The sequence below is a fragment of the Grus americana genome, chromosome 26 (genome assembly GCF_028858705.1).
Source record: "Grus americana isolate bGruAme1 chromosome 26, bGruAme1.mat, whole genome shotgun sequence".
Lineage (NCBI taxonomy): Eukaryota > Metazoa > Chordata > Aves > Gruiformes > Gruidae > Grus > Grus americana.
This window is the reverse complement of record NC_072877.1, coordinates 2,972,529-3,033,476: the sequence shown is the minus strand read 5'-3', so window position 1 is coordinate 3,033,476 and position 60,948 is coordinate 2,972,529. Positions and strand designations below refer to the sequence as shown.

Below are 60,948 nucleotides of genomic sequence, written 5' to 3'. Positions count from 1 at the left end.
CCTTCCTTCCTTCCTTCCTTCCTTCCTTCCTTCCTTCCTTCCTTCCTTCCTTCCTTCCTTCCTTTTCTTCCTTCCTTCCTTTCTTTTTCTTCCTTTCTTTCCTTCCTTCCTTTCTTCCTTTCTCCTTTCTCCTTTTTTCTTTCTCCTTTTTTCTCTTTCAGTCTTTTTTCTTTCTCCCCCTTTTTCTTTTCCTTTTTCTTTTTTCTTATTTTTGTCTATTTTTCTTTTTATCTTTTTATCTTTCCTTTTCTTTTTCTTCTCTTTCCTTTTCCCTTTCCCCCTTCCCCCTTCTTCTCCTTCTCCTTCTCCCTCTCCTTCTCTTTCTGTTTCTCCTTTTCTCCCTTCCCTCCCCTTTTCCCCCCTTTTCTCCTTCCCCCCCCCTTCCCCCCCCTTTTCGCCCTTTCCCGGTCCCTGCCCAGCCCTGCCCGCCCCCCCCAGCACCCCGGCCAGCTCCCGCCGCTCCCCTGCCCGGTGCCGGGGCGTTCCCGGTGGGCGGGGCCCTGCGCGGCGGCGCTATATCAGCGCATGCGCGGCGGGGCGCGGGGCCGCGGCGGTGGAAGAAGATGGCGGCGGTGCGGGCGGTGCGCGGGCTGGTGAACGGCGCCGGGCCCGGGGGGCCGCGGGAGCAGGTGGCGGCTCTCACCCGCGACTACCTCTCGCAGCCGCGCCTCAGTGAGTGCGGGGCCCGGGGCGGGCGGTGGGAGGGCTTCCCTGAGGCGCTGCGGAGGTTGGGCCCGGCCCGGGGGCGGACGCCAGCTGGGCCTCACGCAGGCCGGGCCGCCCCGCAGCTCCGGTGGCGGGCGGGCGGGAGAGGCCGGCAGCCTGGGCCGCTCCTTGCGGCTGAGCCGGCCTGCCCCGAGCCCCGGCGCTCCTGCGGGGGTGCGCGGGGTTTCTGGGGGGGGGCTGCAGGCCGGTGTCCCGCTCGAGCTGGGCTTTTAAGTGCCCCGGGTGCTGCAGTGGGGCTTGTCCCGGCTGAACGCTGAATTAGTCAAAACGCTGGAACCACGAGCCTGCTGCCCACTGGGTAACGTAGGCCATTTTGGTGTCCTTCGTGAAAAACCTCGCGTTTTTAGCAGGAAATGAAAATGACTGTAAATTGTGGGAAGTGGTGTGGATTCTGTTCCTTTAAAATGAAGTTGAGAAATCTGATGGAAAAGGGGAAATGCAATAGTCTTGAAAAAACCCTTTATTGCAGCGTAGTAGGGTGAAAGTCAAAGTTGTTTGAAGGTGCATTTTTTCTGGCCTTCTTTTTGATCTGGGTAGTAATTACATGAGTGAGTTTACCTGTCCACCGAAATAGCGTGAGTAGCTACAAGGTGGTAGCCGGGGAGCTTCTCTGCAATGGTTTCTTTGAAAAATGTCACTCTGGTTTGAAACCCAAATTGATCATTACCATTCCTGCTACCCTGTGTCATCTGCTCTGCTTTACTCTGGAGTGGAGCCTTCTGCCAAGGTTGGAGCCAAAGTGACTTCTTATTCAATTCCTGTTTTGCCATGTAGATTTTGGCTTTTGCCCAAACTGACAGTGCTTGCAAGCTGGATATGAAAAACATTTTGCTTGCTTTTAGTTTGTCACAGAACTGGTTGACCTTATTTGAAACAGGAATTTTGAGTCAGTAGTGAGCTGCTTTCAAGGGGAATTGATGCTGATTGATGTCAAGGAAATATTTTTGTGTGGACAAAGTGGGGAGTTAAGACCTCTTCTGTTGACTGAGGAGGAAGTGCTCATGAGACAGTCATGAGATTAAACGCTTTGCTCAAGATAATGTTTTCCATTTCTTACGGACAGTGGGTGCAAGCACTTGCAGTCTAAGCAGAGCCCTCTTCATAGTATAATGTCTGTGTAAGTCTTGCTCAGGTGAAAGGAGGAGCCCAGGTTGTGCTGTCAATTATGACTAATTTAGGGACACATTGTGTCTTGGGGTGTTTAGCAGAATTTTTGCAAGAGTAAAAACTGAGAAATAGGAGTTCCAGCCTTGGACCTTCTTACACATCCAGTGACCCTCAAACCTTATCTAATGCAGTTTTGATTATTGCCACTTAAGAGATTGCATTGCAACAGTTCAAACAGTTTGCTTATGTGTAAACACCGCATTGTTGACAGTCTAGACAACACATGGTAAGTGTGCCAGACTGGACAGACTGCAGTGTCTAAGCCCGATGATTCCCCATGGCCTGGTGCTGGTGGAATTTATGATCTTTCCTGGTACCACGAGTGCCTGTTTCCTCCGTAGCATGACCAAGAATGAGTGCTGGTGTCTCTCCTGTTCTGCAAATGGCTCCACTTGCTCATTTTTCCCTCCCAGGGACAAGTGATTAACAGTCACTCTTGGTCACTGCTCCTTGTGACCCTGATAAAGCTTTGACTCAATGTTGCTTTTATTTGTGGCTCAAGTGATGCTGGGCTTTATTGGGAAACTAGTGTGTCCTTAGAGCAGTGCAGGAGGACAGTTTGCTGTGCTGTCACAGCTCTTCTCCTGGGCTGATAGTGATGAGTTCTGGGCACTTGGTACCTCAAAGCTGTATGTAGTGCTAATACTTGAGCTGCTGCTGTTTAAGACATGAGCCTTCTGGTGAGCTGGCTAGGTGTGGCCTTCTATCAGGTGTCAGTCCTTAAGTAAGCCAGGATAACCCAAGAGGAGGAGGAGTTTGGCTAAGGTGGAATTCAACCTTTTACAGTATGCCTTTTATCAGGAGACAGGAAAGGCAGTATAAGGTTTCCTTTCACCAGCGTGCCAAAAACCATAACTTACTGTAGAAGTTCTGTTGATCAGCTCTTGAGCACGAGATCTGCTTGCTTTGCTAAGTCCAGGCTTTCATGCGGGCTGTTTCAGTGTCATGGAGCAGGATGCTTCTGTGGCTTTTAAAAAAAAAAAAAGCAGCCTTGAAGTTGAGTGTTGATATTAAGGCTGTCTTACCATTTGTTGGGCATAAATTGCAGTGGCACCCATGATTATTTCTTTATCACAAATTACAGCTGTTGTTATGCCTGCTTTTTAAAGATCTTGCAACTGTCTATTTTTCTTAGCTTAAAATGTCAACTCTACATTCTGTTGGTGGTTTTGGTGGCGTTCAGATTACCCCTGGATATCGACTGGCAGTGAGTTTCTGTGACAGACAAGAAAATGGCAATATCATGTATTGCAATCTTACCTCAGGTGCTTTGCAAGTAGCAGCAAAAGACACTGGCCACACAATTCAGTACCCAATCCTTCTTGTGGAGTTTATTATAAACATGATACAGAGCTGGGCCCAAAATATGCAAACCTGAGACTGGCGATAGGAATGAAACGTGGAAAACTTTATATAGGATATTTCTGTTGTTCTGAGGAAGGACCTGACTTGCGGCTTGCTTTCTTTCAGCTTATAAAACTGTATCGGGTGTGAATGGTCCCCTGGTTATCTTGGATCAAGTTAAGGTAAAGATTCAGATTATTAATGAATGAAGCTTTTTGAGGGAGAGTTTGAGAAAAGCTGTGACAGGTTAAATCCAGACTGCTGTGACATTCATGGGTCCACTGAGCAATTTTAATACAGGATACATTTCTGACTGCTGAGATAAGTGAGAATACACAAATTGCTGTAAAGCTAAGGAGAGCTCTCCATCTCCTGGAAGAAAGGGAGAGTAGTTGAGACTGCTGGGGGAAAGCAAAGAAAACAGTGTTTCAGTTTTACCAAAATCCCCCCCAAATGTTGTGTAAACTTGAAGGCAGAAACATCCCTATTCACTTTGTTCTTGACCTTTTGTTACCAAAGTGTAACTGCTCTGTAAAAGGGAAGTGTAAACAGTTTTGGTTTGTTTTCAATCACTGGCAAGTTACTGTTGGAGGCGAGCAACTGATGCTATGTACAGGCAAAAGCCAGCTTTTTATTCTTGTCGAACACTGTGCTGTGGCTGTTTGTTAGTACGTCAAGATTACTAGGGGTTTTAGAACAGGTTCTGCCAGGTCTTTCTGCAGCCTGCAACTCTGAGCAAATGTTGTGGAGTCCCTGTAAAAATGGTTTCAGCTTGATAAATGTTAATTGTCTTAGAATGTGTTTTGTTCTGATGATAAAATTAGTTTTAGAAGTAGAGTAGGTGCTAAGCTTAAGCTTGCTTGAAGCTGATAACTTTTATTTCATGACTGTTCTTCTGGATTTTAATGTTTTCTACCATTTTTCTTGCTCATCTTCAGTTTCCTAGGTATGCAGAGATTGTCCACTTGACTCTTCCTGATGGCACAAGAAGAAGTGGGCAGGTTCTGGAAGTCAGTGGCTCCAAAGCTGTAGTTCAGGTACGATTAGGGACAGGAGTGTCTCTTGTTGCAACAGAAAAGTATTTTCTTAATCAGCAGGAGCCATGTCAGATCTATCTTGTGATATGTTCTTTTGGTACTGTAAATTAAACAAAAAATCACCTACTTATTCCAAGTGCAAGTGGCATGAATAATTTTACAAAATTGAAAACTGGAGTACAGTGACCTTTTTAGTTCCATCTCCTGGTAGATTAAAGGAATGGTATTGTATTTGTACAGTATGAGATTCAAGATCAACTGCTGTGCTATGTGGATGCAGGTATTTCGTCTAAGCAGCTGTTTCTTGTTAATATTCATTCTCCTTATCTGAAGAACTTTGCCCTGTTGGCAAAGGGAAATACCTGAGATCAAAGGAGTAGCACTGGGTTTGGTTGCTGCTGATACACCTAATGAATTCTGTTTAAAGTAGGTTTTTGTGATATTTTGTACTAGCAAGCTGCTCTTGAAATCCTTTGCTGGTAGAGGACTGCCTTGCTTTTCTGCCCTGTGGCTGATGAAGTTCTCAAGCTGTGAAGCAGTGTTCTAGTGTGTTATTTTGCAAAACACAATACTTACTCCTTTATTCTGTGTGTTTTTTCTTCTGCTACATTTACAGGTATTTGAAGGAACTTCAGGTATTGATGCTAAGAAAACATCTTGTGAGTTTACCGGGGATATTCTTCGAACCCCTGTCTCTGAGGATATGCTTGGTAAGTACTTGCATCTTGCTTTAAAGAACGAACAGACTTATCACATGCTAACTTATTGTCACAGTAACTTACAATTTTATTGCTGTTTCTGGTAGGCAGAGTATTTAATGGATCCGGAAAACCTATAGACAGAGGCCCCATTGTTTTGGCTGAAGATTTCCTTGACATAATGGGTATGTTTTAATCCATTTCTGGTATGGAATTTCTGACTTCTGAATGTTGCTGTAGTTTTGGTTTTGGGCGTAGGATCTAGCTGTTAGGTGGGGTTTAATCTTATTTTTAAGTATGTGTGTGGCATCAAACTCAAATCAGATTTACACAAGTGCAGGACAATGGGGCAGCAGAAAATAACTGTTTTCAGTAATGCTTGGAAGCTCTTCTTTGAAGTATTCATAGACTATCTTAACTGTACAGCCTCCAAAGATAAAAAGCTAATAACCTGACAGGCTTTTCATGAAAGCACTCTTTCTGTTTATGTGACCGTAGAATGCCAAAGTCTTGGGATCTACAAAAGGTTCAGGTTTGACCAGGAGCAACTGAAGATTTGTAGGTCTAATGGTGGGGTTTGCACCTTTTGACGTGAGCCTTAGATCAGTGCTCAAGGTCAGTGATAGTTTGAGCAAGCTTCAAACATGTACATGGAATAACGTGTGTTCTCTTAAAAAATATAACAGGCCAGCCAATCAATCCCCAGTGTCGTATCTATCCTGAAGAAATGATCCAGACTGGCATTTCTGCTATAGATGGTATGAACAGTATTGCCAGGGGGCAGAAAATCCCCATATTCTCAGCTGCTGGCTTGCCCCACAATGATGTGAGTACTCAAAGCTACTCTCTAAACGGTTAGTGGCTTGCATTTCACTGGGGTTAAAAAGTAAACTAAGTTAAAATCTGGTCTGTGCAATAGCATCAAATATACAGATGGACTGAAACATTATTTTTTTTTCTCCCTAGATTGCAGCTCAGATATGTCGCCAAGCTGGCTTGGTGAAAAAATCCAAAGATGTGATGGACTACAGTGAAGAGAACTTTGCCATTGTGTTTGCTGCTATGGGTGTAAGTCAATATTATTGGAGGAAAATGATGCTTGAGTAATAAGTAAGCCAATGCTGAGAGTAGTTGAACATTACTTGTTTGAAAGTATGCTAAGTAAGTCTTAAGTATATAACTAAACAGTGCTAAATTGGCTGACTGAATGGTTGAAAAGCCCAAATGGCCAGAAGTTCTGTAACAGAGTGTGTCTGATCAGGATAAAGTGTCTTAAACTTAGAATTTCTAGCCTGGAATTCTGCAAATGACTCATTCTAGGAGTGTAGGGGAGTCTTCATGATACGGTGAGCGTAGTTTATGGATTATTAATGAAGTGTTTAGGCCTTAATATCATGCAAAATGTAGTATGCTAAAATCTGGTCTGGAACTGATGCCTTCAATATTGTGATTTTAGGTGAATATGGAAACTGCTAGGTTCTTCAAATCGGACTTTGAGGAAAATGGATCCATGGACAATGTGTGTCTGTTCCTGAATTTGGCCAATGATCCAACGTAAGTAGTTACGCTGTGGTGGTTGGGAAAAGACTGAGAAGAACAGGTAAACTGGAAGCTGAAGCCTCACTGGTGTCCTGCCAGATGTCACTCAGGCTGACATTTTGCAGCAAAGTTGAATGTGAAATGCTGGTACTCCGGTTGGTGCACGTAGCAGACTTTCAGAGGGTTTTAAAGTATTTGTAACTTCAACCTGTTACTTTGCAGCCTTAAAGCACTTGTCATAAATAATGCCATACCATTCTATTTCAGCATCGAACGCATTATCACGCCTCGTCTGGCGCTCACAACAGCAGAGTTCTTGGCATATCAGTGTGAGAAGCATGTGTTGGTCATTCTGACGGATATGAGCTCCTATGCTGAAGCTCTGCGAGAGGTGAGCACTCATTAACTCTCATGCTGGGTGTGGGCAGAAAGGGTTCATAGTATAAAGTGAGAATGTAAACTTCTGCTCAAGCTGTTACAATTAGTATTCATTACAATGTTCTTAAATAGCCAGTGAGGCTCTTAGTTATTCACTGATTGTCTAGGATTGTGTTCAGCAGTCAAAACTATTGCTTCTGTGATAACTAAACTTATGTGACTAGTGGCATCCAGCAGGTTGATACTATAGTTTCTGATTTGCCTTGGCGTCTTGTCTTAGCATACATGGTTGTGGTGACATACTTCTCTTAACAGAGGTTTATGTGGCTGTATCTTGGTATTGCCTGTGGGAAGAGGTACTTCAGGTCGCTAGTGTAGCTTAATTAGGGGAGACAGCGGGTCTGTGCGAGTGATCTGACTTCTTGGAAACATTTTTCTGGATTGCCTCAGGTTTCAGCAGCCAGAGAGGAAGTGCCTGGCCGCCGTGGCTTCCCAGGTTACATGTACACTGACTTGGCTACTATATATGAGCGTGCTGGGCGTGTGGAAGGCAGAAATGGTTCCATTACTCAGATTCCTATTCTTACCATGCCCAATGATGGTGAGTTATTGTCAAGTGTTTTTAATAACTAGCACTTTAAAGGACTCTTTTAGAGCAAGCTGCCTTATTTTGAACACACAGCATGATAAAGTCCCGTGGCCTTTAGGTTTCCATTAGGATATTGCAGTTCTTGGCTGCCTTCTCTGTCTGTATTGCTAATAGAAATGCTCTGCCCACTTCTGACTTCAGGACTGTTCTCCAGCTCTCTGTCAGGAGTGCTTACAGCTCTAATCCTTGCATGAGAGCACTTAGTGATATATGGAGGTACCAACTGATGGTTTTTTACTCTAGAACTCATTTAACTGCAGAAAGCAGTCACATCAGTGCTAGAATGGATATAAAAGGTCTGGAAACTGTCAAACCACTTTTTCCCACAGATATTACTCATCCTATCCCTGACTTGACTGGATACATCACCGAGGGACAAATCTACGTGGATAGGCAGCTGTATAACAGGCAGGTGTGTACGACACTGGTTAGAATGTATTTAAGATTACTCTGTACTTCTTGAGGTATTAATGTTGAAATTGTTGGATGTCTCTTTCTTCCAGATTTACCCGCCTATTAATGTCTTGCCTTCCTTGTCTCGACTGATGAAGTCGGCTATTGGAGAGGGCATGACCAGGAAGGATCATGCAGATGTATCCAACCAACTGGTATGTAAAAACCCCTTCAGAGAAGCAGAGGCATATTTCAAATACAGCTTTCACTAAACAGCCTGTAAAGGGCATTCCAAACAGTTGCAATTCAGAACGCTCCTGAGGCTGCTTTAAAGCATTGCTGAGTGTTTAGTGAGACCCTTTGAGTTCAAACAGAAATCATTACATGGATGATTGAGGTAAAACCACTTCTGTTTCTATCCCTTCTAGTATGCCTGCTATGCTATCGGAAAGGATGTACAGGCTATGAAAGCTGTAGTTGGTGAGGAAGCTCTTACCTCAGATGATCTTCTTTATCTGGAGTTTCTGCAGAAGTTTGAGAAGAACTTCATTGCTCAGGGTAAGTGTTTAAGAATGTCACAGTATGGAATAACACCTAGAAGGGCTTGTTCTCAGGTCTGCCTGGTGGTGAGACACTTTCCTGCCCCATATTTCAGTCTGTGGCTGCTTTCTGCAGGTCCTTATGAAAATCGCACTGTTTACGAGACCTTGGACATTGGATGGCAGCTTTTGCGAATCTTCCCCAAGGAGATGTTGAAGAGAATTCCTCAGACAACACTGGCTGAATTCTATCCTCGAGATTCGACTGCAAAACACTAGCCACAGCTTCATCTCTAGCTCCTTGCTCTGTGAAATGCTGTTTGTTTTCTTTTTTCATGTGTTGGTGTTTACTTGTCGCCCTTACGATTAAAACCAAGAATAGGTGACTTTTTGTGCCAGTGTTCCAATGTACACTGATACCAGTTTTTAAAATATCCTTTCTTCCAAAGCCTGGATCTTCAGGAAAATATTTAGGCCAGCTCTTACAAATGTGCAATAGCTATCATGAAGCTTGGTTTTCTTGAACTGGACCTTTTGTAGACATTTCAAGGGAATGTCTGAGGTTTACCAGAAATTACAAATCTTTACTTTCGAACCAGGAGCACGTGGTTTCGAAAACATGAAAGAGCGAATGTGACTTCCTTTGTCCAAAGCATCTGCTTGATCTGATCATATGCAGTTGCCATGCTGCTGATAGAACAGATGGCACTCTGCTGTCCTGCTGTTGTGCCTGAAGACCAGGCTAATATGTGGTAAGCGTGGTGCACAGCAACATACCTTTCTGAAAAATGCAAGTCACTGAGTTTTCAACTGTGGCTTAAGATTCTTGAAGGTATGCCTAAACAGAGGACACTAGTAGGTGCTTTTCCACTAGCAAAGGGTCTTTTCTGAGCTCACAGGCCAGTGGGTTGCTACCCTCAGGTAGCATGATAAGGCTTAAAGGTTTCAAATTGAAGTTTGCAGAGTAAGTTCCCTACTTACCCTTCTTTTTTTTTTTTTCTTTGAATTCTGGAAATGCCAGAGATGGAAAACAGCAGCTAAAGTGTTCTGAAATCAGTAGTGTCCCAATGGGCAAAACAGTAGGCAATTCAAGGTTTTGTGCTGCTACCGAAGGGGATTCTGAGATATGAAAAAACCACTCTTACACCTGACACAGTTGTACTGGTGGGAGATCAGCTTTAAAGTATGTCATGTACTAAATGATGCAACAGGAGAAAGCAACTGAAAGTGTGAATGGATATTTTGAATTCTGTTATAAAGCATGCTCCAGGCAGCACTGGGTCCAGAGTCGTGTTTGAAACTGTTGTGGTTTGCACTCCAGGCACAGATTTGGCTAGCCAGGAGAGCTCAGCATTCCCAAACACTGCAAACTTGGCTAGTCAATTCAGTGTTAGGTTTTTTTTTTTTAAAATTGGTTCAGATGAGGCTCCAAGCCCAGTGCTGGCAGGCTTTCTTGCTTTTTTCCAGGCTTAATGTAGTCTAAGCTCTGGTCTAGCTAACCAAAGCATGTTGCACCTCTCTAAACGCCTTCGGTGCTTGTCTAGGAAGGTGCTAACATGACTTGAATGATAGTGTACTAATTCCAGCTTTCCCTGACGTCTCCTATGTGCGGTTCTTTCTATAGTTTGTTCAGTGTTCTCTGTAACTTGGATGCAATAGCAACTTTATTCCAGTGCATTCCACCCTAAAGCTGTGTCAAGTCTATTTTTCTTGAGGTAGGGATGGGAGGTTGGAAGTGTTGGCATGAGAATACTTTAATGTAGAGAATATCTAAATAAATTAAATATGGAAGGTGTTGAACAAAATGAAGCTTTTTGTGATTCTGTGGTTGAAAACAACTTGAGGTGTTTCAGCTGTGGCCAAATGTCCTTTGTCACTGACAGTCCTGCGGCATGGAAGGTGAGAGGCTGGTATCGGTGTGAAAACAGGGAGATCAGGGATTCTTCGTGACATGCTCCAGAGAGCAGAGATAAACCCGACCATACCTTTGCTGAACAGCCTGTGCATCAAACCCAGTTACTTCATGAGGAAGAGACCACCTTTCTGTTCTGCTGCCTGCTGTGCAGCTTGAAAGAGTTGTGCCCTGGTGTGCCAAGCTGTGCTGACACCGTCTCTGTGAACAGTGTTTGTTCTGACTGATAAAAGCCTGAGGCTGTCTCTGGTTTTCCCCTATTCCATCTTGTACTATGCTAAAATTCAACGGTTGCTTGTACAGAAGTACAAGTCCTTGAGGTAGACAAAGACACTAGCTCATTTTTTCTAAAAACTCATTTAAATGTGTCCAAGCTGGTTCCTGCAGTGTATTTCTCATCAGGAGAGACACTAAATCACACATCCCCTATCCTCAGTATTAATACTGGCTTTGATTATCCCACAGGGCTTGAAAGACTGTTCATTTAATGTGGAGAAAGGAGGATCTAATATGTTAAAAACATGTCTGATGGCTTAAAAGTGTTGGTCCTAACTTTTTTGACATTTTTCTGCCCACCTTTAGAGTCCCACTGAGGTAGAGCCTGTAGTTAGGTTGTGAGAATAACTTCATGAACAGATGGCAGCCCTCGGCCCTCAGCAACACGGGTTTTGCAAACATGAGTAAGAGGAGAAATTCCAAAGTCCAGTGAATTCCTGAAATCCTTCAGCAGGTGACAGGTTTAGGGGACAAAGGTTGAACAAGCACTCCTGAGGGGGGGGTGAGGGTTGTGGAGCCAGGCAGGGTCTCAGGAGCCACCTGGGAGTGTCTGCGTGTGGATAACATGGTTCCCGAACTGTGCATACGTGATGGTGCAAAGCAAAAGGACTTCTGCAATTATAAGAATATTTGTGGCAATTAAGCTCTGCTAATTTGCAGCTGATGGGAGCAAATGGGAAAGAATGAGATGTGTTCTGGTAAGCAGCTCCAATGCAGGCAAGCCATCAACGACAGCGTGGCTCATCTGGGCCAGACAAAGGTTTGGGTTGAATATAAATAGGGTGGCTTTGTGCCGGGGATGAAATAGCAGTTGTCTGCAGCACACGGGCGCTGCGTGCTCAGCCTGCGTGGTGGGGAGAGGCCGGCTGGGCTCCGGCAAGCGCGGTGCCGGATGGAGCGTAGCAGCCACGCAGCGGCACTGCGCACCCGGCTGGGAGCGAATGGTGAAGGGATGGAGCGAGCTGCCGCGTGTCGGCTCCTCAGTCAGCCGTGTTGCTGCAGTCCAGGAGGACAGGGCTGTTTCAAATCCTGTATCACCCAGAAATAACATTTTTTTGAGTTAAATATTTAGACAGCAGTGCAAGAACTGCTTTGAGAATTACCAGACCCACTGGGAGCAGCAGTGCATGCACAGATACTTCTTAGCTTGTTTGGATGCCGCTGACCAAATGCGCTGGGTTTTTGAACGGTGCTTGTGGGGAACAGGCGCAGGGCTGGTCCTGGTCTGCTTGGCTTTGTAAGGTCAAGGGAGAAGGTTGTGCTTATAAAAAATTCCAGCCTGCTGAGGCTCTTCAGCTCTTATCTACGGGATTTAATTTAGGCTTACTTGCTGTTTAAACCTCTAGGGCTGCTGATATAATGAGGCATGTCTGGCAGAGGTTTGGAGGCAGCATCCAGCTCTGACCTGTCCCCTCCGCTCCCTGAACTTGCACACACGAGCAGCCGTGGCTGTGCTGCCCGTGCCACGCTGCTCCTCGCTGGCAATGACTCCCACCGGGATTGCCCGGCACGCCTGAGCGTGTTCTCCTCCGGCTCTGGAGGCTCGAAGCAGGGCAGAAATCTCTGTCTTCCTCCTGGCTCGTGCTTCCCAGCTGCTGGAGGAAACGCATCTGCCAACGCGGGCAGAGATCACTGCGCATGCAGGCAGGTCCCTGCGTTACAACAGAGCCTGTCCCATGGGCTAGGAGCTCCCAGGTAGCTAACAGCCTGAGCCTGGCACGGGCCCCGTATGCTAGGAACGACAAAAATAGCTTCAGCTCCCATCAGCCGGAGGCCCTGGGAGCAGGCTGGGACTTGCAGCACGATTATTTTAGCACTGAGCTGAGAATGTAGCCCTTCGCTGGGAAAATGGGGTGGGAAAGCAAAGGGGCACTCAGGACCGGGGAGGAAGGAGTGCCCCTCTGCGTGGCATCGGGCCGGGCTGCACTGTGAGCCATCATCGGTCAGCTCCTGGTGTGGCGCTTAGTCGGATGCTAAACAAACAACCCAATATTTCATGGCGTGGAGACAGCAGGTACCATGCTAAATGGGATGTACTGATCTCCCAGCTGCTGCCTTAGTGCATTTACACGCTGTTTTCTTTTCCTTTTTTTTTTTTGGTAATGACTAATGAGGACTGCCTGGGGGTCTTATCCCCCTTCGCCAACTGATGTCAGCCAGTCAGGCCCCTCCGAGAAGCACACGCCAGCTGTCGGCTCATTTAGGAGGGGAGCAGAGCAAACATTGGACACGTTTCCCCCACCCTGCCCCTTGGGTTTTCAGTTGGGACTGGCAGATGTAAGGCAGGGGAGCAGGCTGGTGGGGAGAGCTGCTGCAGGTTATTTGCACATCAAAAGCAGCTTTGCCTCTGACCCTCCATCGCCCTGCCAGCACGAGGTGGCTCGGTTTAATTGCTCTTTCAAAGGCAACCCCGGTCTTGTCTCTGCTGAGATTTTAGGTCTGACTCTGCCCCCCCCCCCATAGCCAGAAACTGGTGCAGTGGCACCGGGGTGTTAAAAGAAGATGCAAATCAGCTTTTCTCCGTCTTGAAGCTTATTTGCATCTGCTGATTAGTTCAACAACTAATTCAAACTCCTTCTGTTTGAGGACGGTTGGCACGCGGGCAGCTGGAGCAGAGCTAACCCAAAGCACAGACGAGGCAGGGAACTCTAATGGGGGGGGGATGCACGAGGTGGTGCCGCTTCCCCTGCTTTGCCCCCCCATCACCTCAGCTAACCGTGCCCTTGTGCTCAGACACTTCCTCAGCCCAGGAGCTCTGGCACACGCTGATGCCATCCCATTCACGTTCAACCTGCCACGGAGGAAGCGTTGAATATTACGAGGGAACGGCTTTACGCCGGCGTTATCGGGGCTTTCTGCTCTTTCCTTCCAGTGCAGCAGGGACAGGGCTGCCCTGGCTGAAGCTGCCTTCCCCCGTTCAGCTTTCCTTGTAATCTCACAGCATCCTAACGCTGGAGCTGTGCCCCTGTTCGAGCCCTGCTCCTCACATGCAACAGCCCCACGAGGGCCGGGTGGTGCCCGCTGCCAGATTGCTGCTGCTGCCTGAGGCAGAGGATGCTCTGAGCCCTGCCTGTGGGCAGGACACGGCTGCTTCTCATCAGTACCTTCGTTAGGGTTTTGATGGAAAAAGGGTGGGATCCTCACCTAGTTTAATGGGAGAAGCAGCTCAGGGTCTCCAGGGTTGGGGTTTTTGGCTTTGCAGTATCCTGGGCATTGCCAAGAAGCTGTCCTTATGGTGTGCGTCTCCTGAGGGATGCAGCACTCGCTCCTGGACCTGCCCTGACCCTGCTGCTGTTCAGCCCGGTAAGGCTTGGCTTTGCTGTGCTGCAGCATCTGCAGTTTGGTTGTGAGCTCCATGGGGCAGGGATGTCCCCTGGGGTAACAGCCAGCTCGGGGGGCTGCTCCTCGCTGCTCCCTTGACCTAGATACATGGACAAGCCAGGGGAGGGCTCGGCCAAGCCGGCAGCACCCCGCAGCCAGGCAGGTGATGGTCAGAGGTGATTTGTGACAGAATGTGCTGCTCAGGAGAAAGAGAGTCCTTGCGTGTGGTTTTCTATCTCTTTCCTCTTCAGCAGTTTTCAAAGGCTCTAAAAATAAACTTCCCTCATGCCTTGGGCAGCGTGAGCGCAGCCAAGGTTTCCCTGGAAAGCGTCGGTGGGAGCTGGGTGCCCGTGCTGGGTGCCCTTTTAGGGGGGCACAGAGCAGCTTGTGTGTGGCTTGGGCCCCCCCACCCTGCACGGCAGTGGGGTGAGCGCCCCGTGGAAGCAGCCAGATGAGTCGGGGTGAGCGGTGTTTTCTGCAATTTGAGTGTTTCCCTGTTTTCTGCCCCCAGCCTCCCCCTTTATCTCCCCACGTGCTGTTTCGACCTGTGAAACCACCAGATCCGTGCAGTGCAAACGGGCTCCGAGTCGAATGGTTTTGGAGGAAAACAGCTTAAATAGTCAAAACACGTCCTCATCTTTTGTTAAGGTGTTTTCACTCCATCTCTCTCTCTCTAATTGTTTTCTCCAGCTCTGCCCGCTGGGAAGATGGACCTGGGGACAGGGGGTCGGGGACCGCCGGGGCTTTGGGCTGTGCGGGGTTGGGATGAGAATCGGTCTCACCTGCGGAGCCGGGGGAGGGTGAAGCCCGTGGGGTGTGGGCTGGGAGCGGGGCCAGGTGGATTATCTCCCCCTCTCCGATGCCCCCGTGTTTGCCGGAGGCAAGTTGCCGCTTTTCCATGCATGGGTTATCCCAGCTGCACAGCGAAGATAACGCCGCTTGCCCACGCGGCAAAGTGCTCGCGGGGCTGGAAACAAACAGGGCCAGGTGGAAGGATGTCCCCAAAGGGGACCTTGGTGTGCTGCGATAAACGGGCTGTGGCTTGGGGGGGGATGTGAGAGGGGCATGGCGAAACACCGTCCTGCATCGCCGCTCGTCGGCGATGAAAACCCTCTGAACGCTGCCAAGCCAGGCACTCGGGGAGGCTAAGTAAGTTTTTAAAAATTTATTTATAAATAAAAACATAAAATTACCAGTAGTTTACATCGGTCACCAGAAATAACATCCAAAAAAACCTGCAGAAAAATAATTATATGTACAGGCTGAGCCTGGCCAGCCGCAGAGCGGGCAGGGCGGCTGCGGCTCACACCGGGAGCGACACACCTGCGATGCGGACGGTCACACACAGCATTGTGCAAAGGCAGCACGTCGATGCCTCCGGGCGATCACATCATACAGCGCTGGCTGGGGAGGACGCGGGGCTGGGGTGACAGGGACCTGGGACGGTGTCACCGAGGCTGGATGGAGCAGGAACAGGGCTGGGCAGGGGCTGCGGGACGGGGCAGCCGGGAGAGCTCTGCTCCCCTCGGCCCCCCGCGGGTGTTTGGCACTGGAAAGCTCCTGGTCGCCATGCTCTGGCTCCGGTGCGGGGTGCGGAGGGGGAGCAGAGCCCTCGGTGCAGGGCTATGGCTTGGATGATGCAGAAAATCCCTTCTGGCCTCTGAGCCAGAGCGGAGCCGGGTCCCATCCTTCATCCCCGATCTTTCAGCTCTCCAAAACATCCTTCAGCAGGTCTGGGCAAAGGCTGGCTGACCTGACGTGGCCCCGACCTACAGCCGCAGGGCTGGAGCCGTGATTTGGGGTTGGCTTTTCTCCAGCGGACCACGGCTAAGGATCGGCTTGTGCTGTGTGCTGGCGCTGGGACCGGCCGGGATGCCCCGGGACGGCACGGGCACATGGTGGGGGTGCTCGGGGGCAGGTGCGGAAGGCACAGACTGGTTTCCGTGTGTTGCCTTTACAGGCTGGCTGGAGCGGGGTGAGGGATGCTGAATTTTGCTGCTTGTGCACAGCTTTGAGCCCTTGGCCGAATTTGCGGCATGGGATCGTGCGAGACTCCCCCCCCTCCTCCCCACAACCCTGGGATGGGGCTTCCCGAGCTGGCGCCCGGCTCAGTAGTGGGTAAACAGACACGTTGCAGTAAAAATACCATTGCACTAGCACAAAGTGGTCCCGGCTGGAGACGTCCACCCTGGCAAGCCGGGTGCTGGCCGATTCCCTCCCGGCCCGTGCCGAGCCGTGGGGGGACAGGAGAGTCATCACTGGTGACGTGCAGTGGAGCCCGGTTATCCGCTGGCTGGCGGCAGGAGGAAATTTTAAGAGCTGGGGTAGAAAACAAAATGGAAGTGGTTGGTTTGGGGTTTTTTTTTAATCAGCTCCTGTTGCTGGGATCCCGTGGATGTAAGGGCACGGGAGGAGGTAAGGCAGCTGGGGTTCCCGGGAGCGACGGTCGCAGGGGGCAAACACAACCGATTGCCCCCCCACTTTCTTGGATCAGACTGTGGCTTGGAAATTTCTGTTAATTCTTAAATCCAGTTGCCTGTCCGGCAGCTGGAGGAAAGGGGCACTGAGCCCTTGTCCGTCAGAGCGGGGAACGCCGGGCTCGCCGTGGCTGTGCAGGTCCAGGGAGGAGGGATGTGCCGCCGTGGCTGAGGGACGGGACGGGTGCAGGGTGGGCTGTGCTCGTTAGTGAAAGGCGATTTCGGTGGGGGTGTTGCCTGTAACGAGGTGGGGTGTGCGTGTGTGTGGGTAGGGTCCTTCCTGAGGCACTACGGCAGCCGCAGGATGGGAGACGTGGCTGTGCAGCCTGCGCCGGTGGCAGGAGGTGGCTCCTCGGTCCCATGGCACCTGGGGATCGGCACCAACCGGAGGAATGTTACGGAGGTGTGAGAGCAGCACGGAGCTTCCTCCAGGCTGTGAGCGGCTGGAAACGTGCCGCGGCCGATTCCTCTGAAAGGGCTGTGGTGTCCCCGTCCCCAGAGCTGTGCCGTCGTGGGATCCCTCCAAGCCTGGAGCAGAGCATCCCCTGGGAGTTTTGCATCATCTCGTTACCCGACGGGAGATTTATTTGCTGAAGTCCTGTTCCCTGACTGCTCCCGTCGCCAGCTTCTCGAGTCCTACAAGGGGGCAAGAGGGGGGCGAGGGGGGGCTGCTGGCACGTCACCATTGGCACGAGTTGCTTGTTCACCTCTGTAACACGACAGGCAGCGGAGGGCACCGCCGCGGTGCGACGCGGGGAGGGGAGAAGGGCTGGCGAGCCGGCCAGGCCACCAGCTCCACTAATAAATACATGGCTCATCTGAACTGTACAAGGCGCAGGCTGAGCTGCGGGGCAGCGCTTCTCGCCTGGAAGAGACGCCCGCCCCTGAGCTGCAAGGAGGAGAAGGCAGACCTGGCTCAGATCTCGGTGGCGATGATGTCCTCGTAGGGGACGTCGGTGCCAGCTATGTCCAGCTCGATGGGCTCTTTGCCGTCTTCCCCTGCGGCGAGCTGCTGGAGCATCTTCTCCAGGTTCTGGTTTCGCTTGTACATGTGCAGGTAGCTCTGCTGCAGCTGCTTCTGGTAGTGAATCACCTTTTCCTTCTCCTCCTTCCACGTCTGCCGCTCGTGCTGGAAGCTGGAGGTCATCTGTTCGTTGTTGTCCTGTTCAGCCTTCAACTCTGCCCTCAGCCTCTCCACCTCTCCCTGTAGGGCCTGAGCATCGTCCACCATGGCGCAGGGCCTGGCCACCTCCCGGGCTTCGCTCAGCTGCTCCTTGAGGACGGCGAGCTCCGTCCGCAGGTCCACAATCTCCTGCTCCAGCAGGTTCACCTTCTCTCTCAGCAGCTCGGACTCGTTCTTCTTGCGCTGGAGCTCGTTCTCGCACACCTCCAGCTCCATGGCTTTGGTGCGCAGGGAGCCCTCCAGGTCCTGGGTCTTCATCTCCAGCCCTTCCATCTTCACCCTCACCTCCTTCAGCTGAGCCTTCAGGCTGAGGATCTCGGCGGTCTTGGTGTTGAGCTCCGTCTGGGACTCCTTCAGCTGCTGCTTCAGGAGCGATATCTCACCAGACTTCTGGCACACCTACGGGGAGGGATGCAGCACCCGAGTTAGGGCTGTGCCTTGGAGAAAGCCCACAGCACCCACGGTACCACTGCAAGCCGTGCTGGGCACAGCTGGGTGTCGTGGTTTAACCACTCGTACTAAATCCAACACTCGTACTAAATCCAACACACAGCGCTATACCGGCTACCAGAAAGAAAAATGAACTCTATCTCAGCTGAAACCAGGACACTGGGGTTCGGCATGGGGAGACCCTGGCCACAAAATCCCATCCAGGGAGATGCCCAGCACAGGCAGCAATGCCCTGGGTGCTCAGGGGGGCTGGTGGGGACCCCATGCTCTCCATGCATCACCCCCCCGGCTGACATGGAAGGCTGCTCATGACCAGCTGTGAGGATTTAAGGAGCTGACGCCCCTCAGCTGAGGTGTGGAAACGAAGGGTGTCGAAGAAGTGCTTGAGTCTCCATACCCATGTTTGCCGAAACCACCGCTGACAGCTCGCACGGTCAGTTAAACTCGCTGAGCTCGTTTCACAAGCAGACACCCAGCTGCACCCTACACCCCGCAAAATCGCAGCTGGGAGCAAAACACGTAAATCCCACCGGAGCATCCCGCTGGAGCCTAAAGCGTGGCTGCTACAGCTGCTCCTGGAGAAGCTGTTGGGGGGTTCGGCACCCAGCCGCTCTCGGTGGGACCCTGCAGCTGGAATTTCGGTAGGGTTTGCGAACAGCCTGGAAGGGTGGCTCCAAAATGCAAATAAACTAGAGATCCTGAATGTGACGTGAGAAATCCTTGCACGTGAGGGAGCGAAGGTGAGCACCGCGCTCCTTGAAGCACGCCGGGCAACAGCTATGCTTCTCCCTGCGCAGCCGCAGTGAAATGGCATCGGTCTATGGTATTCAGGCGGGTGGGCAGGCTCACTTCTGAACTTTCAGCAGTTTAATGGGTTTTGTCCAGCGATACCCAATCAGTGAGAAAATTAAGCTTAAGCAGAGAGTGGAAGGTTTTACTGCTCTCTAATAAATGACCATGGCAAGTCCAAGTAGCTCCTATTTCCACGTGGGAAGGCAGCTTTACTGCTCCTTCGGGAAAGGCAGCCTGAAAAACCCTGCGCTGGAGGTTGGAAACGTGAAGTTATTTTAATGACTGGGGGGTTTTATGAAGTCAGTCGTTTCCTTATATGATGTGAAGTGCCGAGGGTTTAAGAGGGGCAGTGAGTCAGTTATAATTTGCAAAGCCCCCGCATGACAGACTAAGGCTCTCCTCGGCTTTAACATCTATCTCCTACAGCCTGGGCTTAACGCGTGCGCCATCTGCTCTGCTCAGACCCTTCCTGGTGCTGCTGGACGCAGGTACAGAAATGGAGAAGAGCCGCGTGGTTTATTGCTGGCGCTGAAGCTATCACCTTCCACGCGCGCGCTTTGCTTTCGGCATTGGCAGCCCGAGATGCCGCCCGGCGCTCCGGTGCTGCTTACCTCCCACTGGGTCTCCTCCAGCGCCGGGGCGAAGCTGGTCTTCTCCTTCTCGTAGGACCTCAGCTTGGTCTCCAGCAGGTTTTGCTCTTTCATGAGGTTCTCCAGCTCCTCCCGGAGCTGCTTCTTCTCCTGCTGCAGCTGGAACACCTGGAGGTGGAGGACCTGCTGTGTCCGCTGGGTTTTCTGTGAGGTTTGCTTGAGCTTGCTGTTGCATTTCTGCTTGAGGCCCTCCAGCTCTTCCTTGCAGCGCCGCTGCTTCTCTTCGTAAGCCTGGCAGGAGCTGACTTCTTTCTCCTCGAAGGTCGACTGAAGCTCCTGCAGCTCTCCCTCCCTCTCTAGCAGCTTCTGCTCCAGCTCCTGGATGGTGGACTCATCCGTGGAGATGGGCGAACGGATGCAAGTGGTCTTCTCGGCAGCGTGATGGTGGGGGGCTTTGCCGGGGTTGAGGATCTTGTTACCCCCGTCGGAGAAGGACATGGCCTTGAGGCTCATCATGTTGCTGTCCTGGATGATGGCGCACTGCAAGATGTTGTGGGCTGAGCCCCCAAAGCGGCTGATGGGCCCCATGGGTGTGACGAGGGGGTCGAGCTGGTAGCTGCTGTTGGTGCTGTGGGTGGGGAGGCTGGACATGGAGTTCCTGCCAGAGTCGGACAGACCCCCCGAGCACAGCACCGGCTTCAGCTCCTGCTCCTTGGTTTTGTCCGGGGGGTGCAGCTGCTGGGAGAGGTGACCCCCGTTCTCCGGGGAGGAGTGGAGGATGGCGCTGGAGCGGGGCAGCACCGGCTTGAAGGCGGTCGGTCGTGCGGTCGGCTTCTCTGCGCCCTGGGGAGAAGAGCAGAGCCCATCAGCACAGACCCACACCACGTCATCAATTCTCCCGCATCCCTTCTGCCCCCAAGGACAAGACCCCCAGGGTGGGGACAGCTTGAGTCTCCATCAGGGGCCAAAAGCTCAGGAGGACGCTGATGGTTAAAACCGCCTCTGTTGGGAGGCAAACAGAAGGTTTGGAAATTAAAGGATACGGATCCTATGGCTGATCCAAATTCCCAAAAGCAGAGGGTGGCAGGGTGCCCCCAGCACCTCCCCGCCACCCCCCTCCTCCCGCTTCCTTGGCACAAACTATCTTCTCTGAGCTTTCTCCTGGACCAGGACAACCCTGCGGTGGGACCTGCACCCGCTTTGAGGGCAGACGTTCCCTCCAGTGGGTCACCCCCTGCTTCTGGGGCCACCGCGTCCCCTACTAACCACTTCCAGCTGACCGGGAAAGGGCATCAGCTTCTGTGGCGTGGGCGTCCCGAAATCCATGCCGCTTGTCCCGGCTTGGCTGCCCAGCTCCCCGCCGGCAAGCGAGGTATAGTCCGCTCGGTGGGAGCCGTGCGATTTCTGGCTGACCTTGATGTAAAAGAAGTCCTCATTCTTGCTGCTTTTGGAGCTGGACTTGTGGCTGGAGTCCTGGGAGAAGCCGAAGCGGAGCAGCCCGTCCGAGTACCTGTTGAGTTTTTTCAGGTGGGATGACTTGCGGAGCTTGTACTGGGAGGCTCGGCAGTGCTTGCTGTGGAAGCTGTGGCCGGAGATGAGGCTACTGACGCTGCCCATGCTGCTCCCGGGTGGGGGGCATGCAGCGGGGGGAGCAGAGCCCGGCTGAACCGCGCGGCAGGGGGTCCGGGCAGCAAGTAGAGACGGCCGCTGCTGCGATCATAGCAAAGACCTCGCTGCGCCCGGGAGCTGCGAGCCTGCGGGAGGCAAAGAGAGCAGGGTGAGAAAAAACGGTTTGGGAGGCGGGTGCGATTCTGCGCCCACGGTCTAGGCGCCGGCAGGAGCGGGGCGGTTTCTGACGGTATGAGTGCGTAAACGCACGCCTTGCACGCGTGTTTGGGTACAAGCTGGCATCGGCACGCGAAAGGGCTTGTGCAAAGGGGGTGCGTGCAGCTCAGCGTGCGTATTTCCCCGTGTGTGAGTCTGGGGATGGATCAGCGTGTGTCGGGCTGGGGGTGTGCGTGCAGGTGAGCCCGTCGGTCCTCGCGTGCGTGCAAAGGCAGAGGGATGCTCGCTGAGGCTGGGACCCTGCTGCCGGCCCGGGGCTGCTCCTCTCCATCCCTCCGCCAAAGCCCCGGGTGAAGGAGGGCGGCAGACGAGGACGGCAGGGAAGAGCAGGGTTTTCCCCTGCGCCTGGGATGGCTCCAGGAGCCTCCCGCGAGCTGCCTGCGTCCCCAGGCTGGCTGGCAGCTGCCACGGCACAGCTCCCACCCGGATGGCCGCATCCTGCCCGGCGCCCGGGGGGATTGTCGGGAGCTGCGGGGTACAGTGCAGCCAGATGAGGCCAGGAGGGTTATGAGACACGGGCGCCTCTAAAAATAAGGAGAGAAGGAAAAGGGATTTGTAGTGATTTTTTTTTAGGTGCCTAATAGGCGCTAACTTCAACAAGCGCCCGTGCCTCCTGCTTGTTCCGTGCCGGATGGATCCCATCTCCTGACAGCCACGCTCGGTGCTGCGAGCTGCAGTCACAACCTCTCCTGCATCAGCCTGTCGCGCTCTGATTTCTCTCCAGTTTTCAGTGCTCCTCTTAACCTACCTGAAAAGGGATGCCGTGAGGCTTAATTACGCTTAATGTCTGCGCAGCACTTAAGACGACGAGAGGCATTATATGTGTGCTGAGTATTGTGATTACGGTTCAGAGGTATGCGGGGCTGCGCATTAATTCTCTTTGCTATGGGGTTAAAAAAAAAAAAAGATAAAAAATCCCAGCTCCTGGTGGCCTTTGCAACGGTTGGCTCCCGGTGTTAGGGTTATAATGGAGATGCACCTTCCTCCTTCTCCCCACCTCATCCTTTAATTATCTAGATGGAAGAGCTGCTCGTAGGCAGACGAGCCTAATCAAAATGAGCTAAATCCCGGTTGCACAGGATGATGAGATTGGAAATGTTTCTGCTCTCCGCTGTGTGCGAAACAGCTCAAAGCTTCCGCTCTGGGCAGCGTCAGTGCTGTGTGGTCCAGCTCTCCTCTGGAGCTGCCCCACGCTGGGCTCCCATCGCCCGAGCAGGCATCCTGGGGGGGTAAAACATTATCCGACAGCAGGAGAGCGCTCGGGGTCTGCCGGGAGAGGGTTGAGCGACGGAGGGTGCAGACGTGGTGTGCCAGGGCATCCTCGCTGCCTCATCCTCAAGGCCTAGAGAGCTGCTCCCGTGTTTTCCCATTCTTTGGTATGTCCTGCCTTATCCCTGCTCCGGTGCAGTCTCTTCCGCATCCTGAACGGGGTAGCACGAACCTGCGCTCATCCCTCAGCTTTATTTGTTTTCTTTTTTCTCTGTGCCCTGAGGACCCAAATTGATTAAGTGTCAAAGAAAAGTCCCAGAAAGACAGAATATCCGCTTTAATCCCTAAATCCATTTTTGGGGGATTAAGAGAAGTAAGTAAGAACCAAGGTCTGAACTGCTGCCTGGATGCTGATATGCTAAAAGTGATCGATGACTTGGGCTTCATTCATTTTTACAGGGTAAGAGGCATAATGTGCGCGGAGGGGGAGGAATCACTGCAGGGAACAGGATAATTGGCACAGGAGGCTGCTCCGCCAGCGTGTGTTCCTGACACCGCGCTTGTGCGTATGTGCCTGCAGAAGAGAAAAGCCAGTGTCACAGCAGCAAAGCTGCCAACCGTAGCGACAGCATCCCGGAGACAGCGTTCAACATGTGCGAGCGGGAGGGAAAGCAGCCGCTGTATTTACATACACCTATGGCAGAGGCGTCGGGGAGGTTTGATGCCTTTAAAACGCGGAACAGCGCAGGGCGCACGGACCCGCTGCTCTGGGGATGCCAGGCTTGCTGTTGCCAGAGCATCAGGCCCCTGGGATAGATGCACCCTTGGGTTTTTGGGTGCCTGCAGAAGACAGGAGAAATGTGCGGAGGGAGAGCTGGGACTTTCCAGCCTCTTGGCAGGAGGCGTTTCAATCAATCCCAGCCCTCCTACACGTGCCTGAGAGGGCTGGGCATGTCTTTTTCTTCTTCTTCCCTCTTTCGATTTAAAAATGAACACTCTGAAAGCCGTGGAGGAGTTGGCATTCATGCACGGCGTCAGCAGAAAGAGAAAGGCTCTGGAGACAGCACAGCTGGGAGCGCACCGAGCGAGCAGAGCACGCGGGGCTGCTGCGCCAGCTTTGGGGCATCTCCGAAACGGGGGGACCAGACTTGTCCCCCTTCCTCGTTCAGCCTCTGGCACGCGTTTGGGTCTTCCCCTGAATCAAATCTAGTGACCCTGTGACTCTACAGGGAGCCAGATCGGTTTGCTGAGCCAAACAAGACCTAGTCATTATGTACATACCTATATATTTAGATTCACGTATATATGTATATTTTAAGGGCTTTTGCATGCTTGGCAACAGCCACAGTTCAGTTAGGTTAGGCATACTGCAAAGTGTAAAAAGGGGTTGAGGAAAAAAAAAAAAAAAATACTGAGAGTGTAGGGTCTGAAAATGCCCCAGCACTGGTGGGGGCCCCAGTCTGGGCAGCTCTGGGGGGGCTGCTGGAGATGGGGTGCCCACCTGGGTGAGCGGGGGTGTCCGTGCCCGAAGCCAAACCCTGCAGCTCCCAGTCTCGCCTGGCTCGCGGCGCTAAACGCAATCACTTTGAAATGTGATTTGCCCTGTCCCTCACCAATTAACGAGGACAGAAAGCCAGAAGAGACACGAGCCTCTCCCTCCTGCTAACGAGCCCCACAAAGCTCTTGGTGGCGGGCAGGGGGCCGGGGTGACGGCACGAGCCCCTCGAGGGTCGGAGCCCCACGGCGACGCTGTGCTGAGGGGCAGTGCCTGTGGCCACGTCTGGCCCCGTGACCCTTCGGGGGACTTGAGGGGGCTGCTAACAAAACCCATCGAGGTGGAGCGGTGAGCTGGGAGGTGCAGGGCTCCGCGGTGATCGCCCATGGGACAGACCCCCGATAAACACCCGTGTGGTGTGGGCCAAACCCATGGGATCAGGGGCTGCACGTGTGGATGCGCCCACCTGTATTATTGCAGAAAAAGAGGGGGGAATGAATGGCATCCCACATTCCTTGCAGTCACGCCTAGCCTGCAATCGCACGTGGGAGAGCGACTCTCCCCATCGCCTGCTTTCTGAATGGGCTGCAGGAATCTAATCTTATCTCCTTGCAGCACAGTTTCTTTGAAGCCTTTTCCTCTTCCCTTGCAACGTTTTCACAGGCAGGAGCTTTCTCTCTGCCTTCCCCAGACAGGTCACCTTCGTTAGAGACTTCGTTTCCTTCCAGGCTTCGCAGTGTTACTCCCTCCCTGCTGATCCTGTTCTTCTCCCCTCGGTATGCGAAAGCTTCCTTCTCCCCTGCACTCTCTCGCCTACTCTTTTTCCCTCTTGAATTATTATTCATCGTTTCTGTGCAGATGCACCCACACATTTGGGTGTTTGTTGGGAGATGCGGAGATAATACAGAAGCAGCAGCTGCCAAGAGCCTGGATCCAGGAGCAGCCTCCTTCCTCTTTCCCTCCATCGCTGCCAGGTGATGCGCCCCTGTTTTACTCAGTGACTTGGGTCTTTGAGACACCAGGAATGTGGCCCCGGGGCAAAATATGGGCATTTCCATGGTGAAAAGCCACGCACGTGCCACCTGGAGCATCTGGCATGTTTTAATGAAGAGAATGGCTTAATCCAAAACTTGGAATGCAGCAATCCTCCTGAGCTGGGTTTAGGATCCGCAATCCAAACCGGATTCTGATTTCTGGACCCTAAACGCTAACGAACACCAGGCTGATGGGACAGACCCACCCTGGGCTGTGCGAGCATCTGCCTGTCCCTACTGAGACGTACGAGCTCAGCCCGCTCTCCCCGTGCCCAGCTGGAGCCAGGCTCTCCCAAACCGGCTCATTTTGGTCTCCACAGAAATGGCAGCAATAGGGCTTGAAGAGCCCCATCAGCGGAGCCGACCTTGCCCCCACCCTGTAATCTTCACCCTAATCGCACTAATGGGGATGAATTCAAACACCGCCCAGGCAGACGCCATCCTTGTGGCGTTCAATTGTGGCTCGGTGCCGGCGAAGGGCCCCATTACAAGGCTTTCATTCACTCTAATTCATTGTCCCCCGCTCATTCATTGACATTCATTGGGATCATTTTGATCGGAGGCAGGGAGTGAATTGAGTCCGGGATTCACAAAGCGCGCACCATGTGTTCTGCCCTGATTTGCCATTAGTGAAGGGGGACACTCCAGATGAAGAATAACCAGCCTCAATTACACGTTACATCCACTCTAATAGCCCAGGAGTCCATCACACTTAATGTTATTTCAATGAACACTAAGAGAATTCACACCCACTGGCTGGTGCTTGTTAGAGGAGCCAGCAGTGGCTTTGGCAGGGATTTGGGTGGGCTTCACGCCAGCGCAGCGGTAGACTGTGCCGTGTCTCTGCCAGTGTCCCCCCCGCCCCGGCAGCTGGGCTCTTACGCCAGGACCGGTGATCCTGCTGCAAGCCCTGGAGGTGAAGGTGCAATCGCTCAGTAAGGGGGGAGGGAAAAAAAAAAAAAAAGCAACAAAAGGGAATCCGCGTCTGTTTTGAAGCCCATCGGCAGCACCGAGCGCTGCCTGTTTGCGCCCTGCTCCTGCGGGAGAGCGGCTCGGGTCAAGGTCACTTATGTCGCTCTTCCTCCTGCCAGCCCTGCTGGAAAAGCCCAAAATCAACACTGAATTCAGCATCAGCTTTGGAAAGAGCTTGAAGGAGCTGCGTATGCCTCTGTTCTATCCATCGAGCGATCGAGACGCCAATCCCGACTAGGGATGAGTCAACAAGTGTCTTTAATGGGAGAGCAGGGCAAAATTGTCCATGTGACGATGTAGGCGGCACTGAGGCGACTGGCTTGAGCTCCGTTTGGGGAAGCCAGTCCTAGAATAAGAGGAATTTCTCAAATTAACAATGAATCACATTGGCAGAGCAAGCTTTAGAGGATATCGGCTCAACACCCGCGGTGCTGCATCTGCTTCCACGCTGTCTGGTCCCTCTGCGGGGAGACGGCAGTGTTTCCCTGTGCGGGAGCTGGGCTGAGCACCGAGAGGCTCCTGTCCCTGCCCAGGGACGATTGCTCAACCCACAGAAAATTGGTGGAAGTCAGCAAAGTCCCATGACTTTCAACGTCTGCTTTTCTGCAAAGCCTCGTGCTTTCTCTCCAGCAGATGCTTACTGGACAGTTAACCTGAGCACAAACTAATAGCACCAGCAAATATGTGCACTAGAAAAAGTGATGTATTATTCTTTCTGTCCCCCGAGCCCGAGAGGGACTCAGAAGTGAGACAAACCTCCTTGCTGGTGGCTGAAAGGCTGCAGCCTCAGCCAGCCGGCATTTATTCCCGGGAAAAGCTGGTGTTTGCCCTGGCAGCCTGTGAGGCAGGGGGGAGTTACAGCCCACAGGACAGGCTGGAGATGAGCAGTGACCTGGGGGGGAGAGGGCTGGGACAGCGTGACCGATCCTCGCGCTCGGAAGGTCACCAAATGATGCGGGGGGGTGGGGAACCTGCTCAACCCGCTCCCACGTGCCAGCCCGGCCAGCGGTCAGCGATGGGATGTTGTCATTAAAAGAAAGGTGTGCTGGGAAGCTGATGGTCCCTGGCCAGCCCCTGAGCACCACTCCTGCCGGCCCCGGGCAAGACGGGGCTGTTTACAGAGCCAGCCCATGTTTGCTGTGCGCAGAGCAAGGAGGGATTTCTGGTGCCGAAACGCCTCGGCTCTCCCCCGCGCAGCTGCAGTTTACATTAAATAGCTTCATATGCAAGCAAATCCAAACAGCGTTATCAGGAGCCGGGCTTGCCATGGTCCCAGCCTCCTTCCTGTTGTCCCCGTCCCCCCGTCTGCCCTCGCGGGGGGGTTGTTCCCAAGGGGAGCTGGCCCCATAGGATGCGTTGCCCTGGCTGGATACAAGCACAGCAATAGCAGTGCATTGTGGGAGTATCCCGGCACCGCTCTGGGAGCCTGATCCTCCACGTTATCGCCACCCTGGCTTGGTCTATAGCTCCTCTTTGTGCTCCTGAGGCCATGTATTTCTGCAAGTAGCACCTCGGCCCTACCCGTGACGTCCCCAGCTCTCCGCTCAGACCAGAGCCCAAACGCTTCCTCGCTCTGTTCTAGGCTAAATGCAACTCCAGGACCCTCCAGCTCCCAACCTTCCCTCGACCACGTGCGCAGACACCCCACCTGTGCCACCCAGGAATAGCCAGACCTCCTCGCAGCTTCATCCCCGCTCCTGCCGGCGGCCTCACGTCACACGGACTTGGAGCTCATCGGGGATTCAAAAGCCGAGCACAGCACCCACACAAGTCACATCAGTCATGCTCCCGGTACAAAGGAAATACTTGCATGAGACATAGTTAAATATTCCTGGGGTGGAGAGAAAGATCTTTTCAGCTTACTTAACTCCTTAGAGCATCTGGCTTTTCCCACTAATGAGCAACTAATACTGCAATTAAAGGGCTGCTAATTGGAAACTCAGAAATGCTCTTGCTTTGGTCTTTCGCAGGTTTGCAGACTCGCCGGGGCCGTGTCAGGCACACCTGAACCGTGACGCCAGCGCCAGGGAACGGCCACCACCCCCAGACCAGCGAATTCACACCCACAGGCACCATCGCTCTGTGGGAAACAGCCGGGTCAGCGCCGAGCCCCCGCCGTGCCACAGCACCCAGGTCACCAGCACCCACTCAGTCTCCACCGGCTGCCCGCAGGACCCCTCTGTTAACAGGGCAAGTTGGGGGGGGGGGGGGGGGCGGGGTTTGCAGCCTGGGGATGCTGTCGGGGAGAAGATCCCGTTCCCAGGGAGGACCTGGCAGGAGGTTCCATCCACGGCAGCCCGTCCCTGTGAGGCTGAAGGTGCAAAACGACCGCTCCTTCCCTCGGAGGGGGGCGAGGGGGCCCTCGCATCCCTGCCACGGGTTAGTTATTTTGGGAACCGTCTGGGGCTGGCAGCTGGTGCCGGGGTGGGTGACAGCTGAGCACGGCTTTCACTTGGGATCTGCGAGGCCCCTTCTCGCGCATCTATTTCCGACCCCGTAAAACACAATCTGCCAGGGTGTGAAAATGGGAGGGGGGCATCCAAAAAAGCTGGTTGCAAGAGACTGGCTGGCGCTGGGTAGCTCAGGGTCTCCGTACATCTTGCAGGTGCCTCTGAGTGTGGATGGGACGTTGCCGAGATGCCGTCCTTTAATTTCCACCTGCGCAGCACCGATGTGGCGTGGTCTGCGCCTGGTGCTAATTGGCGTAGCCACAGCCCCGGTCAGCAGCCCGGCCGTTGAGGTTTGGTGTCCTACACGTCTCCCACGCGCTTTCTCTGGGGTCTAATTGACGGAAAGGATTTGCCTGTCCAGTTAAAAATAGCAAGAACTTCATGTAACTTGAGATGAGCCCTAAATACTTTTCCCCCCAGCTTTCCGTTTCCATGGGCTTTGCACGTGTCTTCCTCTGTCCCCCTAATTATGGATAAAACAGTAACGAGGGACCGTGAGCCCGTTTCCCCCAGGTTCTGACAAGATGGTAGCACCACAGGTCTCTTCCACAAGCCAGTCCCTCACCAACCACCACGAAATACCTGGACTAAGGCTCTTTCTGCTGCAAAACTCCCCCAAGAGCATATAGGGGAGAAGCACCCTCTCCATGTACAGGGAAAATTTAGAAGTGGAGCTGCAGGCTGCCATGGAGACAGGGCTGTTTGCAATCTTCTCGCCTTTTATTGTCTCTTCTCCTCTCCCAAGCGGTTGAAAAGCAGTCAGGAGCATGGCCCCCATTGCCTCCCATGCTCTTGTTGGCCACGGCTGCCCAGCCCACCTTCCCTGGCTGCCGTGCCAGTGCTTGGGAGGCCCAGCTGGGTCTCCTCTCTGGTCCTTCACCTCCTTCAGCCTTTTGGCACCTCCTTGGTCTATCTGGAGATCATACAGCAAGTCCGTGCTGCTTCCTTCTCAGCCTTGTTGGGTTCACGTGCAACAGGAATGCTGTCGGGGGGCATGGACCCGCCGTCTGCTCTCCCTTGCTCTTTTCTCACTGGTGATGGCCGGGTAGCCAAGGACATGAGCAGCCAGAGGCTGAGATAGGGCTGGGTCTCTTGGGACGTACTCCTAAAGTCATAGGCTAGAAACCGCCTGCTGCAGCGGGAAGCTTCGGCTGCTTCTCTAAGAAACAGGAAGGGAAATAACCGACCCTGGCAGCAGCTGAAAACCCTCAATCTGTCCTTAGCAGTAAGGCTGTGAGGATCAGAGGAAGAATTTCTCTGAGGTAGGACCTAAAGATCTTCCAGCAAAGTCAACTTCTCCATGTCAAGTCTATGCTTGGCTTCACAGCACCTGAGCTCCAAAACTAAGCTGTACATGATTTCTGTGCTGTCCTTCCTTGTTTGTGATACCAGTTATGCTGCGGTTCATCTAAATGCTGGGTATTTTTGTACCCTGCATGATGCTCAGCCAAGTGGGAGCTGAGAAAAGGCAAGTTCTGCATGTTGATGAAGAGCCAATCTCAGTCCTTACTGCGAAAAGCATCTGTTGAGCTGCCGCTGTCTTCTCATCCTTCAACTCCCTCTCCTGCTTTCCAGAGCGTTACATGTCCCCATCCCTGCTCTGCTCAACCAGGCTTCAATGCAGCAGATTCAGAAGAAAAAAAAAAAAAAGGCAAAAAAAAAAGGCAAAAAAAAAGGCAAATTCAGGTCTCGCTTCCTATTTTCCTCCTCCTCTTTTTTTCAAACTTGGCCCGTTGTGAAAACCACCCCTTTAATGCCTGGCTGCCAAATAGAGCAGTTCTCTCAAAGGAGAAATGTACATCAAAGTTGCAAGGAATATTCAATTAACCTTTAAAGGAGATCATCCATAACTGGCTTACAGAGATGTCATTTAATTGTTTAAAAAAATAAACACAGGCACTTGCATTTCAGAGGAGCATGTCTGTTGAGACAGTTCGAGCTTTTGCTGCTGTTACCACTGGTGGCTTGCTAAAAGGCAATTAAATATCTAAACGTTCCTTCCAACTTGCCTTCCGAGCTAGGACCTCTGACATCGTTATCTTTGCTTCGGCAATATGGCAAGTGGCCAAACTCATCCCTTCTGCGTCTAGGAAACCTCTTAGGAAATGCCATTGCTGGCAAACAGCCCCGTGTCATTGCACCACCGCAAGTTAACGCAAACCTTAACTTTTCCTTTCCAGGCAGAGGGAGGCAAGTGCCCAGCTGCAGCCTCTGGCTCCCAGCCCTGAGCACTGCCAGTGCCCTGGGAGCGGGGAGATGCTGGGTTCTCCAAAAGTCAGAGGCTCAGGAGATAAAGCTCTTTCATAAATGACTAAATATCCTCTTATTCTAAGGAGGAGAGCGTGCACATGCATTGCTACCCTCTGCTGGAAGGAGCCGGCTTTCACAGAGGCCTTGCTCTGCTAAGGAGATAAATGGAGATCTCTTTTTAGCTCAGGAGGAAAACTTCTGCACGTGAGGAAGAGGAAGGTCTGAACCGGAGCGCTGGTGTTGAGAGGACCCGGTTGCAAAGCAGCGCAGGGTCGGCTTTTGCTCCTGCAGCTCTAGAGTAACCCCAGCACTGCTTGCGCACCAGGGTGTTCGCTCCCCCCCAGATTTCGTTCTCCAAAACCAGGTAACGGCCACGTGTGCACACATTCAGGCCTCCCCAGAACAATTTCTCCAGCCTCCCTGCTCAAGGTGGGGCTTTTCTTAATTAAGCGAGCAAGCGCAAAAACCCAATAGTAGCAAACAATTTGTGTAGGAAAGACTTTGTGATCCACGTGCCAAATCTTTGTACATTCCCTGCTATTTTTAACTAATCCCTAATGGCAACCGTCCACTTAGGTCCTGCCCGCTCCCAGCCGCACGTCTTCGCTGCTGCCCTCCCTGACCCGGGGGGGGGGCTGCGTGCCTCCTCCCTCCATCCTGCCCCCTTCCACAAAGGAGCTTTCGGTGCAGCCTTATACCTACAGGTCTCCTGGAAAAAAAAAAAAAACCACGACAGCAAACCCAAGGGCAGCCGGTAAACATATAACATCAAATAAGTTAGGTGGAGGGGGGTTGGATTTTTTAAGCCGTCCCACGAGAAAGAAATATTTATAAACACACATGCAAGGCAGTGGTTAGGGGGGACTAGAAAAAAAAAAAAAAAAAAGCCTTCAAGTTTCCCATCAGTGCTAAGCTTTTTCTAAGCGCTGGAGGATTAAGGTCCAATGCCTTGGGGTGCAGAGCATGGGCAGCGCTGCCCGAGGAACGCCCGCGTGTCTCCGTTATCGAGCAGACGAGGGCCATGGTCCTGTCCCTGCCAGCCTGTGCTGCTTTGAGGAGCAATTATAGTGCCCGTTTCCTGCAACGCCTGCAGTGATACTATCTTTTCACACTTGTCCACGCAGCACCTTGCACTGTGGGCTCTGAGCTCTGCCGGGATGTCTGTGGGTGACTGAGCGTCCCGGGGAGCGAGCCTGGAGCTCAGCTCTCGCTGCCGGAGATGGGGATGGGTTTTTGAATCGTCTCAAGGAGAGCAGGTATGCGCTCCAGCCCTCGACTTGGTTTTGCTCCCTGTTGCGCTGAGAGCGGCGGCTCCGCGGCTGCCCACCTCTCTGCATGCCGCAGATGCCTCACCTGAGCGTGTGCTGAGCATGACTGTACCTGCCCGCAGCAAAATAGAGGCTCTTACAAAGGGAGGAAATGGTGATTTAGGGCTAAGGATGTCATCAGAGGAAGGGCTGCTGCGGGAGGCGCAGGATGGGAGAGCAGCAGCAGCTCGCTGGGGCAGCATCCCCGTCTCTGCCTGGCCCCGCTCCGCAGCGGAGCATCTGCAAGGGCTGGGTTTCCCCTTTCCTCCAGGGCTGAGTCCCCGCTGCCCACGCCCGGGGTGGGGGTCTGCCCTGCGCACCCTCGGCACGGGAAGCCTGCCCTGGAAGTCTCTATGCCCGCTTCAGTGGCTCGCAGGGGAGCTGGCTTTTCTTGAAATCTCATTTTCCTGCCCGAGTTTCTCATTCGTTTGCCTCCCACTGCTCCGCAGCGCTGCCTGCCAGGGAAGAGTGACTAAGGGGTGGGTGGAAAAGAACGACTCAAGACCAATTTAGCAGCCTGCGGTGCCAAGAGGAGGGGGTCACCCGGGGAGCAGGAGGGGTGCCGGCACAGCTGGGGCTCCGAGGGCGAGGGAGCTGCCACGGCAGGTGAGCGCAGCCCCTCGAGCATGTGCGTGCCGTGGGGCTGCGGCTGGAGGCCTGGCAGGGAGCTGAGAGCATCCCCCGTAGCGTGCGATTGTGTTCCCGAGTGCACTTTTGCAGCTGCCATTAATTGCCCCCACCGCTGATTGCACCGATGATTTTGCACTTACAATTCTTTGTCCCGCTGATTAATGGCCCTGGTGATTAATTGCGCGGGTGATACCGCAGAATGGCTAACGGAGGGCTCTGCAGACCCTCGGAAAAGCCTGGCCGCCGGCGTAGGTGTGAGCCGCGCAGGTCAGCGTGGCCGACATGGAGGAGCTCGGGGAGACGGTGTGCGACGGTGCACGGCCGTGACTGCAGGCTGGTGTGGGAGGCTGGGGCCAGGCGAGGAGCAGCCAGGCAGGCTCTGCCCTGGCAATGATTTCAAAGGGAGGTTAATCAGCGTCTGGAGCGATGGTATCAGGAGGACGGATAGTGGAGACTCACGAGGACTTTTTTTCCTGCTCGTATTCCACTTGCCGCAGCTTTCAGTGAGGAAAACAAGCTCTCAGGAGGAATTTGGACAGCCACGGTAATGACTGCGGAAACGCAAGCCTGCTCGGGAAAATGGGTCAGGTGCTGGTCCCTTTGCCGTGAGCACACCGAGTCATACATGTAAGGAGTTCACAGGCCTCAGCTCACTTGTGAACACAGGAGAGAGAAACCCCCTCAGCACCGCTCTGCTGGGGCAGCCTTGGCTGAGGAGGTACCTGGGGCACAGCACTGCAGGAGGGGGGCTGACACCGGGGCCAGGGGAGCGTTAGCAGAAGGGGACAGTGGGAAACCAAATGCAAACTCCCCGGGGAGAAAGGGCTTCGTAGCAGGGATGCAGCGGTACCGCCGCTGCAGCTGGGATCAAGGTGTGTGGGCACAGCCGTGTTGAGAAATCAGGATTGGGGGGGTCTGGATGGGAGCTGTCAGGGCTCCCCCACAATCCTGGGCCAACTTCAGTGCGTGGGACCCTCCTTGCCACACCTCTGGGAACCTGGACCCGTGGCCAAATACTCCTGAACCGTGAGAAAAAGCAAGGTGCTCTCTGCAGAGTCCAAGCAGGCATCCAGCCCCCTCGGAGATGGCAAGGTGCAAACTCCTCAGCTGGCTGAGCAAAGGAGGGAGCGTTGTGCACCGAGCCTGGGACCCGGCTCTGTCCTTGTTCCCCACAGGAGTCGGCAGCTGCCGGGCTGTGCAGATCTGGCACCGAATGCAGAGCGTCAGCAGGGTGAGAAGTGACAGCCCAGAGCTGACTTCTGCCACGGTCACCGCAACACTCCAGCGCTGCTTTTAAAGGCAGAGGTTAATCCCTGGCTTTCCAGGACCCGGGTGGGCACCCCTGAGAGCTGTGCATCCTCCCGTCAGCAGTGACCTCCCCCCCACGCATTTACCTGTGTGCAAAAATAGGCACAGATCCTGCAACCTGCACAGTGCACGCACCGAGGAAAGCATCGACAGACCTGCCTGGCCACGCGTATGCACACCCAAGGAAACGCTAAAACACTTCCAGCGATATCTGGCAGCACACTCACACGCGATGATACCCGCATCCAGATACAATTGGTATTTGCACACAGAGGTACCCGATGCCCACGCAAGCCATAGCCTCCGTGTCTTGCCAATCCTCTGCCACCCACGCTGCCCACCCGCTTGCTGCCCATCCTACCGCACGCGCGCAGGCGCTACCGGCAAATAATTTCTACCACGGGCAGGCAGCCCCTTTCCCGAGGATGGCTCAATGCTGATGACAACAAACCAAAGGCATCTGCTCCTTCCTTTCTCTTCCCGGAGAGTTTGGGGACTGTGTAACCAGAAGCAGCCTGAATCACGGTGCTGAACGTGCAGAATTTTCTCGCTGCCTTGAAAAGAAGTTTTCCAGACTTCAGAGGGGAAGTGAAAAGACGGAGCTGAGCCCTGTGGGAGCCGCTGCCGGCTCCGACCTGGCAGAGCTCGCAGAGGGATGTGCAGCCGGGGGTGGGGGGGGACACACGCACTCGATTTAAGCCGCTCTCCCGGGCAGCTCCGACCCCGCCGGCTTGGGCAGCGGCCCCGACCCTTTGTGCCCGACCCCGGCGCCTTGTCACCGCAGGGCCGGGCCGGGCGAGCTGCTGTGCGGGGCATCCCCGGAGGGTCCCGGCGGAGGCGCGGTGCCCGCCGCGCCGCTTAACCCCAAAGCGACGCGCTCCGGCCGCAGTCCCCTCACCGCGCCAGGCCGGGAAAGGGGGGATGGTGGTGGCGGGGGGGTGTCCCGGCCGCGCAGCTCACCCTCCCCGTTCCTGCCCCATTGCCCTGAGGACGGAGCTCCCGGGGCAGCGGCACCCCGGGGGCCGGCAGCGCTTCCCCACTTCCCCGCGTCCCCTCCGTCCCCGGCCGCGGGGTTTCGCCCACCTCGGGTGGTCGCTGCCTCCTCTGCGCGGCGGCGCGGCGCTCCGCGGGGCTCCCGGTGCGTACCCGGCAGCAGCATCCCCGGCGCGGCGGCGGAGGAGGAGCCTGGAACCCCGCGCCCGCGCATCGGCCCGCCCCGGCGCAGCCCCCGGCCTTTGTGTCCCGGCCCGCGGGGTGTCCGGCCCCCCCCTTCCGCCGGCCCCCATCGCTTTCGGTGGTTGGGGAATGGGGGGGTGTTTCCTTTGCTCGCTCTGGGGCCGGGGCAGATGCTAAAGGAGAGGAAGAGGTGAGAGGTGCTTTGGGTAAACGCGGCCGGATTTGGACCGTCGGTGCGTCCGTTCCTGCCCGGCGGTGGGATTCAGTCTGGAGCCTTGGAAAGCTCCTCGGGAAAAGAGCCGAGAGCCCGGGGAAAGCAGCCAGCAGCCAGGGAGCTCGCCCGGCCGGGGAAGGTCCGGGCTGCAGTTCCTGTTTTGCTTGATTTGGAGCAGGGACTCGAAGCGGAGTCTCCAATATCCCGCGTTTGGGATGAGCACCGGGCTGGGCCGGGGTGTGTCTCGCTCATGCCACGACTAGTCCTCACGGCAGAGCTAAGGACACGTTCCCCAGGCCTCTGACCGCGGGGAACCGAATCGGTGGGGCTGTGGCCAGAGCCGTCCTAGGTGCAGACGGGGAAACTGAGGCACGGTACCTGCAGACCTACTCCAGCTGCAATGGGCGCAGAGCCAGCTGCGCTGTCAGATGTCGGCAGAGGAGCCTCGCCTTGCTCGGGCCGATGCTCGGTTAAGTGCCTTTGGCTCTGCAAACAAGCCACCTCCTTGGCTGCTCCGCTGTGAGTGCCCGTGTGTGCGTTTATGTGCAGAAAGGCGGATAAATGCAGGACAAGGGGGGAGCTGAGCCACAGCAGCCCGTGCGCGGGTGGCCGCTCCCAACCTGGCTCCAAGCCTGGCAAGAGTTTGCTTTGTGCACAACCCTACCTTCGGGTGCTGGAAACATCCCCAAAGCAGCAAGCTGAGGTCACCACGGGCTGAGGACCTCCTGTGGGGCTGGGAATTGGTGTGCCGAGGTGCAGATGGGGGGAACCAGCCTCCTGACCTCCCCTGGCCTCACTTTTAGTGCTGAACAGCGGGGAGGGATGCTGTGAAGAAAAAAACCTGAGCATCTCTGCTAAATCACCTTCTTGAAGTGACCCAGGCTGGGGCCCTGGTATCGATTTCTGTAGCCCAAGCAGGCTGTGCTTGTCCACAGGTAAGGCCCATCCTGCTTGTGCGGATGTGATTTTTCCAATACCAGGAGGAAGCCAAGCGGGTACCCGTACACACTGTAACTTTCCAAGCACCGAGCAGCGTTCAGTGCGTCCCGCTGCTCCCCGGTAGGCTGGAGCCAGGTTAGAGGTGCAGTTATGTTCCCACATCCCTTCCCTCCCTGTACATCTGCCCCTGGGGAAATCTGTTTGCCTCCTTCTTCCTCACCTAGTCGTTAATCTCTTCCTACACGGAGGCAGGTTTCCTGCCTGCGTGCTGAGCAGGCCTGTTTGCCATCGACAGCTGACGCAGCACTCAGGAATTCGCTGGGTGGCTGGCAGCACATCTGGACTTGCCCCGTGCACGGTGCTTGCACGACTGTGTCCCGGTCAGGTATGCGGCAAGGGAGGCTCCCCCCGGCTCCGGCACACACCTGCGCCGTGCCGGGGAGCGGCTGGCGGCTCCCCCGAGCCCTGTGTGGGCTCCTGCCCCTCTCAGAGCTGAGATAGAGCAGGGACGGGGGGTCAGGGAAGACAGGAGCCCCAGCATGAGCCGGCACATCACGGTGGGTGTCTGGCTGTAAGGCAAGAGAGCTGCAGCCATTCCCTTCCCAAAGTCGGTGCGGGAAACCATCCTGGGTACAGCATGAGTGCGCACATCCCTGCGCACACTGACGGAGCCCCAGCAGCCACACAGGGAGAGGCAGGTGGGCTCAGCAGGACCTGCAGGAACGAGAGGACTGCAGGTCCTCAGGGGCAGGGGCTAAACCAGTCTCAAACTGGTCTGTGCACCCATCAGCTGGCGGGTCCCCATGGGACCGGGCTCGTGTCCTGTGGTGGTCACGCCGCGGTTGCCAGCCCTTGGCATGACTCAAGGAGAGTGGCTGGGGCTCGGTGCCGGGAATTGGTTTTTTTCCCACTGAGGGAGCCTGGCCGGTGCCCTGTGAACAGCCAAGCGATGCGAACCGGAGCAGCGAGGTCTGCTGCTGCCCTGCCTTCTGCCGGCGTGCACCCGAATCCCAGCCCTCGGCTCTCACTATCAGGGCATTTGACACCGAGCAAAAATAGTTATGCCGGGGTGGAGCATGGGAGAAGCGAGGTTTTAGCTCTGCACAAACCGCAGGGCTTTGATTTATGGAGCTGGCGCTCAGCAGACGAGATCCACCCCCCTGCTTTTTTTAATATTGTTTCCTGGCAGCTTAGTTGGTTTCTCTGCTGATTTGAGCAACGCTCCCACAATCCTGCGGGTGCCTCGTTGCCTTGAAAGCAGTCAGCTGGAATTTGCTATTTTTGGACCTAAAAATTGAAGAGAGGAAGAGGAAGAAGAAGAATAGGAAGAAGTAGAAGAAGAAGAATAGGAAGAAGTAGAAGACGACGGAGAAGATGAAGAAGAAGAAGGAGAAGAAGAAAGTGCATTCATGTGAGTTCAGAGGAATGGTTTAGCAGGATTTCACTCAAGGGGAAAAGGCACAAAAAAAAATTATGATTCATTTTCAGTCAAGCGGAGCTTCATGTTTCTATAGTAAGTCATAACAAAACAAGGCAGCAAAGCCAAGAAGTTATTTGTACCAGATGGGCCAGCGGTTGTATCTGCAGCTTTTCAGGAATCGTCCTGACTTGGACAGATTTTGCAGCCAGGAGCTCAGGAGTTCAACCATCAAGGGGGGTACAGGGTGGCAGGGGGGGCCGCAGCCCCGCTGTGTCCCCTGGCCGTCCCGGCTGGTTGCGGAGGGGCTGCTGTCCCCAGCCCGTATCGCCGCCCCGTTGGCCTCTTGCTGGAGCGGCTGCTCCTGGGCTGAAACTCGTCCTCCCCGGCTCATCCGTCCCGTTCATGTCGGCACTCGCCCCGTCTGCCGTGTCCTCGCCCCCGCAAACGAGTCTGACTACGTGGTGTTGCCTCACCTCCCCCAGTCACCTGGAAGCTTTCCCGGGCAAGGGAGCCCTGGAGAGTAATAGTAAAGGGCCCTCACGGAGATTCGGGTTATTGAGGAGCGTGGGGTGAACACCCAGCCCCTGCCCGTCCGTGGGGTGGATGCCCTGGGGGGGGGCTGTCCTGCCAGCGCAGCGTGAAGCTTGGATTTCCCCGATGCTGGGAGCTGAGCCCTGGTGAACGATCTCCCTGCAAACATGGCCCTGTCCCCCATCTTCATTAACGGAGAGATTAAAAATCCCTCCAACAAAATCCAACCGAAAAAAAAAAAAAAGAAAATAATTCACTTTTTGCACCCTCACTGCAAACAAGCGATGAAATACCAGCGACTTGTTTCCTTGGGGGAAATTTGGGCAGGGAGTGGATGAGATGCTCACCCGCCTCGCTCGAGTCTGGCACCTCCGGCTGCTGCTGGCAGTGCCAGGACCGACGCAGGTAGTGGGTGAGTGAGTCAGTGGCTCATCCCTTCCACTTGATACTAGTCTTTCTTAATCACTTAGCGTAGTCATCCTGGATACAGCCCTAAGTGGATTTGCATGGATAGATTGAATAAGGGTCCCTTCTCCCTTATATTTTAGTATAAAGGATAAGCAGAAATGACAAAGACAGGATTTTTTTCCTCTCTTTTTTGCTAACAAATTATTTACGAATCCATTGAAATTGGATATAACTTAGTTCATACTAGTTTACTGCTCTGTAAGGGAATTACGAGATAATAAGATCAGTGATAAAAGCAAGAAGTAGGTGTATTTAATGACTTTTTCCCCTACAGAGCTATGAAGCAATATTGGAAGAGTGAGGCAAGCCTGGGAAAAGGAAATGAACCCGCAAAATGCTCCGGAGGGTTGGAGGGCTCAGATGGTACCCAGAGGAACAGGATGAGGACGCCGGTCTAATAAATAGCACCTTGGTTTTTGCATGTGAATAGCAATACAGGCACTGGACAGGGAGCCAAGCATCCCTGGTGCGGGGGGCCGGCAGCCGGGCAGGGTGGGCAGGCTGCACCCCAGCACAGGGGGGTGTCACGGCCACCCCGATGCGGGGGTAGAGGTGCTGTGCCCAGACGTGCCCTGCTTTGCTTCCCGAAACCGTATGGCCGGGTATTTCCCTTCCAAGCGGGGAGAAAGCGGCAGCAGGTAGAGCTGGAGAGCGCTGCTGGGGGCTGCCCAAAGTCGGAGCCTTTCCATAGGTGACAGAGCGGGGACTCGGGGCTTCAGGGCTGGGGAATGCCCTTGGGATTGCTGAGCGCTTGGGAGCATCAGCCCTCATCCCTCCCCGAAAACCAGCTCCTTAGCAAACCCTAAGCTGAAAACGCATCCCCGCGGCAGGTTCACCTCCCTGGAAGTGCGCACGCTCCGCTGCGGGGAAGTGCTCTGCTTGGCCCTGCCCAGGGGTTTGGAGATGAAACGCAGCGGAGAAGGATGAATGTTTGGTGTTTGATCATTTCAGCTGGGCAGGTGGATTACAAATGACAATTAGCCCGTGAACCTGCTCGGCATAATTGCGGTGGAGCTGCAGGGACGTGTGCGTGCTCACCCGGGCTACGTGGCAGAATAGAAAAGAAGCCGCCTTAGCCATCCATCCTGTCGGCGGGTAAACCCTGCGGTAGTGATCTGCAAGATAGCGAGAGAGGAGCTTATGTATGCGGCCAAGGAGGATCTTGGCTGATGCTGGTGGTGGCTACTTACGTGTCAGGCGGGCTTTGCTTTAAGCTTTGCAAGGCCGTTGTGCAGGGGGTGATGCATATTCATCAGCTGAGCCCCGCTGCAGCCAAGCCACCAGCTGATATCCCCGACGTGCCCATGATATTGTCCTCATTGTGCTACACAAAGCGATTTCCAGCCAGGGCTGGGGATATTTCTTGTTTTGGTTGAGGCGGAGGGGAGAATCCATCCAGCTAATCCCCTCCGACCGTACCCTTCCTGATGGGGCTTAAGCGAAGCGACGCGGCACCCACGCGACACTTGTCAGCACTCCTTTGCGCTCTCTGTAATTTAAATAAAATAAAGCCAGCCAAAGCTGGAGTGAAAAGTAAACTCCACGTGGCTTTCCCAGCCTAGCAGCACACTTTCACTTGGTGAGTTTGAGCCTACTTAGACCAGACTTTGCTTTCAGCTCCCTTCCCTGGAGCCCCAAGAAGTGACCGGCAGCCCTGGTTTCAATCCCAGCCAGTTTAGCAGCAAAACCCCCTGAGAGGTCATGAGAAAAACGTATCACATCTGAGCTTATAAAGGCAGAGCGAAATTTCCTCTTCCATCTCTGGGATTCATCCGCTCTTTTCCCATTACAGTTAATGATGAGAGCACATCTCAGCTCCTTGGTAGCTCTTCAGCCTCTTCCTTTGCTTGATGCTAAACTAGAGACAAGCCCAGACTACGTCCCCAGAACCTCAAAGCAAAGTTTGCTTTCGCAGTTCAACAAAGCAGCTTCCTCTGCCCGGTGGAGTTGCAAACCAGCGATAAGTTGCCGCCTGGTTCTCGGTATTGATCTGCGATGCTTATCTGGGTATCTGTTAGCTGGACATCCTGGTCACACCGCAAAGTCTTGCTCATCTAGTCCAGATCTCATGCAACCGGGAATTCTTCTAAAGCCTCATCCTGGCGTCATTTCATTGCGTGAGCTCTGATAGTAAACACAGTTTCTAGTCCTCAGGGCCAGAAAGAGAAGCTGGAAAATTTGGCTCCTCCGGGCACTCCAGACAAAAGGCAGGTGTGCACAGACCCTCAGATATATTATCTTGCAGAGCACCGTGCGCTCCAAACCCTGCTTATGGTTTGCAGAGGGAGCTGACGGACGGTATCCCAGTGGGCGAAGGTGGGGACAGCGAGCGGGGAATCCTGCAGGCAGGAGCTGGAGCCAGGCTCTACCTCTGGGGTCAGAAACAGAAACCAGCTGCGAAGCTGAAGTACCCCAAGGCCCCTGTGCCGTCCCGACCCTGGAGCTCAGGTGGGGTTTCTCACCGGGTAGAGAGGAGCAGAGGGGTTTTGGTTTTTTTTTTTCCCTCTTGCAGCCTTTTCCTCCTGCTCTTCCCCTCCTCCTCAGCATTACTCACTGGGTTATGCAATGCTTATCTCCCAGCCCTGCACACGCGCCAGTAACCAGTTAGGCAGCAAAAATATTCTGCTGGAAAAAGCAGTTTGTCTGACTCTGCCTGCCTCGCTCCCAGGACTCACCCCGAATATTGTACAGGCTGCTTTTTTACGGCTTACCAGGGGGAAAAGAAGAGGAAAAAGGGCCTGGCTTTCTCTTGGGACTGTTCAATGTGCTGCTCAGCTCAGTTTGCTTCTGCTTCATTGGCCTACAAATCCAAATCCCCCTAAATAATTCAGCAGAGCTGCTGCACTACAGGTCTAAATAATTCATCCCGGATCTTTGAGGAGGGAAATGTGGTTACATCACCCTTCAGAGCAAAGCTTTTGGGGCTCTTCCACTCCCTTCCAGAGCAAAGTTTCCCTCTGATCAGGCCAAGATGCTCCTGTTGTCAGGGCTGTCAGGAAAGGCTGAGGGCTTCCAAGGGAGCTGGATGCCAGGCAGCCACCGAGGGCTGGGCTCCCTTTGCTGTGGGCACCCAAGGGTGGGGATGTTCAGGGCAAAGCCTGGCCTCAGGCAGGACTTCCCAGGAGAGGGGAGCGAAGGGGCAGCACGAGGGGCTGCTCCCAGGAGGCACCGGAGCTGGGGAGCGGGCTGTGCCATGGGGGGCTGCACCCACGGGTGACGGCATCGCACAGGCTGTGCCTGGCTTCTCCCCTTCTCCCTTCGGATGTTTGGGATCTGGCTGTGCAGGGAGGGAGGTGGCTGAGACAGCCTGGTCCTCGGGCTGCGCAAGGGGAGAACATCAGAGAGGACAAGGGAAGGGGCAGTGGTTTGGGGGGGTGGGGTGTCGAAGCTGTCGAGCAGCCGCATGTGAAACACCCGTGTTGTGTTTTCAAATCCCTTTCGCCGGAGATGACTGTCCCACGGGGAATCATTGAGCAACTCGTGTCAGCAGCCGGCTGATTTCTCCATGAGCAGACATATGTGCCTGCTTTTCCAAGGGGCTGTTGAAATTAAAAATTCCCCATTTGTGGCCGGGGCAAAGAGACGATCATTAACCCAGCTGGGGACAGACCGGTTGCGAAGGGCATCCGTGACCGTGGTACCCACACAGCTATCCCTACATCTTTCAGTTTCGGTGCGCGGGGTAAGTAGCACACACTGTACACGTATCCTGCTGAAAGCGTTTTGCTTAAATATTTATGAAACCCTTCCAGGCCTGAAGTGCAGCCAGCTCCAGAGGTGTGCAGAGCTCCGCACCCGGCGCGAGATGGGGGGTAGCTCGGGGAATTTTTGGGGGTGATGCCGTGCCACATCAGGCAACGGAGAGTTGGATGGTTTTGTGACTTAGAACGAAGCAGGATGCTGACAGATGCTTTTCCCTACGCTGCCGGTGCAGCCTGTGTCCTGGACCCCAAACCCACCCCAGTCTGCACCCCGGACCCCAAATGTGCCCTGGCTCGGGGAGAAGGGAGAAATGCAGCCTGGGGTTCAGACTGGGCTCAGGGTGACAGCGTTTTGGAGGAAATGGGGGTGGCAGAGCTTGAGCAAAGGCAAGGAAAAACCTGATTATGCCCTTCCACCAGTCAGGCCCTCTTCCTTTTCCCCACCAGTAATGCCCCACTCTGCAGGCTGCAAAAAATCACCTAATTCTCCAACCAGTCTCCTTAAATTCCCCATCCCTTTCTCCTCTGCATCCCTGCGATAAAAAGCTGCCATACGGCTCCTTTCCCCCCATCCCTTCCTCCCCGCTGTGGGGTCGGGCCTTGGCCTTATCTCCGCATGGAGTAATTTGATTTTCACGGTGGTGGAAGCATTGGCAATTACCACAATAAAAGATGAGATTTGCAGCCAAGCCGGTGAGCATGGCTGGGCTGACACCTCCATCACCCCCCCCCCCCCCGCCCCCCGTAGCTCAAGGGTTCTCCAGCCTCCTGGGCATGTGTGAACCACGCTCTGGGGACTATTTCCCCCCAAAAAAGACAAGCAGGGAAGTGTCTCCCCTTCTCCTCCTGCTCCTTTGCTTGGCACATGGGACAGCAATGGGACGTGCTGCTCTCACGGTCCCCTGGGGATTGGGGCTGAGCCAGGGTTGCGGGAAGGGGATGCTGCTGCCCAGGGGCCCCGTCACCCCACGCTGTGGCACGATGTCTGCAGCAGCAGAGGCAGAGGGGGTTGGACAAGGTCCCCAGTTTTGGGTTCACACGGTGTCATTTGCTCCGCATCCCGATGGCGACATGATGCCCCTCGTGCTGCCGCCTGGCCCGGCCGCTCTTTCCCAGGCGCGCTGCTGCTTGTGTTTATGGCACCCATAAAAACCGAATGCGCATCGCAGTTTAGCTTCGTATATTATAAACTATAATCCAAACCCCATAAAGGAGCGAGTCCTTTGCATAATGATCACATACGTTTCTTTATGTGCTTTTATAGCGTGCCAGGGCTGTGGTTACATCAGCTCTCCACCTCGCAGATATGCAATTAGAGCGGCGGGAGCGACCGGTCGGGGCTCGGTGGACTGTTCCCTGTGGAGACATCGGTCTCTCGGTTGGGAGGATGAGCAGAGCCGGGGGCACCCAGCACCCTTGGGGGAGGGGGTCTGCCCTGGGGGGACCCAGCTGGGCTGGGAGAGGGGAGCTGCACTGCCACGGGGAGGGGAGCTGTGCCGGACACGGCTGCTGCAGGGATCCCTTCCCGAAAATGATGCTCTGATGCGTCCTGGGCTGAGTTTTGGATTGGGACTGGAGCACGTGGGGTTATTTTGCCACACACTAGAGAGAATCATGGTGTTTGTGCAGGGCAGGAGACCGCGAAACGATGCCAGGAAGTATTTTTAGGGAAGTGGTTTTTTTTTTAAATCGTGACTCAGCCCTGGTCTCTGCTCCGGTACAGTCACGGTTCAGGACTCCTCAGACCTGAGCAGAGACGAGGCCGTAGCAGTCGTCGTGCAAGGGGAACTGGTGATCTGTTAATCTCGTGCATGCAAAACCCCCTTGCGTTTACTCTTGCCTGTGCCCATGGGCTGGACCCCGCATCCCGCCTTTGCCGAGGCTCCCGGGGGGTCTCTCAGCAGTTTCGGGGCGTCAGTGAACCCCAGCTCCCTGTGCAGGGTGACAGGTTTGTGGCGTATCCACTGCGACGAGACAGAAACCAGCCCTGGGGAGCAGGGAGCATCCACCGCTCGGCTGGGAGGAGAGCTTTCCTAATGAAGTTTTATCCCAACTCAAATACAAGATGTTTTACCTGGGTTAAAAGGCCCCACGGGGGACGGTTTGGGGGACGCAGTGTAGTTCGGCGTGAGAGCCCCCCGTGCTGCTTTTGGGGAGGAGCTGGAGCCGGCGCATGTGAAGTCAGCTTCAGTGGGGGCTAAGAGCTTGTCTCCACCGTTTGTTTATTTATTTTGCCTTGGTGTGAAATACCGATTTGGCTACACTCTCGCAAATTCGAAGCCCTTAAATAAACGTAAATCACTTATAAACACAAGCGCTAAGCCAGGGATTTATTGAAGTGGGGGCTGCATAACCACAGGTATAAACTGGTTTCGCTAAATCAGGGCAAAACCCGAAGCAGCTATTTTTCTCTGCTTTTTCTCCAGAGTAGTTTAAACCAGTTTCAAGCTGATTTAAGCCAAACCTGGTTGGGGGAAGCAGGAGACCGACACTTTCCCCATCCTTCCCCGGGCAGCCAGGAGAGCTGCCTCTGCTGCAAACAGCCCAGTGACCCGTCAGCAGCTCGGCCGGCTCCGTCTCAGCTCAGTCCCGACACGCACCTCCTGGATTTGCACTTCTACCGACGATAACCGTGCCCAGGTACCGGTCTCGAGGCTCAAGAGCTTGTAAGGAAATGCCACTTTTTTTCCCCAAGAGCCCACCCCAGCGGTCGCAGCAGCAACGGGCCTCTCAACCCGGGGCTCAGGTGTGTAAGAGCTGGTTTTTGGCAGATGGGGGATGCCCACAAAAGCAGAGCCAGCGGAACTGAAAGGGTTAATTGGGAGTAGAGGGCAATTAGGGAATTCCTGGCACCTGGGGAGCACCCAAGGGTGGTGCAAACGGGTGGGCTGATGCCCATAAGAGGGCTCCTGGGGAGCACAGGGGGTTTGGCTGCGGGTGGGAGAGCGGCAGAGGTAAGTGTGCGTGCTACCGGGCGGTCCGTGCTGTTGCTGGGGTTGTTACCTGGCCAGGTTAGGGCAGGTACGGGGAGGACTTTGCTGTTGTTCCTCCTGTGAAGGCAGGACAGAGCGGTCCCCAGATGCAGAGCCACCTGAGCGTGTGGGTGTTGTTCTCTCGTTGGGAATTAACAGCCCAGAGGAAAAAAGAAAGCAGAAATAAAGATGTGAACCTTTTTCCTGGCTTTCTGCATCCTCCCCAAAGTGTGGGGAAGGGAGATGTGGTGCAGCTGTGTTGCAGGTGGTGGTTGCAGTCTGGCCTGGAGCCTGGTGTTCTCCACCTTTTGGAGCTGAGGGAGGGTTTGCAATACCAAATGCCTCTGGAAAAAGGGTCTGCTGTTTTCCCTGCTCAGGGGACTGCTTGTTTCTGAAAAGCACCGGGGGCTGTGATGTTTCTGGAGCAGGATGGGTAGTTTGCCCCGTTTACTCGCATTTGGGCAACTCTGTGCAGCCAGCTGGTTCATGGAGAGAAAACCCTGGGAGGGGGCAGAGCTGAGATTTTTTTGCTGGAAACCCAGCAAAAGGGTGGTACCTTGCGTGAGGAGGGGTCTGGGGGGGGGCTGGTGCTGGCGTGGAGGAGCTGGTGCTGCCCAGGCTCTGTGGCTCCCTGGCAGAGCTGCTTTGGGCTGGATGTTCCATCGGCTCCAGTCATCTCGAGCCTTTCCATAAAAACTCTAATTATTGCTCATCCTGCGGTAAAGATTTGTATCCTCTCAAGAGGGTCCATCTTACTTAAAAAGCTGTGTTTGGAAGCTGAAAAGATGATTATGTGGGGTTGTAGAGGTGGGGACAGACAGGATTTTCCTGGGGAGGGAGTGGGATTTAGCAATTTTGCGCTTGCAGTGAGCTCAGAGGGTTATGCTGCTGGCTTTGGCACAGCTCTTGGGTTTGGATGGTCTTGGGCAAAATATTTTCCCCCTTCTCATCTACTCTGTCCCTACTGTACTTGTGGGCTGTCTCCTATATCTATGCTGTGTTTATCAAGTGGCAGCAGGTTAAAGACAGCATTCTAAGTAAATCCCAGTTTAGCCTGGAGCAAGCTGAGTGGCAGCTGGTTTGAGTGGTCCTTGTTGTGTACTGTGCGATAAAATCACGGCTGTGCCTTGCCTGAGTGGGAGAGGCTGGAGGAGAAAACAGGATTGCTGACAAGATAAGGTCTGGCTTATCTATGCAGAGTGTGACTCGAAGTCAGTACTCAGCCTAGACAGTGCAAGAGGTAGAGAAAGCTGATCTAATCGCTTAGTCACAAGGTAATTTTGTCAGAATGTCTTTTACATGTAATTCCTGGTTAATTCTGTTAGCAGAGCAATGCACTGAGCAGAAACCTAACGTAGTCAGGGGTGGTGAGTTGGCCTTAAAGGGTTTATTGAGGCGAGACTCCGGAGGTGAGCGTGGACTGCTGGTGCCCTGCCCCTGGATAGGTGTTTCCTTTTACTTTTATTTTTAGATCTTGAAGGAGGGAGAGCTGAGGGCCAGATCGTGCTGCATTTCCTTACCCAAGTGTTTGCTCCCTGTTCGAGGGAGCAACGAGACAACTTGCAGAAGCACCTGCAGCCCAGGGCCCGAGGTTTGGGTGCTCGCAGCTGCAGGACTCGCCTTGCCCACAAGAGGCTGCTGGTGCTGTTTGCAAGCATCCCTAATGCCACTTTCCCTTTTTTTTTTTTTCTCCTTAATTCTCACTCTAAAAGAATAACAGCGATGAAACGAGACCAGAGCAGTAAGGAAGGAGCTGTTTCCCTTCCAAATGTGCAAGGGACTTTGGGTGCTTTTGAAATGTGTGTGGGGGGGTCAGCCCAGGGGAGGGTGCTGGGACAGGGCAGGACAGCCCCACGGGGGTCTTCCCTGGGGAGAACTGAGGGGGAAACGCCTCGGGCCCTGGGGAATAGGGCGAAAGTGGTCCTGGGCAGGGACTGAAGGAAGGGGCTGTGTGGTGGTGGGTGAAAAGGGCCGGTGGTGTGATCCTGCATGGCTGTGGCTAGGCTTCTCCACGTTGCTTGGTGGTTTTTGTAGTGTTTTGACAATCTGGGCCCTGTGTTCCCATGGGAATGTCCCGCTGTAAGGGGGGGAGGAAAAGCCCCGTTTTGAACCACTCAGCAGTTGAGTGGTTCTACTTAAGCCAGGGGAAATGGAGAGCCTTGATGTCCACAGCCTCTCAAGGGAGAGCAGGTACCTGGAAAGAGGCAGAGATGAGCGGTTGAGTATCTGCCGGCTGGGGCTACGCGGGAAGGGCTGGCCAGCCTCCTCCATCCGTCCTGGCCTCCTCCTTGACTGGTTTTGGTCCCACTCCTCATGCATACTAAAATGTGTTTACAGTGTGTATTATTTCACATCAACAAACCTTGTTCCATGCCAAGGGGCCTGCTGAGAGCCACCTGAGAACGGCACCACTAATAAATGGAGCTCATGCATTTTGCATGCGAATAGTTTGGACTGGATGATTATAAAGCAGCAACACCCTGTGCTGGGCTTTGTCTGGTTTTCTCCTGCCTATTGGTAGCAGCTCCTTGGATCTCATCCTCCACGTTAGCTGAGAAGCGATGGCACAGAAAGGGGGAGCATCAATCCTAAAACCAGAGTGTAATTAGAAATACTTTAGCTCTTTACTCCTGCAATCTGCTCTGGACATGGGTTTTTGCATTCTTCCAGTGCTGGGCCAGGAACTGCTGGTCCTAAAACCTGTGTCCTCCTGTAATCAGCAGTTGGGCTGCCCCTCAGTGCCTTTTCCGTCCTGCTCAATCTCATTTCATCCATGAAACCTGGCGTGGTCGGGCTGTGAAATCCCTGTGGACGTTTATCTTTTAAATTGTTGTGGATGTGCCTGTGCATTCAAGCAAAGAAGGAATGGAGGCAAACAGAATGAGCATTCAAGGTTCAGCCTACCTTTTATGTGGTTATAAACGAAACACAAAGGCGATGCTGCAGATGGTAATCCTTGGGTGGTTTTAGAAAAGGCTAGCTGCTATTGAGAGGCTTTCTTGAAAAAGCTTAGCTGGCCCTTCAATTAAAAAGGGCCGAGCTGCTGCACCGGAGCAGGTCGCTCCCTGGAGCTCGCTGCGAAGCCCCCGACCCCCTCGCCCTGCCGCTGCGTGGCCACCAGTGCCCTTGGCACGTCTCATGTGCTGGGTCCCCAGAGCGGTGACTCCCTGAAACCCCCCAGAGAGAAAAAACTCTCCTGGTTTCCCAGGAGATTACATCATGCAACAGGTAATTTAATTACTTTAATAAGAACAATCTAGGAAATTGATTCATAACTAACTTAAATTTCGCAAACATCAAATGTCATTTTCTTTTTTTAATACTGATGCATATTAAAGTAATTAGGTTATGAGCAAAAAACCCTTGCTATTCCTGGGAACATGAGCATGACTAGGATGAAACAGCTCTGACACCGGGGCAGGTTTTGCTTTCTGACCCTGGCCAAGCCTGTGGGCTGGCAGTCGCTGCGGGCAGCCTCTGCCCCTTCCACCGCACAGCCAGTGCTGCGCTCTGCTGCAGGTTCCTTGCGTGACCTTGGCAATGTCGACTCGCTGCCTTCTCCTCCATTTTCCAGCCTCGATCTTTGGTTGTCGTGCCGGCACTCATGGGCTAGAGATGGTGCCTTGCTCCCCGTTGGGAGATGCCCCTCGTCTTTCCGTGGAGATGCGCTGTGGCTCTGCCACCCCTCAACCTCTTCCAGGGACCCTCTTCAGTGCACGGGGCTGGGCGGTGGCTGTGGCGTTCAGAACATGAGTTGGTTTCTCCTGGCTGCATCGCTTCGGTCATCGAGGAGAAGCCAAGAGCAGAGTTCAAACCATCTGCCCAAGCTCAGAGCTTCCAACCTGTCGGCACAGTGCGGAGGGGAGTTTAAAGCCGGCCAGGTCCCCCAACTCCTCCCCAGCAGTGGTGACTAAAAGCCCCTCTAATTTCCTTGCATCTCATTGTGTATTGATGGCTAGGGATGTCAGGTAACTATGGCAACTCATTGATTAGCATCCAGCCCCTGTGAAATGAAGAACATGCAGCCATAAGAATTACAAATGATGCTGTATTGTCTGCTGCCAATAGGCTGATTACTGCCATTTTCTGCCAGGTAGATCAGCTTTTACAGGCAACCCGGTGGTGTGTAATTACCATGCTGTGATTGATGCATTGCTATAGTTACTATCTGCTGTGTTCCCTGACTAATAGTTTTTAAATTCCTCTTCAGATGGAAATGCATTGCCTGTAAATGTGAGAGGCAGAGGTCTACAGAGCCAGGAGATTCATCCTGAGAGGAGCCAGTTTGGGTGTGGAAAAGTGTCTCGTAATACAAAATGTGGTGGTCAAGTGTGTGAATCACTTGGATCAAACCACGGATGAGGTTGGGTGAATGGGAGGAATAAACCAGGCTGTGAGTTGAGGGGGAAGCTGTGATGGCACCGGCAGTTAAAATGTTTCTCCAGGCCCAAAACATTTGTCATGTGTTGATACCACATGATTATCTGAAAAAAAAAAAAAAGAAAACCCAAACAAAAACCAACCTGAAAGCATCCCAAAACAGGGACATTTTTTACCACCAAAGAGATGCAGCTCGTGGGGTAGGCATTGAGAACCAAGGCTCTAAATCCCGGTGCTTCTTGCATCCATCCCTCCGCGATGGCCAGGAGCAGGATGTGGGGCGTGCAAGGGCAGGGGTGGGTGCCTGCTCTGCACAAGTTGGTGTGTTGTCCTCGCACGTGTAGGTGTGAAGCCGTCCCGGCTGCACGGAGCCCGTGGTGCCGGCTGCTGAGGAGTCCGTGACTGATGTTCGGACCTCGGTGCTCCAAGTCTGTCCTGGAAAAAGGGATCAGGTAGATCCTGGCTCAGATCTGGAGGACTCGCAGATGGGCTTTGCGTCTCCCGGGGTGAGGATGCCAAGCGGTGCTGCAGACCTCTCCCCTCCTCTTCTCTCCCCTGTGCGTTGCCTCCAGTGTTTAGACATCTGCATAACCTACACAAAGTTAAAAGGGGTTTGTTTCTTTTCAGACCGAGTGCAGCCAGGGTAATTTAGTAGAAAAATGTCATGCTAATGCAATTCAAAGTTCAAATGATCTTTCATTTTGAGGGAAAGGAGAATGTGTGTGCAGTCAGAATGTTAAAACCCACTGCTTGCCCTGCAATTCAAATAGAAATATGAGCTTTGGGGGATACATAAGTCACATGAAGTACTGTGAGTGAAACACGAAATGAGTAAAAATGATCCGGAAGCCATTATTAGCATTGCTGGGGGGCAGATCCAGCTCAGAACAAGTGTAGCGGCAGTCAGGAGCGGTGTTGGAAAGGAGAAGTTTGCATGAAATTACAATAACATGGAAATAATGAGAAAAAGTTATCAGTAAGGTGTTTTTCATATTAATATCTAAATGTTGCAGCCCAGGTGCTCCTACTACCCCTCCCCTTTCCAATCCCCATCGACATTCAGGCAAACACTTAGTTGAAGAGCGGCATGTTGTAACGAAGCTCTAGTTCTTCTGCTAGGGCTGAGTTTGGGAGCTGCGCCTGGTGGTAGCTGCTACTACAGCCATGCAAGGAGGAGCTCTGCTCAGTGGCTGGGGAATGCTCCGGGTTGGAAATCCTCGGGATGGCTTTCTGCACGGTGGTGGCCATCCCCTGGCATTTGTTAGATGTGCTGAAATCTTGAGGCGAAGGTTGCTGTTGAGGTTTGAGAGCCTTATCCCTCCCCCCCCCCAAAGAGCGAGGAGGGAAGCAAGCCCTGGTGTCCGGCCGCCTTTGGGAAGGGTCACCGGAACGCAGGCAGAGCAGTTTCGTTAGAAAAGGGGCTCCAGCAGCAGCGGGCGTTAGCAGTGGGCAGCCATCCTCTGCAAGGGAGGAATCCTACAGGTTCGGTGAGAATCGGCGACCTGCCCTCTCCTCTCTTCTGAAGCAGAGGAAGGGGCAAGTTACGTGACGTTGAGGGAGACGGTCTCTAAACAGAATTATTCAAGCATCTCCAGGAGGCAACAGCAGCGCTTTTAATCCAGGAGAAACCAGCGGAGCCTCCACTGCTGCCTGTGAAGTTGTCAGAGGAGACTCCCAGAGGCAGAAGTCCTCCTGTCTCTCCTGAAACTTGCAGGCGAGTTCCCTGCGAGTTACAGAAAACCAGCTCTCAGCTTCCGTTGGTTTTATCTGTCCTTCAGAGCGTTGTCCTTCGGGTCTGCCCAGCTCTCCCTCCCTCGTTCTCCTCTCCATAGTCATCCTCCCAATGGCAAATATTTCCAGCTCCATGGTTTTATTAGCACCAACAGAGGCTTAACACTCGCGTAAAGCTTTCAAGACCCATGGTTAAAAGTCAATAGTGGGAGCGTTCTCTGGCCTGCTTGGGGAAGGAGAGCGAAGGGAAGGCGGCAGGGAAAGCACCTCCCAAAAGAGGTGGCTGGGGGAGAGATGGGGCTGAGCGGAGGCTGTAGGTCAGTGGAGGCTCGGGGCGAGCGACGTCGTGCCACCGAAGCAGAGAGGGGTGGATGGGGATGAACCGAAGCGTGTTTTACAACAGCGAGGGATTGAGCCCGCCGTTTCGATAGGTTCGACGTTAGTTAAAAATAACGATCAGTAAAAGCCCCCTACCTGGCAACGCAGGGAAAGTCTGTCTGGTGAGAAAACGTAGGAGTTGTACTTAAAATGCACGTCACTACCGAAATCCCTAAGCAGAGTTGTCTTTACCTAATGTAATTGTAACCGTGTATAGCTTTGAGGCTTCCAAACCAGTTAAATGTGTGTCCGCAGAAGGTGTTACCGAGGTAATTGGGCTATAAAATAGTACGTACGCACCAAGGGTTTCTGTCTGGTGATACCCTGGTAATCTGGAGAGCAAAATTTGATTTTGTGTAATCCCGGAATGTGTGTGTTGCTGAATTCAAAATTTTCTCAGTGGTATTGTACATATCTGAAAGGTAATGTAATATTTTAACAAGAAACTTTTTTATTACAATCCTGCATTTAGTATAACTCTTCCCCGAGTCCTCTGGATGATTGTTTGCAAGTATCTGATTGTTAGAAAGAAAAGGTAATTGCGGAAAGAAAATGAGACTCCAGAAAACTATTCTGGAAGTTGAGCAGAATTGTGGCGTGAGCAGCAGCATGGCTGATTGCCTATAGTTGATGAAAATCATTTGCATATTCCAATTTTTCTCATTGCATTTGACATTTGTCTGCCTCTCTCCCCAGCATGTGAAACCATCCTAGGTATTTTTTATAGCCTGGAACAGGAAAATCAATACCCTAGTGATTTTTAATCCCCTAGGTTTTGTGTCTGTGTATATATATGGTCTCTGAAACGTGCCTGGCTCTTCCCCACAGTGGGGAGAGGCAGGATCCAGCTCGGATGGTACTCAGTACCGCAGAGCCTCATGCCACTTTGAATTTTCCTTTACAATAATCCATCGGGGCGAGACTGTACGTAAACATCAGCCGACACAATTTCTAACCTAAAGGCTTTGGGATTGGCTTTAATAAAGGTATTTTAACATCTGGCCCCTCCTGGAAGCAGTGGAGGAAGGCTCCTTGCTTTGCGCCGTCTGGTTCTTACGGGTGGGACAGACGAGGACTTTATAGTTAGGGGGTAGAGGAACAGAAAAAATAATAATAATACTTGAGAGCAGCGATGTAAATGGCTGTTGCAACCCACTGCTCGAGCCTATATTTCTTGTGCTCTAAAACGCCGAGCTGTAACCGTGCGTGTTGTGGGGGAGCTGGATGCAGCGGGGGCTCTGGGAACGTCTTCTCGCAAAGCCTGCGTGAGATTTTTGTCACTTTTTGGGCTTGGCAAACTGCTTAAATGCCTCTGGGACTTTCTCTCTCTTTCTGCAGGAGGAAGATAATATTTACTGATCTGTCCTATCGTTCATCTTATTGTGGCTGGTACGATAGGGCTGTCATAAACATAAGTAATATAAACCGAGCTGAGACGGGATGTTTTTCACCTGGTATTTCATATTATTGTTTTCTCTTTTCATCATCACAGAGCTCGTTGTTATTATATCATGGGTTTTAAGTATAATATGGTCTTTTGGTTTTGATCTGCCTCAGACAGACAGAAAGGAGGGAGTTTTCTCCAGGCTCGGGAGCGGCAGCTCCCAGGGAGATCACAGCGCACGGCGGGGTCGGTGATCCTGCTGTGTCCCGCAGCTCCAGGGGACAGCTTTTGTAGCGTGGGGTGATGTTTCTCAGGTGGAGCTGAATGAAAGCATCTGGCTGGGGTTTGTAAAGGGCCTGCTGAGCCTTGGCTCGACTCCACTGGAAATCTCTGCAAGCACCCAGCTGTGCGTGCAGATGTTTAAAGGAGGGCGGTGTTTGAGAAACCTGGACTTGGCGCTCGGCTCAAATCACTGCTGATGCACTTGCTGGTTGGGAAACTCTCCCAGCACCGAAGTAGTGGCGTCTGCAGCCTCAGGGAGTCTGAATCCAGGGATGCTTAAATAAAATGGTGCTTGTTTCTGGTTAGCCATGAATTTTGGGAGGAAAAATATGTTGCTGTAGAAATCCAGACTGCTTCAGCCACTGTGCTGGCAGTGAAGCCGTGATTTTATGCATAATTATCAGTATGTTGGGGGTAAGCAGCCTGTGACTGAGACCAACCCATGGAGGTGGATCCTGTCCGAAGGAGTTTGCAGCAAAACTGTCCCTGCCTGGATGGAGAGCTGAAGGAAAATGCCAAGTTTGGCTCAAGAGGAGGGGTGCTTTGGGGAACACTCCCGTGTGCCCGTCCATGTGTGCACGGGGATGCAAGGGCAGATTTACAGTCTGTTTAGCAGCGCTCGTCACCAGGGATGTTTATTGGGTGTGAAATGCGTTTGTTCCTCAGATAACACAAGCTGTTTAGTAGCAACTGACTTACGCCAGCAGCACTGCCTATGCCATTAGTGCCCTCGGCGGATTAATTACAGCGATATATACCCCTCTCTTCAGATGTCTCCGGAGCGGGGTGTTTGTAAATCAAGCGCGTGTTTATTGTGGGCAACTTCTCCAAAGGCTTGTTGCCAAAGGAAAGGGAGGGGAAAACGCAGCATCAAAACGCAGAGGTAATCTCTGCTCCAGGGGTGACCGCGGGGCAGGGGGGACGACTTGTGTGGGAGAGTTGGGTCTGTGTCACCAGGGGTTCAGGTCTGGAAGTGATGGATGTAAGTGGATTGGGGAAAAAAATACTAATTCACTACTTGAGCTAAAACTCCTTGAAAAGTCGAACTTAATAGCTTAATTCTGGTGGTAACAGATCCTAAAGCACTTTGTGGCGAGCGCTGCGGATTCTGCTCTCGTACCACGTTAAATCCCAACTAACTCCTCTGGATTGGCGATTAGATCACCAGCCACAGTGACAAGGCTTGAAGCGCTTAACCAGAGAGGAAAAGTAGTTTGGCTGAACTCAAAGGCTTTGTGAAGATAACTCAATATTGATGACTTTCCAGTAAAAGTGATTGCTTATTGAAAGGATGACTTTGTTAACTTCCGCAAAGGCTTTGTTTCATTTTGACATTTTTAGCCAAAAGTCTTAAATATTTGGAATGAAGTGATAATTTCCAATAGTGAAATTATCTCTTGTACAAGACAAGACTTCAGAGATAAGACTGCAGACTTCAAGTAAACCGGTGATACCCGAGGCTGTTTGTCATTGCTCTGCAAGGTCATCCCTTCTCTCTGTTCCCATCGTCCTTCTTCCAGCCCCACCAGGAGCAATGCAAACCTGCATCCCCAAAGTGCATGGGAAATATCTCCTGCTTTTGCTAGATATTCATTTCTTCGTGGAGGGAAGAATGATTCGTGCTAATGACACTGTTCCCTCCTGCCTTTTCCTTCCTCCCTCCCTGTCCAGGTAGGCTGCGCGTTGGTATCTCGCTTTTACTTAATGACTCTCATCTACAGAGGAAGTTCCCAGGCAGAATTCGCGAGCAGTGGTATTATGAATTCCTCCTGCCTGGCGATAACTTTTTTATTAGGTTTTTATTCTTTAGATAATATATTAAAACCGTATTTTTTGCCAAGTTTGCTTCTGCTCATTCCTTGCCCTTGAATTTCCCCCTTCCCTCCCTCTTTTCACCTGAGTGGCATTTTCACTGGAGATGTTTAATACGGCTCTAATCCCCTGATTCCCTGAGGTACACGAAAGCAGCTTTACGAACCCATAAATCCAGAAAGATAAAGTGCATTTTTATTAGTCGCGTTGCCATGAAAGTACAAAAAAAGTAGTCTAATATGAAACAGTCAATAACAAATTTGCCTAATAGTTCCGCTTATCATAGCGAAAGCACTTGGAGAAAGACTCTGCCGGGGTACCGGTGGTGGGGAGCGATGCTGGGATGGAGGCGAGCAGCCCCGAGGGCTAGGAGCGTCCCGCTGGAAGTTAGTGGGGTGCAGGGGGTGTGAGACACCCCCCCCCCCAGCCCTGCAAGCACAGCTTTGTAGCACAAACCTCTTGGTCCAGGTGATGCATTTGCGGATGAATGACTGATGGATTTGCCTGGTTACGTGGAACAGGCTCGTGCGTGGGTTTGGGGTGAGCGGGGAGAGGCGTGAGCTGGAGAAGGGCCGTGGCCACTCCTGCCCACGGTCTGCGTGCGACCCCACTTGCAACACCAGAGCTGCGCGCGGCGAGGGTGAGCTTGCGAAGGCACAAAGCAGTGGTGCTGGCCAGGAGTGCGGATCAGCTGGGGCGGGGGGGGGGGGGGGCTCTTCCCACTCCGGATTTGTAACCCCTCTGGCCCCAGCCCCACGGCAGGGCTCTTAATTCCGAGGGCAGCCTGCCTGGGGCTGCCGGCGCCTGGCTTTGCTCGGCACGCGTGCAGCCCCTGCAGCAAACACGCTCGCCAGGAGGTCACCCAGCTGGTTCGCGGGTCGATGTAGCCTCTGCCTCCGAGCTGTGCTGGGCACTGAGGAGCAGCCGCTCGAGAAGAGCCCTTGTTCTCCATCCCCCCCTTCCAGCATCACCAAGACCCTCTTCCTCTGACCTTTGCTCTCCTGTCTGACCTTCTTAGATTTATTTTTGCCCCGAAGTCCTGGCCTGTGTCACGACCTGTCGGAAAGAGCTGTTTCCCTGGGTCCCTGGTGAGTTTTCGCACTTGGCCTTCGGCCTCGCCACGGGCTGGGGAGCCGGGGCGGTGGAGCAGCACTAGATGGCAGGAGTCAGTCATGCAAAAGGATGAGGGTTGTCTCCCTCTGAAAACACACTTGAAGCTGCTGAGATGGAAATCTGCCAGCTCATTCGGAGCTGGGTGGACCAGGATGGGCTTAAGTGGTGAAAATCCCTTCTCCAGCCAGGCTTCAGGACTCTGCCTCCCGTCTTTCCCACAATCCAGGAGTGCCCTGCTCGAGGATGGTGGGATTTGGCAAGGCTTTACAAACCAGGGTTATATTTGCTCGGTGAATCCAGGCTCGGATTTTGGATGTGTTCAGAGTGCTGCTTTGGATGGAGGATCGTTGTGTGGGGTGGATGTCTGATTTCTTTGGGGGATGTGTTCATGGAAAGCTGTGGCCAGGTAGCGCTGTTCCTGCCTCAGAGGAGCCTCACCCGAGCAGCCCTGAGAGCTGACCTGCAATAACAGCAGATTTTTACACACACATCCCCATTCTCCATTCAGAAGTCATCTTCACCTGCCCAACAAACTTGCCCTTGCTTAGATTTTTTTTTTTTTTCAATTCTGCCCACTCAGCCCCTAATTTCCAAATTAAGGAAAGCAAAGAGCCAGAGGAGCCGGGTGTCTGCTGAGACACTTTGCTGCATCTCCAGCCCGTGCCCATCCCTCCCGGTACGGCACAAATCGACACCGCCAGCTCTGCGGTTCAGCCAAACAGGCATTTAAGCGAGAGGCACACGGAAACACTGTATTGCTCTAAGTCTTGTTATAACTTTTATCTTGCTGCGACTTTGCTTTTAGAGATGCTCTCGGTGGCTGGCAGCAGCAGGAAGGCAGCAGCTGTCACATATCCCAGTCCCTAATGGGGTTTCCTATCGAGCACGCACCGGTGCTGCTGTAACCTTTTCTGTAGTCTGTGCTGTGATATTATCGGGCCAGAAACCTGAGTGAGAGACGGATGATGCAAAAATCAATCTCTGGAGCACCTGAAAGAGAGAAGATTGGTACCAAATGTTGTAGCAACAACAAAAGAAACAGTTTCTTCCTCAAATTCTTTGCCTTGGAAATTCCTCCTGGGATGGAGACGAAGAGTTGCTTTGCCTCTTCTAGGCTGAAGTAAACAGGGAGAGGGATAGCACCAGCCTGCGCCTCTGCCTGCCAAAATCTGGGGGCAGAGTAGCTGCTGCAGAGTAAACATGACAAAGCTGGTCTGTGCTCCAGGGAGGCAAAGATCTGAGCGGAGAGCAGCCTGTCCCCTGTGGCGGGTGCAGAGGAGGCATCAGGCATTGATTACTCCTTTCATCATGGCACAATTAGAGAGGATCGCTAATGATCTAATTGTTCCTCTCATCCCAGCTCTAAGAACTGAGCGGAGATAACCCATTGGTACTAATCCGGGCTTCAAAGACTTGCTCTGCCAAGTTATCCCCTCTAATACTGTCTAATCTTTGTCAACCGGTAATGGTAAAACAAGATGTTCCCAGCGCCCGCGTTGGGAGCGCAGCCCAGAGCAAGAGAGCAGCCGCCAGCCCAGATGGTGTGAACTCCACGTTGCTCCGAACCCTTCCAAGGGCCCAGGGCTTATACCGGGGCGCGAGCCATCACCTGGTACCTGATCCAGCCCATCGAGCTCCCCAAAAAACCTTCTCCGTGCTGATGTACCTGCTGAAAAGCCACGGCAGAGTTTGCAGACACCGTCTCTGAGGATGAGGAGGCACACGTGGAAGGTATGTGGTAAGCCTGAGGGATAAGATTAAAGCTGATGGGAATCACATTGCAGAATACAGGCTTATATCTGCTGCTGCTGGGGATGTTTATTTTCAGCGAGGCACACCTTTCCTCCGGGAAGGGATTAGCCCCAGCACAAGCTCTAAACCTGATGTTTCCCCACGAGGTCGGCAGCTCTGTGTGCTGCTCTGGTTACAGGAGTGGTGGTTATACGCAGGGGGCACAGCCATGGCCGTTACGCTTTTTTACATAACCTTTCATCTTGTAATAACCCACAGGGATTATAAAGGTCCTCCCTGATTAGAGGTTCCCAGACTTGAGGCTGAGCCCTGTGTAAGGGGAGTGAGGGGAAACCCCCTCAGGGATGGGGGTGCACCAGGCAGTAGGGCACAGTGGCAGCCTGATTTTTTGGGCTGGCCCCTTGCCAGAGAGGACTGGCGAACATCTGGGCAGAGGGTTGCATGTGCAGGCAGCTGCTTTCTGCCTGAACATCTGTCCCTGGAAAGCATCCCCTCAGATCCAGAGACGTGCAGGCACAAACACCACTTGTCTACAAGGGTATTCTGAAGCTTTTTTCCCCTCTGACTCCAGCTGGTGCCTGGGGATGCATTGAAAGACCCTTAAATTGGGAAACATCATCAGCAGGTCATTATCCAGCTGCATTTTTATCCATGCCCAGTGAGAGCAAAGTGGCAAAACAGCTTCTTTTATGAAAGACGGATGCAGCCTTGTTCCTCCAACCCCATCTCCTGTCAGCAGCTGGGTTCAGCAGTCTCCTGGCAGCCTTGCACAGTTTCAGCAGGGCTGGAGCTGACCTTTCCATAGAGAGAAGAAAACGAGAGGGGAAGCGGCTCTGTCTCGCACTTTCCGTTCTTGAAGCAGGGGGAAAGCAGACGCCTCCGCAGACCATCTTAGACTGAATGGGAGAGCCAAAGCCTGGGGTTAATCATCCAGGCTGGGCATTGACAGAGCATCTCTATGCACGTAAGAGCTCTTCAGGAGAAGCGTAATTTCTCTGCATGTGCACCACTCACAAGAACAAAACAGCTCCCCGGAGCTGGTTGCAATAACAGAATTGTCTTCTGAAGAGAAATCAGAAAGCCAGAGGGCTTTGGAAAGGGCAGTGCAGAGGCTTTTAATGTTTTTCTTCCTTCTAAAATAAAGATGATGTTTACTACTTCCCTCCTTTTCCCTTGCCCATGCAAAACAGATGTTGCTGTGCAAAAGGCACCCACACTAGACTAATTACGCTTCCGTACGCAGTGAGACTGCTGGCTCTGGGAGCGGGGGCACTGGGAAAGGGCAGCGTCTCCGAGCGCAGTGGCACCGGGAGGCAGCCACCTCTGCAAAAAAGCACGGGTGGGCGCTGCCGGGCACAACCTGCTGCGTTTGCAGAGCCCGGGACTGTAACGGTGCGGGATGGGGAAGGGTGGGAGGGTGGCAGCGGATCTGCGTGCTTTGAGCATGGTGCTGTCGGGGCGAGGATGCGAATGATGTTCGTCACTCTGGATAACGCGCTGAGCTACTGCCAGGGTGTGCGCTAGGGCACCTGGATACCGTGGAAATGGCAGGGCTGCAGGCGGGACCCCTGGTTCTTCCCACCCATATCCATTACTCCTGCTCACCGAAGGGGCTGGGGGAGACCTCGGGGGATGCTATGCGGAGGAGATGAGGAAAGTGGAAATTAAGGTTTGAGAAAAAAGCAAGGGGAAGAGTAAAAGCAAATGGCGGGGATGAAGGCAAGTGTTGCTAATGTTTGGCAAAGTCTCTGGGGTTATCCCGGGATTGGGGATGATTAATGTGCTGGAGGACTCTTCTCTCTGTGGTCTGCTGGCCAGGCGATCCGTCACTGCCTTGTGATGGACTGCCTGGTTCCCACGCGTCACCGTTTTAAGGTGGGTTATTGATGGCCCGCCTTTACAAACCATTCCTCCTAATTACTTTTTGGCCCAGGAAATAGCCGTCAGAGCTGGCTGGAGAGAGGGTGAAGGGATATGGCTGCAGGAGATGGCTAAAACCCCTGGCTCAGCAAGTCTGTCCCCCCCCCCATCCCAGGGACAGCAGCTCCAGACCTGCCGGGTCACTTATGAAGGCGTTTAATCACCGAGGGGTAGTGCTGGGCACCGGCCGCGTAGTCGGATGCTCCTAATCAGATGCAGAGGTGTCTCTGAATTTCTCCATCGTTATAAACCTGGTCTCAGCATGCCACGTAATCAGCCGGCGATCAGTGCGGGGTGCCTTGCTGTCCTGCCCTGCCTCCCCCGTCTGCTGATTGATTTGTTACCCGTGTCAGACCTTTCATCTGTGATGGGCAGAGATGCCGGAGGATCCCGTTCTGCCCTTTCGCCCTGTATTTGCTTGCTTGGCGCAGAGTTCAGATTAGCTGAGTAAAAGCTGCTGCTGGTTTGATTGACTCCCAGATCAATTAAAGCAGCATGCGGACAGATGGAGGGCTCAGATCCTGAATTTTACCTCAATCTCCTCCTTTCTCCATTCTCCGGGGGCCTTTCAGGTTAATTGCCCTGATCTCTCGCTGCCTTTTCCTGCTAGCCCTGAAGGACTGTCTGGCTAATGTTGCCCTAACGTGGCCAACTCCGCAGTGAATCCAGGCTGGGGAGGTGCTGGGGAGGAGGAGGGAGGGAGAGAATTGATTTGCTCCATCAGGCAGCAGCAGCAGTCGCTGCCACTGTTTAATTCTCAGTTCAAGCCCCGTGGAGAATGCAAACGGCTCCGCTCCTCGGCCA

At 53.3% G+C, this 60,948-nt stretch overlaps 2 protein-coding genes across 3 annotated transcripts; one reads left to right on the top strand and one right to left on the bottom strand.

Annotated features, from left to right (window-relative positions):
- The first annotated feature begins 527 nt into the window (after positions 1-527).
- On the top strand, positions 528-10,275 carry ATP6V1B2 (ATPase H+ transporting V1 subunit B2). The gene is made up of 14 exons (XM_054804545.1): positions 528-672; positions 3,364-3,419; positions 4,176-4,274; positions 4,891-4,984; positions 5,080-5,157; positions 5,659-5,798; positions 5,939-6,040; positions 6,429-6,526; positions 6,779-6,902; positions 7,340-7,490; positions 7,868-7,950; positions 8,042-8,146; positions 8,360-8,489; positions 8,607-10,275. The coding sequence occupies exons 1-14, from the start codon at positions 564-566 to the stop codon at positions 8,747-8,749; spliced, it is 1,512 nt and encodes a 503-aa protein (XP_054660520.1). The 5' UTR covers positions 528-563; the 3' UTR covers positions 8,750-10,275.
- A 4,856-nt stretch (positions 10,276-15,131) lies between these two features.
- On the bottom strand, positions 15,132-35,191 carry LZTS1 (leucine zipper tumor suppressor 1). 2 transcript variants are annotated; one of them, XM_054804710.1, is made up of 4 exons: positions 35,055-35,191; positions 20,738-21,225; positions 19,493-20,314; positions 15,132-18,038 (listed from the first exon to the last, which is right to left on the bottom strand). In XM_054804710.1, exons 2-4 carry the CDS (start codon positions 21,086-21,088, stop codon positions 17,373-17,375), a joined length of 1,839 nt encoding a protein of 612 aa, XP_054660685.1. In that variant the 5' UTR covers positions 21,089-21,225; positions 35,055-35,191; the 3' UTR covers positions 15,132-17,372. The 2 variants fall into 2 exon arrangements, with proteins under 2 accessions (XP_054660685.1, XP_054660686.1); XM_054804711.1 differs by lacking the exon at positions 35,055-35,191 and adding an exon at positions 27,675-27,712.
- Between the last annotated feature and the right edge of the window lie 25,757 nt (positions 35,192-60,948).

Bases quoted from the DNA above. Each gene is read 5' to 3' on its own strand.
- ATP6V1B2 (XM_054804545.1), top strand. From the start codon at position 564: ATGGCGGCGGTGCGGGCGGTGCGCGGGCTGGTGAACGGCGCCGGGCCC. The intron at 5,799-5,938 runs GTGAGTACTCAA...TTTTCTCCCTAG, and splicing joins CTGGCTTGCCCCACAATGAT to ATTGCAGCTCAGATATGTCG. The intron at 8,490-8,606 runs GTAAGTGTTTAA...TGCTTTCTGCAG, and splicing joins GAAGAACTTCATTGCTCAGG to GTCCTTATGAAAATCGCACT.
- LZTS1 (XM_054804710.1), bottom strand. From the start codon at position 21,088: ATGGGCAGCGTCAGTAGCCTCATCTCCGGCCACAGCTTCCACAGCAAG. The intron at 20,315-20,737 runs GTTAGTAGGGGA...TCTTCTCCCCAG, and splicing joins TTCCCGGTCAGCTGGAAGTG to GGCGCAGAGAAGCCGACCGC. The intron at 18,039-19,492 runs GTAAGCAGCACC...CCCTCCCCGTAG, and splicing joins TGGAGGAGACCCAGTGGGAG to GTGTGCCAGAAGTCTGGTGA.